The sequence below is a fragment of the Grampus griseus genome (genome assembly GCF_964374135.1).
Source record: "Grampus griseus genome assembly, chromosome: 17".
Classification (NCBI taxonomy): Eukaryota; Metazoa; Chordata; class Mammalia; order Artiodactyla; family Delphinidae; genus Grampus; species Grampus griseus.
The window spans coordinates 78061608-78133696 of NC_139011.1; the positions used below are offsets into that span (position 1 = coordinate 78061608).

Consider the following 72089-nt stretch of genomic DNA (forward strand, 5'->3'; position numbering starts at 1 on the left):
TAGTGGAAAAAGAATATAAAAAAGAATGTATATATGTGTATCAGTGAGTCACTTTGCTATACAGCAGAAATTAACACAACATTGTAAATCAACTATACTTCAATAAAAAGAAAGACGAAGGAAGGAAGGAAGGAAGGAAGGAAGGAAGGAAGGAAGGAAGGAAGGAAGGAAGGAAGAGAAAGAAAGAAAGGAAGAAAGAAAGAAAGAAAGAAAGAAAGAAAGTCAAGTTATTATTTCCTGGCCAGGCAAGGAAACACACAGCAATAAAGAAACCTACTGAGTAGTTCTCTCAGGGGGAAAGTCAGGGGTTGAAGATGGTGGAGGCTAGCTGTGGTGGTTACGTTAACTAAGGAATGAAGGTTAGCACTCTGAGGAGGACAGAGTCTACAGTAAAAGACGGGTTAAAAAAGCCCCATCGTCCATTGGCCAAGAAACAGTGTTCAGTGAGAGCCAGTTAGGGTCTGATGTACGAGGTCCCTCAAAGTTCATGGTGTTTATCTGAGTCCATTGGTTAGCACCAGTTCTGATGAAACACAACATTCAGTTTTGGCAAATGCTGATAGAAATGGAAACTGTTCCTCACACATAGATGATATAACAACCACGTGCAACGCAGGACATCAGGTTGGATACTTATCTGCAAAACCAGCAGTCAGGACATTGGGGGGAAACCTGAGTATGGTTTGGAGAGGCCATTAGAAGAAAACTGAAAAATCGACTGAAATGGAAACGGCTGGCTGACAAAACAGGTCGCAAAACAGTGTGTACCGTGTGATGTCATTTTGATAAAAATAATAATACTGACTTACTTGTACATATAGAAAGATATGCAGAAGGATACACACAAGTGTCAGAGGAGCGAGCTGACGTGAAGGAGCAGGATAGGTTTTAATTTTTATTTTTGCTCCACTTTCTGATTTCCTACCATGACCACCTGTTCTTACTGTAATAGAAGTTCTTGTTGTGGACCGATGCAGCGTGAATGAACTCACTTTTCTCTCCCCTGAGGCTCTAGGGTGGAAACCTGCTCTGAGTTTATACTGGCTTCCAGACAGACAGAAATGACAACCTGACTCCTCATGGGTTTTTGCCTCAAATCCACAGCTCTGGCCTCACCGAGCGACAGCCCCAAATGAGTCAGATCTGAAGGTGACGGTGGGACATTAAGAACATTTTGGGAATGCATCCAGTTAGTGGTCACACCACCCACATGAATACCTGGCAGGTCAGCATTTCCGTGGTCACCCTCCAGGCCAAAGCAAGCCGGGCGCTCACGTGGAACAGCCTGGACCCTGACACCAACACCAGGAATTAAAGACCAAGTACAAAGCGGCAAGTGACTGTCAGGCTTCCTAACTCTCAGGGTCAAAAACTAGGTTTCATGACAGGGAGACACAACTCCCACTGATTTATCTTTCCTTTATCCTGTAACTGGTGATTTCAAGTCTATTCCGTGACTGTATCAGTAATAGCTGGGTGGAGATTTTTTTAGATGCACAGGAATGTCTTTTCTAATCCAAATTAGACCTGTAATTTGCAAATCTCAAGAGACCAAGCAGGATGGTAAGGGCAGACCCCAGGTTTATCAAGAAGAAAGAGGGGGCAAAGTTCAAAGATTCGGAAAAATCAAAACAGGCCAGGACCGGATGGTATTAACTTAAATAAACCAAATGTAGGGTTAAATAGGCCTGCTGGTGTTAAAGGTGACATCATTACTCAACTTCAGCCTTCTGAAACAATGAAGAAATGTGAATAAAATTACCTACTAGCATAAATCACGCTGACCCAACCCAAATCCCAGGGAGGACGAAGGAATTACCTACTTGGACAATCAGAGATAGATGAGTTCCCTGGGCTTCTAGCAGGAGCAACAGAGGTTAACCTGGCCTTAACGCAGCAACTCAGGCAATGAGAGAGGGCAGAGGGGCAGGAGTTCAGAACCACCTAAAATGTCCCACTGAAAGAAAGCTTTTGTCAAATTTAATACTATGTTATTTTAAGAATATAAAATGGAATATAAAAATGGATATCCTTTATGCCAATTGTGTTTTTTTTAAGATAATAATACATGGTTAAATAAAAAGTTTTTCTCCCAAATTTCTAACAAAAAATATATCTTCTCCATCAACTTTACCTATGGTCGTTATTTTAAGCTTCTTTCAACTTACAAGTAATGCATACACTTATTAGATGATAAACTTGTTTTTTCTACCCATTTCCATAGTAAGTGTTCAATAAATGCTAAATTAATCACTTTGGGTTGCTTCTCTAATAACTTATTCTTTAGAATTTTCAGATCATAAAGAGGCTCTGCACCAATTAAACAAACTTGTACTGTACAATGTGACTTACCAAATCATATTTGCTTACATAATAGTTTTTATTTTAAAATACTTAAAAAAAATCATTTAGGAGGTGGGGTGTCCCAGAATGGAATACAGACCATGACAAGAGATTTGAACTGTATTACAAATGAATGAAACTACCTCACTCAACGGGTGGAGAGACTAGTGGGGGGGAAGGTACTGACCTAAGTAACTTTGGAAATGAGTGGAGTCTGTAAGATTAAAGGCAAATAAAACTGTGTAGAGCACTGTACTCTGATAAGACGGTTCCCCATGGGAATGCAAGTTAACAATTCTGGTACCGCTATACATGTAGACTTGAACTGAACAATTAAGCAAATGGATGGCAGGTCGGGGGGTCGTATTTGTCACTGCTGGAGTGGGCGTGTACAGAGAAGCAAGAAGAAGACACCCGAGTAACCAACGTGGTAATATCGTTGGAGATTTCAGGATGAACTCACATCTAGTTTATGTACAGATATAGATGCTCACATACAGAAATGCTTACAGATGTATGTATACACACAGGTTAGTGTACACACAGACGTTTCCTTGCTCTCTCAGCTACAAGAGCCTAGAAGCAATGATACACCAATACTGACAAGCACGCCAAGCACCCAGATCTTGTTTCTAACACCACTCACCAATACGAGGGACCAGAGCTTCCTGGAGAAATGGCTGCTTCTAGGACTGGGGCAGGGAATATACAACATAAGTCTGGAGGACTCCACAGTACCAGGAAATAAGGAAATGCTTGAAAAACAAAAGCAAAAAACCCACATTGATGGGTATATGCCAAAGGAGCCCAGTAGAGAGCTCTTGGTGGCAAAAGCTGGAACAATTTCAGCCACCAAATAAAATAAGTCAGTATCAGATTATAACCCAAGGCATAAAATGAATACCCACGAGTCCACGCTGATACAAATGAATAATAAATAAATGGGGGAGAAGAGACCTCTCATGCAGAAGACCTCCAGACAATTTAGGCAGACACTCCAGCCTGAAGGAGGTGAAGCGTGACCCTCGATCCCCGAAGAGTTCACTGCACAGCGTAGCTTAATTGCAATAAGCACAGTGAGGAAAGTGGGGGAAGTAACTTGACAGTGGAGAATTCTGACCAGCACGACTTGGGCAGGAGATCAAAGTCAACAGCAACAGTGGTGTCACAGCAAGAGTGTTCGCCCAAGACGTGACGCGATGCAAACCACACCTGACCTCTGGGGTCTCCCTATAAACCATATCCCCATGCTAAGCTAATCATGAGAAACACAGGGAAGGAACTGCTGAGGAGTAGTCTACAAAAACCCTTGACTAGCACTCCTCAGAACCGCTGAGGACGCCAAAAACAAGGGAGGTCTGAGGGACAGCCACCACCACGACATCCTGAGGACACAGGGTGACTGAACGTAACACGGGATCCTGGATGGGATCCTGGAACAGAGAAAGGACATTAGGGAAAACTAAGGAATCGGTATAGAGTATGCACTTTAGCTAATAACAATGCCTTGGTTCTCAATGGTAACAAGCATCCCATACTAACCTAAGATGTCAGTGATGGGGGGGCAGGGTTTGTGGGAACTCCCTGCAGTGTTTCTACAATTTTTCTGTAAATCGAAAACTGTTCACAAAAGAGAAAATTTATTTTAAAAAATTTAAGCAATACTAGACAATATCCCAAAAACGTGAACTGACATCTCTATTTTCCAGAAGGACAAAAAAGTAGAAGACTTGAGGGCAAGTTGTCATCACATCAAAATTTTATCCCAAGGCTCATTTAAACATCTCTGTCCTTCTTGAAAGTGAGGACATGGAAGGACGACTCACATTGTTGTTGAGAGAGTCAACAGTAAGCACCAGGACAAAAATTTTTTTTTAAATCAAGGGATAATGGGGTATGTTGTTTGCTTACTGAAGTAACTAATCTGTCTTTTGTTCCACAGACTTTGATACTGGCCAAACACCAAAAAAAATAAACCAACGGACGCAAAGGGCTTTGTTAGATATAGTGTAAAATATTGATCCAGGGACTTCCCTGGTGGCGCAGAGGTTAAGAATCCACCTGCCAAGGCAGGGGACATGGGTTCGAGCCCTGGTCCGGGAAGATCCCACATGCTGCGGAGCAACTAAGCCCGTGCGCCACAACTACTGAAGCCCGCGCTCTAGAGCCCGCGAGCCACAGTTACTGAGCCCGTGAGCCACAACTACTGAAGCCCGCACATCTAGAGCCCGTACTCTGCAACAAGAGAAGCCACCACAATGAGAAGCCCGCACACGGCAATGAAGAGTAACCCCTCGCTCGCCACAACTAGAGAAAGCCCGCGCAGAGCAATGAAGGCCCAACACAGTCAAAATTAAATAAATAAAATAATTTTTTTAAAAAAATAAAATATTGATCCAAAAGTAAAATAATAAAATTTTTAAAAATATTGATCCAGTGTCCAGGCTCTGATGACATCATAGATAAAGGGACACAGCCCTCAGAAGTAGGTCCAAAATCCAGGAGAATGTTTTTACTGAGCTTCCCAAAAAAAGACTCCAAAAGTGATGTGAAAAGGTTTTGCATGTAAAAAGTACAGACTAGGAGAAGCCTTTGAGGGGGATTTTAAGTAGCAAAGACAGAAAAGCTGGAGAGGCCAAGGAGGAAGGGGCTTAGGAGTGGGTAGCAAAGCGAGATGATTGGCTCTGTTATCCAAGCACAGAGCTGTCCAGCTCACTCGTTCCACCTGCCCGCCACGTAACTGTCTTCTCCTCTATCTCTGTGAATCTATAACAACATTTTTTAAACCTACTAATTTCATCATTTCTGGCTCTAGTTACAAGACCGTTTTCTAGAAGACCTGATTTTGACTTGCAAGAAAACGACAGATACGTACTGCATTCTACTGAGGTTCCCTTACTGCCTCCCAAGGAGAGAGACTACGGGTCTCCCAAGTGAAGAATCAAACATGAGAATAACTTATTCAGAAGTGGGTGGGATCGTTCCAAAATTCATCATCAGTAAAAGTTTTCTTCCTATTTTTACTAAATAACAGAAAGGGAGGAAAGAAAGGAAGTTCCACGATTCAGTGATTCCCAGGGTTTGGCAGACTAAAACCTGCATTTCTTTTCCACCTAAAGAAGTCCTATTAACATTTGTGGTAAACATGAAATACTTCTATTTGAAAGCAGTTTCAGGATTTACTCAGGTTCACAATACCAATTTTTGCCCTGCAATTGAACATAGGTGGTACATCAACCCTGAGAAAAAATGAACCTGAACTAGCAAAACAGTAACAAGCAAACAACAACAGGTGAGAATGAATAAGATGCAGTTGGGGAGAACTACAGAGCTGGGAAAAGGCAAACACACACACACACACACACACACACACACACACACACACACACACTCGTTCACTCAACATTGACAGCGGTTCTTTTTTTAGCAAATACCCAAATCCCTACACAGCTAAGAAACATCTCACTAGGGCAAATTAAAACCCACCTAAAAGTAAGCAACCGGCTTCCAAGATCTGGGACCTCTGCCCTGTGCACGTCTGGAGCCCCTGGGTTTCCCTCTCTGGCCAGTGGTGGTGGTCATGCCTCACCAAGTGCTGGGGCAGGAGCTGGCACAGGGCAGAAGGGTCACTGGAGCTGGAACAGGTATGACAGGTTTCCACGGGAACCACCACTGAAACAAGTCACCTAGAGTGAGTCACATCCCGGGACCATTCCTCCAGGTCTGCATTTTTAATAGTTCACGTTTCCTAACATTTGCAGGAGTGAACCAGCTGGCCCAGGCCTGGAGCAGGGGTGGTAGGAGAGGGCAGGCCCCCTGAGGCCCCCTGTGGCTATCTTCCTGGACTCAATGCCACCGTTCCCAAGAATGATGAATGACTTCTTTAAGCCCAGGTCAGATCAACCAGAGACTTTTTAAGACCTGAAGAGTTCTCACCATGTTGTCAAGTGCCTGATGCCATGGGGGGCGGGGGGCGGGGGGGGGGGAGTTTAACCAGGCCAAGGATGGAAACTTTTTTTGGAAAACTGAGCACAGTGACTTGCAAGCTCTAAACAAAAGCCTTAGGTTATTCACATTAGCCTGAATAACCCGAATACCATGGGCCAGGTTACAGACACCTCAGTGGAGGAAAGCGAAGGGCAATTCCTTCACAGGCATGCTAAATTTGTTTGGAATCAGGGCAAACTGACCGTCCTCTAGCCAGCGTCTCCCACTCCCCCCAGCCTTGTCCCAATTCTCACTGTTCAACTTCATTAGCAGGATTTAAGATGTCTACCACCCTTTATTGGGAGGAGACTGCTCTTTGCAATTGCTTATACAAAATAGGGCCTCCATAAATGTTTGTTCTAAAGGTCTGTCACATGATATCTGATCCCTCAAGGACCTCTTATCCTGCTTTCATCACTAGCCAGATGGGTGTGAAAACGAAGTCCCTTCTCTTTGGAGGTGGAGGGTCCTTCCAGATAGCTCAAGGCTGGGTGATGGGTAATGCGCAAAGGAAAACAACGCCTTAACTTGGAACCAGAAATCTGCATCTGATGGGGCCCTCGCTGGGAGCACCTGCTTTCTAAACAGAGGGGAGGGGTTGCAGGGAACCTGTGGGAGGGAAACTCTGAGCTTACACGTTCGCAGGAGCCTTGGGCTGAATTTTGAAACCCGCCAACACTCTTTTCATCTCGCACTTAGTACATTTCAAGTTTGGTTTCTGAGTGAATGAGAATAAATAAGGAACTAAAAATCATCCGATGGCTAGGAGAACAAGGAGAATAGCATTGTTTAAATCCAGAGTGCTCAGAGGTGCACATCACTGCAGCCCGGAGACCTGGTCCCTCAAACGTAGATGATCCTGGCCAAATTGTGAACCCAAAGAAAAGTTTGAAAATGACTATTAGAGAATCACCTGGAACAATGGAGATTTTGTAAACCCCAGAGCTTTGCCTTCTAGAGAGATGCTAGAGTACAGTGGTCAGAGCAGCTGGCAGACTGCCTGGGTTCAAGTCCAGCCCTGCAGCTCTCGGGCAGTGGGTGGTGACACGTCACCTTGTCACTCTGTGCCACAGCGCAACCCTCACCCCTACCCCCCGTCTATAAAGTGAGAGCAATGATGCCCCATACGCTTGGTGGGAGGACTGATCACATTAATATATATCAAGCATTTAGAAACATGCCTGGTGTTATATGTTTTAGGCATTATATGTGCCCCTGCTCGCCGCAACTAGAGAAAGCCCACGCACAGCAACGAACACCCAACGCAGCCAAAAACAAATAAATAAATAAATTTATCTTAAAAAATACATATGGATCACATGTGATTCAGCTATATAGTTTTGTGCTTTGTTTTGCCTTTTTAAATTCTTTTATTAAAAAAAAACTTGGAGTCCTAAAAAATCTTTTTGCTTTTACATCTTGGTTATGATAAATGGCAAATCAGAAATTGGTTTTGAAAACACAGAAGAAAATTTTAACAAATCATGGAGGAAAATATATTAATAAAGTTTACTTATATAGTTGAAATTTGAACAGAACACTGAGGTGAGGGGAATTCATTCCAGATAAAATTCTGGGAACTTTCAGATTCCTACGGCTGTTTTCTTCTCAGAGAAGAATTTAATTAGCACCTGAAGACCAGAAGAATCTAGTAAGAAAATATAATTCAACTAAAATACAGAAGACTCGTAACACAGGGGACTATATCCAATATCCTATGATAAAACATAGTGGAAAAGAATATGAAAAAGTAATGTATATATATTTATAGCTGAATCACTTTGTTGTGCAGCAGAAATTAACACAATACTGTAAAACAACTATGCTTCATAAAAAAAGAAAGAAAGGAAAAATACGATATAGGAGACTCAAGTCTCAGTACTGGCTTCATCACCAACCTGGTGCCTTAGACAAATTATCTTCTGTTTTGTGCCCCAATTTCTTCATATGGGGATAAAACACATATGGCAAAGTAACTCTGAGAATTAAAACATGGTTTTAATAATTAAAGTTTTAAGTGGCCATAAGACGTGTTGTTTTTCTCCATTAATAAAAGAGATTCAGTCACTTTCTTTAAAGCTATTTGTTGAAAAAAATTGTGATTTTATAAAAATTCAAGCAAAAGAGAACTTTGTACGCGGGCCTCTCACTGTTGTGGCCTCTCCCGCTGCGGAGCACAGGCTCCGGACGTGCGGGCTCAGCGGCCATGGCTCACAGGCCCAGCCGCTCCGCGGCATGTGGGATCTTCCCGGACCAGGGCACGAACCCGTGCCCCCTGCATCGGCAGGCGGACTCCCAACCACTGCGCCACCAGGGAAGCCCAAAAGAGAACTTTTAAAGTGAAATATAACTGTCCCACCCTCTCCACTCCTCACCTGCAATAACTTTTAATAATATTCTGCCATCCTGAAATCTCTTTTAAAAAAAAACACGTAGCAAATCCACTGCTTATCTTATAAAATTAAAAATCCAAGCTACCCAGTTCTCTCAGAGTTACTTGAGATGTTGCCTCCCGGGCTTGAAGTCCTAAAAATTTCCGCTGAAGAAAACAGAACTCTCAAAAAAAAATAAAAAAATCCAAGCTACCATATGATTATTTTAGCCTATTTCTGCCTGTTATTCTCCTGCCTTAGGGGCAGTTACTTCAGATAGCTTGTTTATTTATTTAACTTAGGACAAGTTAAGTCAGAAGCCAGATGCTTTTCATATGATGTCTTTCAAGCTTCAACTTAACGGCATTTCTCGGTGTGATGTTATCTCTTCTATACGTTCCTAGAGCACCAAAGACTATTTTTGTATTGTCTGTATATGTGAGAGCTGCTAATTAAAGTATCTGAGCAGATACTTTATTTTTTTGAATTGTATTTTATTGTTTTTTATACAGCAGGCTCTTATTAGTTATCTATTTTATACATATTAGTGTATACATGTCAATCCCAATCTCCCAGTTCATCCCACCACCCCCCGCTCCCATTTCCCTGAGCAGATACCTTAGATAGGACAGTCATGTAACGTTTTTTCAGAAACCCTTATGTTATTGGAGAATAAAGATGTTTTCCTAAGAATCGGAGGCACTGTCGCTGACACACTTAACAATTTCTGGGCAGTGGCTTGAAGGAAAGACAGCAGCTCTGGTGTGAGCGGACGCCGCCCTCGTGGCCGGGATGGTGCGCGGCAGGCTCACGCCCGGACCCAGCCGCTGCTGGCAACAGCTTACTCGCTCTCCCCAAGCTGTGATGCCCCATGCACTAGCTCACGGGCAAGGCCACCACCCACCATTCTGTGATCACACTGCCTCGTCATATGACGTTCTTACACGGCAGGCTGGTTCAGAGGAAGAGGATTCTCCTTCTGTAAATGGGATCTGGGAGACCATTTTCATTGCCTACCTTGCTGAGTACGGGGAGTGTGAGCTGAGTACGGGGAGTTTTTACTGTGAGCTTTTCTTTGGTAGGGGCTATTCATTTTGAAGTAAGCAACTAAAATGAGCGCTGGCTTGAAGTTAGAATTGTTTTTGAGTCTAAATCTGTGATATACACACACATATATGTAACACACAAAAGTAATAACAAAAATCGAATATTCAGTAACATTTATATATCACAAGCTTAATAAAAAGAAATAGAGCATCACAGATCCATTTGAAAACTCCCCATCCCCCAACCCCATTCCCTTCCCTCCCTCCCCAGAGGGAGCTACTAACCTGAATTTGGTAATTATGTATCTTCCCCATCCATGTTTTTACACTTTAACTATTGTTTCTATTCATAAACAATATGGAGTAATATTTGTTTCTTTTTATTTATATATATCGTACCATAAATACCAAAATGAAACACCGAGTCTTGGTAGCTGTTTTAACAATTATAGATAATATATGTAAAGCATTGAATGTTCATCATATTATATTAAATATTGTTGTCTATAAAGCATCTACCTGAAACTAAACAAATTAAACATCTGTCTCAACAGAAGTAGGGCCGGGGGCTTCCCTGGTGGCACAGTGGTTGAGAATCTGCCTGCCAATGCAGGGGACGCGGGTTCGGGCCCTGGTCCGGGAAGATCTCACATGCCGTAGAGCAACTAAGCCCGTGTGCCACAACTACTAAGCCTGTGGTCTAGAGCCCATGAGCCACAACTACTGAGCCCACGTGCCACAACTATTGAAGCCCGCGCTCCTAGAGCCCGTGCTCCACAACAGGAGAAACCACTGCAATGAGAAGCCCAAGCACCGCAACAAAGAGTAGCCCCCGCTCGCCACAACTAGAGAAAGCCTGTGCGCAGCAACGAAGACCCAATGCAGCCCAAAATAAATAAATTAAATAAATAATTTTTTTAAAGAAATAGACTTTACAAAAAAAAAAAAAAGAACTAGGGCCGAAAACAGCTCCAGCCACGCTGGCCTCCATGCTGTGCCTCACTGGCCTGTGGCCTTGGCACTGCCGTTCCCTCTTCCTGGAGGTCTCTCCCCCTCTATTCATTACCCTCCCTCCTTCCATCAGCTCAAATAGCAGCCCCCTCGCTCTCTAACTCCTTACTCTGCTTTATTTCCTATGGCCGGATCATGGCCATCTGTCTGTTTCATGTCTGTTTCCCCACTGGAGGGCAGGCTCCCTATGCACACCTTCCACTGGTTCATGCTAGATCCCAGCACCTGGAAGGGGCCCGGCACGTAGCAGCTGCTCATCTAGTCCGTGCCGACGGCCCGCATCATCTCACAGCCTGTTCGCTGCTCAAGGCCTTCTTAGTTCCAACACGGACAACGCTGCCCATTGACAGACGCTCCCTTCCTAACAAATATCCTCCTATCCTCCTGTGCCTTATACGTTGCAGGTGGTCAGCAAATATCTTATTAATGCGTTTTTCTTAATCAAAAAGTACTCCTTCCGTTAAATATTATATGAAAAAAGCAAGACAAAAAGCTGTATGTATATTTGATGACAAGAATATCAAAAGGTGCTTTTGAAAAACACTGTAAGAAATACACAGTACTATATATTTAACATAATACCCAACAAGGACCTACTGTACAGCACAGGGAACTACACTCAGCATTTTGTAATAACCTATATGGGAAAAGAATCTGAAAAAGAATATACACACATATTCATGTATATTCATTCTATATATATATATTCATATATATAGGTGTGTGTGTATATATATATATCTGAATCACTTTGCTGTACACCTGAAATTAACACATTGTAAATCAACTATACTTCAGTAAAAAAATTAATTAATTAAAAAAAACAAAACAAAACACTACAAGGAAGCCAAACAAACTGGTAGCAGGACTGTAGCTGTCTGGCTGTTGTCTCTTGTTCTTTTCTCATAATGTCCTGTGATGTGTCATTATCAATTTTACTTTTTTGGGGGAGGGCAGCAACAAGTTTATATACTTTGATCCAGTAAACCCATGCTAAGGAATTTATTCTAAGGATTTGCTATTACTTTTAAAGTAAGAAAAAACAGGTACCCAAAAGTAAATTCATTGAGTGCTACAATGTAAGGAGTACGTTCAAGAAGTAACCGGGGGCTTCCCTGGTGGCGCAGTGGTTGAGAGTCCGCCTGCCGATGCAGGGGACACGGGTTCGTGCCCCGGTCCGGGAAGATCCCACATGCCGCGGAGCGGCTGGGCCCGTGAGCCATGGCCGCTGAGCCTGCGCGTCCGGAGCCTGTGCTCCGCAACGGGAGAGGCCATAACAGTGAGAGGCCCACGTACAGCAAAAAAAAAAAAAAAAAAAAAAAAAAAAAAAAAAGAAGTAACCGGGAATATAGTCGCAATTTAACTACTGTGTCTGCCCTCAGAGACAGTGCCATCTATTTGGAAGGGGAAGGCAGAACATACCAGAGGCAATACAAAGATATTCTGACACCACGTCATCGGCAGCTAAGTGCTGGCGGATCACCTGTATTACAGGAGCAACACGGAGCGGGGATGAGTGCGGGCTGTTGCCATCAGGGAAAGCTCTTTGGCAGAGGGAGCTGTGGAGCCGGGGCTTTAGAACTGGGACTGGGGAGAAACAGGGCAGATCTCCGGGCGAGGACTGCCCGCGGGCCTACCATAGGGAATCATTACGTGCCATGGGGACAGTGACAAATGACCCAACTGAAGCACAGAGGCTGTGGGAGGGCTTGGGAAGAGTTGGTTCGGGGCAGGAGGGGGCGGCACACTAAGAGTGTTTAGAGAGAGCAGCGCTGGGCCATGGCAAAGCCACTGGACTCGACTGGACAGGAGCGGGAGGTGAGAGTTCAGTCACCCTGCACGTCTGGCCGGACGCAACGACTGGCAGCTCGGAGAACAGAAAGAAAACCTTAAGATCTAGCTTCCTTGTACGTACGAACTCAGAATTTCTCGAGGGGAACAGTCTTCCTCTTTGAATTTACAATCATACAATCGGATTTCACTTTTAAAAATAACCTCTTTCTAGGGACTGCCCCGGGGGTCCAGTGGTTGGAACTCAGCGCTTTCACTGCCAGGGGCCCAGTTCCATCCTTGGTTGGGGAACTAAGATTCCGCAAGCCACACAAGCCTCAAGGCGAGGCCTAAATAAACAGATAGATAGATAAAAACCTCTTTCCATATCACTTTTATGTGGAATCTAAAAAATACAACAAACTAGTGAATATAACAAAAAAGAAGCAGATTCACAGATATAGAGAACACGCTAGTGGTCACCAGTGGGGAGAGGGGAAGGATATATCCCTATAGAGGGATAGGGGAATAAGGGGTACCAACTATTAGGTATAAAATAAGCTACAAGGATATATTGTACCACACGGGGAATATAGCCAATATTTTATAACAACTATAAATGGAGTATAACCTTTAAAAATTGTGAATCACTATATTGTACACCTGTAACTTATATAATATTGTACAGCAACCATACTTCAATTTTTTTAAATTAAAATTAAAAAAACCTCTTTTCCCTGGTACCTTTACTCTCAACTTGTAAGTAAAATAGCTGAGATACATTCAAACAGAATCTTTATGTATAAATTCACAGCTTCGGTTTCTTACAAACTACTCATTAGAAATTTCCCACGTTTGGGGGAAATTATTTCTCTGCCAAAGTCGAGCCTTATTATTTTGACATTACTTAGTCATAATCATGTCTACCTAAGTGCTTGTTTTCTTTATAAAATTATAAAATCTTAAAGTCCTTCACTGGATACGGCTAGCTTCCTTTTAGTTAGTAAATGTAAAGTGAAAAATGTATCAAAAGCCTACTTGAAGTAGAGTTCACAAAATAGGCACAGAAAATAGAGCACTGTCCGGATACTCTTACTTTATGGAAATATTGTTGCACCAACTATAGTTCCGATAAATTAAAAATTTAGAAATTATTTGGAAATGTCTGTTGGTAATAGACTTGGTATGTATGGTGGTAGCTACAGTTAGGGAGCACCTGCTAAGTGTCCTACACACCAAAGGCTGTTAAGTCCCAACAGGGAGGCATTGTATGAAGATGCAGTGCTAACAGGGCAGGGCAGGCCCATTGTTCAATCCCAGCTGTAACCCAGCTGGGAAACCAGCGCAGGATCAGATAGCCATGGAAATGAGACCGTGCATGATGGCCGATGGCCGTGAAGCTAGGGAAAGGTCACAGGGAGAAGGGGAGATGGTCTCCTCATGGTACCCTCTAGCTTAGGAGAAACCTGAGAGATGGCTCCAGAGAACACTTCTCTTGGGTTCAAAGAGAAATCCATTTGAGGAAGTAAGTCTATGCCAACCACAGGGAATGAAATGTGGGCCATGTACTGGAATACGTATCGCGTAATTCAAGAGATGTTAATGGAATAGCTTTTCCTGTTTCCTTCTGTTTTAAATTTAATCACTTTAAATGAAATTATGTTTTGAAAAGATACTACTTGCACAGAGAACAGAAGTCAAAGGGAAGGGCAAGACACACTGTGAAAAGTCAGTCCCTTTTCCTATCGGATCGGCCCAACCACACAGTTCTTCCCAAAGCAACCTCTTCTGCCTGTGTCTCCAAGGCTGTAAACGTATGAACACATCTTGTGAGTCCTTTGTAAAGTTGAAGAAACTGCCCATATAAATCCCGTCCCTCTCCTTCTCGCAAGAAGCCTCTCCCTAGGACCCTCTCCTGAAGGCCCCCTCCCCTCTCCTCATCCCTCCTCCCTTCCCCTCTCGCCCCACATCTGCCCCAGAGAGTGTGTCTTACCTGAAGACAAGTGCTCCTGGCTTCTCTCCAGTGCACAGAGTTTAAAACAACGTTGGGGCCACCGAGTTACATTAACCAATGCGCCATCATTTGTTGAAGTAAGAAAGGAGTATGGATAAAGTACACAACACACGATAACATACAATCACTAATTTCTCCACAGTTGCTAAGATTTAGGCCAAAATCAGTTTGCTCGGGGAAGAAGAATAAGACTGAAAACTGTAAAGCCTATTAAAAGGCCTGGAAAACTCGAGAAGAGTAACTCTCTTGTTGAGAGACTTCTGAACCCCTTAAGCCATCAAAAAGCAAGTACTTGTTACATTTTCCTTACTCCCTATTATGTCTGCATTTTCTATTGCCATTCACAGACGCCTGTTGGACAATGTTAATCCCTACCTATGTTTTAAAATTGCAAAGTATTTACAACTTGCAAACCTCTTGGTGCAGATGGATAATCAGAATCGTCCAGCTCTCTCTCCACCATCTTTCTATGCCGCCATAATGGTGGGCATGAACCATAACAGTGGGCATGAATGCCGCCATAACGGTGGGCATGAATGTCCTGGCTGATGCTCTCAAGACCATCAACAATTCCTAAAAGAGAGGCAGATGCCAGGTTCTTATCAGGCTGTGCTCCAAAACCATCGTCTGGTTTCTAACTGTGATGGTGAAACGTGGTTACATTGGCAAATTTGAAATCACTGATGACCACAGAGCTGGGAAAATTGCTGTGATCTTCACGGGCAGGTTACACAAGTGTGGCACGATCAGCCCCAGATTTGATGTGCAGCTCAAAGATCTAGAAAAAAGGCAGAACAACCTGCTTCCATCTTTTCAGTGTGGTTTCACTGTCCTAACAACCTCAGCTGGCATCATGGACCACGAAGACGCAAGACAAACATACACAGGAGGGAAAATCCTGGGATTCCTTTTCTAGGGATGTAACATATATGTGCAAATAAAATGCCTCAATGGAAAACAAACAGAATTGACCAATGTAAACAACACCTCCCAATTGTACAGCAGGTTGTTCACAGAAAAGTCTTTTATACAACAGTTGGCAGGATTCCAGGCACTTAGGCAAAACACCCTGGGGAACATAGAAAATAATATTTGTCCAGGTCATATTCCCCTTGATATTAAAAACCTTCAATATTTCAAGGAAACTACATCTCATCTATTCTTAATCCAATTTTCCCCCTGAATTCAGTTGTCTTGTTAAACTGTGATGCCCAGAAGATCTTTGTTAGTGTCCTAAGGCTGCACTGTCCAATATGATAGAAACAGTTATATGTGGCTATTTAAACGTAAATTAATTAAAATTTAATACGATTTAGAATTGTTCTTCAGTAATGCTGGCCACATTAAAAGTGCCCAGTAGCCATGTGTGGCTGGTGGCTACCGTATGACACAGCACAGATATTCATCGTCATGGAAAGTTCTATTAAGCAGCATTACTCAAAAGGCAACTTTTTATTTTTCCTTCTTCTTTTAACCGGGAAGTTACATTTTGGCATAAAGTAAATGAATTTTCAAAAAGCTAGAGGTTACCAGATAGTTTGAAACGGCAGATTCAGTCTCAAAATCTAAACCAAAATAATTCCAAATATCAGTTACCAAAGCAAATGAAAATAAACTAATACAAGACTTCTCTGCCCACTTCTGCTGGCTGAACACCAAGTCATCTTTCAAGATTCAGCTCTGGGACTTCTCTGGTGGTCCAGTGGCTAAGTCTCCACACTCCCATTGCAGGGGCCCCAGATTCGACCCTGGTCAGGGAACTAGATCCCACATGCTGCAACTAAAAGATCCCACATGCCGCAACTAAAAGATCCCACATGCCGCAACTAAAGGATCCCACATGCCGCAACTAAAGGATCCCACATGCCGCAACTAAGACCCAGCGCCCAGCGCAGCCAAATAAATAAATAAATATTAAAAAAAAAAAAAAAGATTCAGCTCTCCCTGAAAGGCCTTCCTGACTCTGCTTAACTCCCATGGGCCACCGGAAAAATGATCACTATCGTGCTCACTGAATTCTGCACGTGGGTCCAGCAAGGCTCCCAAATAAAAATATTTTTTATCTACTTAATTGTCTCTACCTCTGTCTCTAGATGTTTAAGAGCATGGACCTTAGCCCACTGGTCATTATAACCCCAGTCTGCACATACCTAGTAGGGAACATAATAAAAACTAAACCAAGGCACTGGCTACATCATGTACTGGGCACCAGTTTGTGCCAGGAATAGGACTAGTGCTAATTTCTGGGGTTGTGGATTGACTACAAGAAGTCAGACCCACCCTCAAGGAGCTCATAACCAGGCAATTATTTTCTTACAACTGATTTGAAGTGTTATATGGACTCACTTAGTAGGATTCTGCTCTGCTAGAGGAATAAGGAGTCTTCCAAAAATAAAAGAGTTCTTAAAATTAATATGTTCCAAAGTAAGGAAAGTCTGAGAAATTGACATGGCCAAGACAGCCTGAGGAGACACAACAACTAAATGTAGCATGAGATCCTGGATGCAACGCTGGAACGGTATAAAGACACTGGGGGAAAACTGGGGAAATATGAATCAGGGGTAGACTTTTGTTAGTGATAATGTATCAATATTGGGTCATTCACATCGTTCATGTCACAATATCATGACAAATGTACACGGACGTTATGATGTTAACACGGGTGAAACTGGCTATGGAATGTCTAGGAACTCCTTGTATTCCTTTCACAGTATTTCTGTAAATCTAAAATGACTCTTAAATAAAAATTTATTAAAGAAAAATTAATATTTTACCTCTAAAATAAAACATTTCATTCTCATGAGGAAAAATTCTGAACTGAAGCTAATGTACAAAATTCATGGAGCTGGAACGTACCTCAAGCCAGGTTCTGTGTCACCAGCTCCTGCACGCCCACATCCTGAAATCTTGAACGTGGACTCGACCTGGCCGTGGTTACACCCTGCAGCCCCTCCAAGGACACCGCCAGTGTTGAGAAAGGTCTCCGCTCTCTGCAGGATAACCATTTTCTTGTTTTTAACCTTTTCTCTTTTTCAACAATTTGCAAGAGGCTATGAAAAGTTCATCACTTGAAAACACTGGGAGTGTTGCAGTCAGGAGTGATGGGGCAAAATGTCAAGTGCGTGGAATTGGGGAGCCCTTGCGTTTCCCACCCGCAGGTGCACGCCGATCCCCTGGGAGCGTGTGAAGAGGCTCCAGCCGGTCTGGGGTGGAGTCCGAGAGTCTCTGCAACAAGCTCGGTGATGCTGCCGTCGCTGCTGCCATCTCAGTTCCCCAGGCCGCGCTCAGCTCCTCAAGGACGGAGGTGGGAGCCCTTTAAAGCCCAGGTGGCGCCTTGGTCCGCGGAGCTGCGGTCCCTGCGCACTTTCCATGGCCGCCGGCGAGGACACTGCCAGCTGTGCCGCTCTCTCCCGGGGGTACAAACCTGAACTCGACCTGTCCCAGTGGACATACGCACTCCCGCCACATACACACACATCCACGCGCACGCGCACGCACGCGTTTCCTTGGTGGTCCTCCCTCCCTGTGCGCCCCCAGCCTGCATCCGTGTCGGGTACCCTGTGGGAGCGCTGCTACCAGACCTGCAACACGGAGCCCGCCGTCCAGCGAGACATCCGGCTGATCAAGACAGCGAGCTGAGGAAGGCGGGGGTGGGCAGGGATGCTGGAAGAATGTGTCAAACATGCCCCTTCTGTCTAGGAGACTCAATCTATACTGGGCATCCCTGGCACCGTGCATGGTTTGCCAAGAGTTGAGCATCGTCATATCCAGAATTACCCCACATTGCCTAAGATCGTGTGTGTACAGTGACTGCTACATAATATACCACGCACGTCTGTTTTAATTGAATTGAATAAAGATGCAAATACTTTGTTTGTCTGGCAGCTGCTCAGTTATTATAAGAAGGGGGAAACGTCCCTTAGCAAGTCCCGGGTGGTCAGAGAGGCCCCCAGAGAAGTTGGCCTTGAAGCTGAAACTTGAAGGTTAGGTGGGTAGCACCCAGTGTCAGCCACCCAAGGAAAGGGCAGGAGAAAAAGCATTCCAAGGCAAGGGATGAGCTGCTGTAGGGCCTGGAGGGAGAGAAAGGGGGACCTGGACGCGGCATATAGCCCAAGGGGAGGATGAGACAGCCACCAGCATACAGAAGTAGAAAGGCCAGAACCCAGGTTGGGTCCCATCTCCCCAAATTCTCACAGATCGGCTCAGTTCACAGTTGTTTCTTCTGCCACTGAATTCTGCATCAGTTAACTATGGCTCATCATCTGTTACCTGGATTTTGTGATTTTTGCAAATGTCTCATTTACATGGGAAGCCCCTAGGGGGAAGGATGGGGCTTGATTTTTCTTCGTGACGTTGTCACACTGCCTTTCGTACAGTTAGCGCTCAGGAAATATTTCTTGGACAAATGAGCAGGACAATTAGAGAGGCCAGGGTTTTTATAAGTGCAGCGGGCCACGTTTCCAGTGACTCACCTACTGCTCTGAGGATTCTAAGCGGGTTTTGTATCTGTTTCTTAAGACATCCCTGGCTTATCTCATATGCTCAGCACAGCGTAAACATAAGTGGATCGACCTTCTCTAAAGCCTTTTTCTGTGTTTTTAACAGTATTACTGCTTTACGCAGGAGATCTTGCAAGTGCATAGTTGCTTCCTGTTCCTACAGTTGGTCTCTTGGGTGAGTTCTTCTAGGGCATTCTGTGAAGATTCCTACCCTTCCAGGTGGCAGTGCTGCCTACACTGTGTGTTCCAGCCTGGGCCTAAGGCAGCAGCGTGGGAACGCCTGGTGCGACCAGAGAAGGCTGCCGGCTCCCAAGCCCCTACTTCCCTCTCCTCCGTGCCTGCCCCAGGGAAGGGCAGCAGAACTTTTCTGCCCACCTTCCTCTTGCTGCTCCCGGCCAACGTTTGAAAGCTCCATGCTGTGACCCCGAATGACCTCTGACACTGAGTTGGCCAAACCCTAGCTCCTGGTAGAACCAGCTTCCAGTGGAGCTTTGAGGAATCTCAGAATCCTGTACCTGGGTCCTATTGCTAGCAACCGTTTAACTAATAGAACATTTTTAAAGCAAATGTGCTGCACTGTCCTTTACAGGTAGTGCTATGTACCATGTATTTTTTGAAGCACTTGATAATAGTAACTAATTTGATCTTCCCGGAAATTCTCCAAAGAAAATGCTTGCTTACACTCTTCTCTTTTTCACAGGGGAGGAAATGAAGCCACACAGCTGGATCCAGGCTCTGAACCAGCAGGCTCTACTGCCTCTTGCTCTGCTTACAAAGAAAAACAATTCCTTTTTTTTTCCTTTGGCTGTTCCTAAAAATGTCATTTATACACATCCATCTCTTTTCTAAAACCCTGTCAAAATGACAGTAAAGGAATTTTAAAAAAAATATTGACCCAAAATTATAGAAAGAAGGAGAGAAAGAGATAAGAGCAGTCAAGAAAGCTCAGCGATTTCTGAAGACACAGTGGAAGGAGGCTGGTATTTCCTTACATGAAGCCCACCGGGTGACAAGCCCCGACAATACAGCGGGTCTTCCCATCAGCATCTCACTGCCTCACTCTTAGCTGTGAAGCGATGGCCAAAGTGTGCATTTCAAAAAATCGTCACGAAAAACACCGCATCTGGAAGGAAATCACCTTCCACCGCATCACACCGCATCCTTCCGTTCTGGAAGGAAACAGATGGCACACTCAAACTTTGACATTTAAAGGAAATTTAATGGGTTGACAGTTGACAAAAGTAGGCAGTGCCCACAGGTGGCTCAGCAGGAGGGAGGGGTTGCTAGGATCTGGAGAATGCAGCTGCTTGGAGAGGCCACTGCTCTGGAGCTGTGGCCTTTGGGAGAAGAATCTCGGCTTCCCCAGTGGGTGGGAGGAGCCTGGCGGAATCAGTCCCTCAACTCACGCTCCTTTGTCCGCGTCTCCCACAGGCCAAGCCCAAACAGAAGCTCAAGGGCAGAGGAACCTACTGATGCCGCCTCTGTGGCAAAAAGCGGAGAATCTGTATGACCTTCAGTGTAGGTTGGTGGAGTCAATGGAACATATTCGTCACCAAGACCAAAACAAACAGAGGAGTGACAGGAGGAAAGGAAGATTCAAAGACAATGCAGAGAGCAGAAGAAACCATAATTAATATCCTCGAAGAGAGAAGAGAATATATACATTTTCCCATGTATGATATGAAAAGGATTAAAGAAGGAAGAGACCATGGATATCATGAACTTTGGGTGATTGTGATGTGGCAGCGTGGGTTCATCAACTGTAACAGATGTACCTCTGGTGGGGGGACGGATATTGGGGGAGGTTATACATGTGGAGGGGACAGGGGTTATATAAGAAATCTCAGTACTTTCACCTCAATATTGCTATAAACTTAAAACTGCTCTAGGGGCTTCCCTGGTGGCGCAGTGGTTAAGAATCTGCCTGCCAATGCGGGGGACACGGGTTCGAGCCCTGGTCCGGGAAGATCCCACATGCCGCAGAGCAACTAAGCCCGTGCGCCACAACTACTGATCCTGCGCTCTAGAGCCTCTGAGCCACAACTACTGAAGCCTGTGTGCTGCAACTACTGAAGCCCGCACGCCTAGAGCCCGTGCTCTGTGCACCACAATGAAGAGTAGCCCCTGCTCACCGCAACTAGAGAAAGCCCACGTGCAGCAATGAAGACCCAACGCAGCCAAAAAAATAATTTTTTTAAAAAAAAACCCACTCTAAACAACAGTCTTAATTTAAAAAAAGCATTCTCATCTAGACCTTCTTAGGATGCTATTGGAAAATGTCCTTCAGTAAAACAAGGGAATGAACCAAGAAAAAAGGGAACGTAGGCCCCTAGTATAAGAGAAACATGTGTACCAAACGGATCCACCAAGAAGTAACAACACAGAAGCGTGTAATTTAGAAATCTGGAGGTGTTTTAGGGAAAAAAACTGGTTGAAAGAATTGAAAGAAGTCACCCCTGGGGAGTGGAGCCAGGGGTAAAGAAAGGTAAGCGACTGCTATTCGTCAGTGCCATCCTTTGAGCACTGTTTTAAGGCTACATAGATCATGACTTTCATAAAAATTGAAGTCAATAAATGACTTTTTGTCTATCACCTGGCCTCGTTTGGTTTTTATTCCCCCACTCAAAAAGGCTCAGGAACACTTCCCACCCCTCCCAGTAAATTAACCTCCATTCATTGGTTCACCAAGCTACTTCCATTTCCTATCTGCCATAGACTGTGTTCAGGCAAAAGAATTTATAAATATGTTAGAGAATTCCCACCCCTGGAGAACTTCCCATGTGATTAAGAGGCGAGAAGTAAACGATTCCATCATAATAAATGAGACGTCAGAAGTTAGACAGCGCCAGTCATAACTGTTACAGGAGGCAAGAAATGAATCTCTGTGAACAATGGCAATCAAGAGAAGCTCCAGGAGAAACGGGGATCTGAAGTGGGTATTCGTATGGTTAGGTTTAGGGGAGAGAAAAGGGGTGAGTGTTCAAGACTAAGGGGGGAGCCGAGCAAAGACAAAATCAGGAATAACTCAGAGAATGGCGAGCAGATAAAGGTCTGGTTCAGGGTGGATTACTGGACCAGTCGCTACAAGGGAAAAGCCCTTTAATGCGTTCATTCATTCTCACAGCAAGCATTTATCGTACCCGGCACGTGTCAGGAGCCACACCGGCTGCTGGGTCTGCAGCGATACTCTGCGGAGGAGGCCAAGGTCGACTGGACAAGAGACAGCAAAACAGCTGTGGGCCATCCAGTCGGGGTTTTTCCTGTTTCCGTTTGCTGAATCCCTGACTCTAGAAGAGAGCCGATCACAGCTTAGGCTTTCGTGGATGTTCGCTCATGAAGTTCAAAAAAGATTAACAGGACTAATACAATAAGACTGAGCACGCCGCTTGCTACAAGAGCACCCAGAGGGGGCCTCACTCAGTCTCAGGGAGGCAGGAAAACTTCCCAGCTGACTTGAAAGAGAGAACAAGTACTGTGTTTTTTCAATTCTAATAGGAACACTTTTCCACTTAGGACATACCTGAGAGTGGTATACATCTCGCAATTCATAGGTGAATTGGGAACATTGTTTCTCTTTGTCAGCGGCATATAAAATCGTGGTGCACCCTGTAGGCAAGCACATCTTGGGCTTGTTGAGATGTGGTCCCCAAGCCAGAGTCTTCCCTTCCCAGAAACCTGCACGGCCATTGGCGTCGCCAGATCTCACGGATTCCACCTCTGTAAGGACCCTGTGTACCTTCACTCCTCACCACCCCCTGCAGCGCGCTCCTTCAGCTGCTGGTTCCGCTTCCTCTGACCCAACCCTTGTCCCTTCCCCTCTTCCATCCATCCCTCAACCAGGCAGATCGTTCTTTCAAGACAAAGTCTCCACTCAGCAGCATGGCGTCCAAGGTCTTTTGAGACCCGGTCTCCACCAGCTCCCTGTTTCTCCACCTCTCCCACTCTTGCACTTGGCTAACTCCCAGCTTATTTTATGGACTCTAAGATGCCATCAGTGGTAAGTCACACTTTTATTTTATGGAACATTAAGAAAGAAAAAGAGACTCTCAATCAAATGGTGACATGCTGTCTCAGGCCAGGTGCCCCAGGAAAAAAGCCTCTGAGGAGATTTGAGGGCAGAAGGTTGATTGGGGAAGGCTCCCCAGAACAATAGGGGCAAGTGAAGGAGCGCCGAGGAGATATACCAGCCCCACAGGGAGCCCAGCGGCGGATGGCCCTACAGAGTCTGCCCGCGTGAAGGTGGGGGGCAGAGCTTTGAACCCCACGTAGACTAGTCACTGAGCGTAGGGTTAGGGTTAGGCAGGTAGACCCCAGCTGAGAGCTGTCCTCTGTCAGCACTCTGAGAGATGAACTTGACAGAGCATGTGGGCAGCGCCTACCTCATCCACTACAAACGCATCCACTGTAAGGTGGTTTCTGATGTGATGTGTTAGGATATGAAAAGCTGGGCACCTGCCGACAGTTAAATATGCTATATGTGTAGTCGATTTCCTTTCTACTGACATCGTTTAGAGCTAGTTTTGGTGACCTGCAACAAAGAATCCCATGATGCAGAGTAGAAGGAGGTCCCAGAGGGAAAATGATACACCTAGTTTGTTTTTCTTTTTAACATCGAAATTATTTTTAAGTATATAGTTCAGTGGTGTTAAGTACATTCACCTGTTGTGCAACCATCATCACCATCCGTCTCCAGAACATTCTCATCTTGCAAAACTGAAACTCTGTCCATTAAACAGTAACTCTTCCTCTCCTCACCCCCATCCCTTAGCAACCACCATTCTACTTCCTGTCTCTATGAATCTGATACTCTAAGTACCTCATATGAGTGGAACTGTACAGCACTTGTCTTTTTGCAACTGGCTTATTTCCCATAGCATAATGTCCCCAAGTTTCATCCGTGTTGTAGCATGCAAGAGAATTTCCTTCCTTTTTAAGGCTGAATTATATTCCATTGTATGGGCATACCACATTTGTTTTTCCATTCATCCATCAATAAACATTTGGGTTGCTTCCACCTCTTGGTTGCTGTGAAAAGTGCTCCTATGAGCGTGGGTGTGCAAATATCTCTTCAAGACCCTACTTTCAATTACTTTGGGTATGTACCCAGAAATATGATTATTGGCTCATATCGCAGTTCTATTTAACATTTTGAGGAGCTGCCACACTGTTTTCCATAGTGGTTGCACCATTTTACAATCCCACGAACAGTGTACAAGGTTTCCAATTTCTCCACATCCTTACCAACACTTGCTATTTCCTAGGCTTTTTTTTTTTTAATAGTTGTCATACTAATTGGTGTGTGGTGATATCTCACTGTGGTTTTTATTTGCTTTTCTCTGATCATTAGTGATGTTGAGCATCTTTTCAAATGTTTTTTGGCCATTTGTATATCTTCTTTGGAAATATACCTATTCAAGTCTTTTGCCCATTTTTTAATCTTGTTATTTGATTTTTTTTGTTGTTGAGTTGTAGGAATTCTTTATATATTCTGGATATTAACCCCTTATTGGATATATGATTTGCAAATTATATTGTAAACTCTTGAACTTCATACTTTCCTGCTGCCTCAACAACTCCACAAACAAGCTGTGAACACTCAGCCCAGGTGACCAGGTGCATCAGTGTGATAAGGCTGATCTCTGCCTCAAATTCCTTTCTTACCCCCCCGTGACCTAGTGACCTTCACACGCACCAAAGCCTTTTTCTTGTGTACTCCACGCTGACCTCCAGTAAAGGTGCTGTGTCTCTCAGCCCTCCACTTGCTGGGCTGAGCTGGCTCAACACAAATATTTCCCCCATTCCACAGGCAGCCTTTTCACTCTGTTGATAGTGTCCTTGGATGCACAAAAGTTCTAAAGGTTGATGTAGTCCCATTTGTCTATTTTGCTTTTGTTGTTTTGGTGTCATATCAAAGAAATCATTGGCAAATCCAATGTCATTAAGATTTCCCCCAAGTTTTCTTCTAGAAGTTTTATAGTTTTGGGTCTTATGTTTAGATCTTCTATTTATTTTGAGTTAATTTTTTTTATTTGATGTAAGAAAAGGGTTCAACTGCATTCTTTTGCATGAAGACATCCAGTTTTCCCATCACCGTTTGTTGGAGAGATCATCCTTTCCCAGCTGAATGATCTTGACAGCTTTGTCAAAGACATTTGACCATATACACAAGGGTTTATCTCTGGGCTGTCTATTCTATTCCATCAGTCTATTTGTCCATCTTTATTCCAGTACTGCACTGTTTTGATTACTATGGCTTTGTAACATGTTTTGAATCCAGGAAGTCTGAGTCCTCCAAATTTGTTCTTCTTTTTCAAAAAAATTTTTGGTATTTGGGGTCATCTGATTCCATATTAATTTTGTTTTTTGTTTTCTTCTATTTCTGCAAAAAATGCCATTGGGATTTTGACAGTACACCTACTTGTATGCACATCAAGTTTATGGTTCCTGTGGGTATCCAAGTCCAGTAGGCAGTTGGTTAGGACTCAGAAGGCACAGAGGATGGAATCAGTCATCTTACATAACGTTCTCAAGAAGCTTCAAATGATTGTTGCCCTCCAAAAAAAGCAGCAGGAAAAATAAATCCCAAAGGAAAAGGAATTTCTGTATTGTCAACATTTGTCTTACTTCTCTGTTCATCCATAGAGTCTATACCCAGTATTTTAAAAATAAAATCATTTGACCTGATTCTCCTCAAAGAAAAAGGATAAGACTTTGCTAAATTTGAGGGAAACCACATTCTATGAGGCAAGGAGGAGGCTACCTTTCACCCTAGTCCTTCCACCTGACCTGAGTGCTACACCCAGTACTCAGATACACCTTGGCAAGGTAGCCTGGGGCTCGACAACCAGCTGCCCAGACCTACTGAGGTCTGAGGACATAGCCCAGGGATCTGTATTATGACGAAGCTCCCCTGAGATTCCTAAGCATATGAACATTTGAAAAACACTGAACTGGAACAAATAAAAGTTTTACCCAAAGGAATTCAACTCAGGAAATAATTATCATCATCATAGAGCAGTAAAGATTCTGGCATAGTTGTCAACATACAATACATTGTAGAGCGTTTTACAAATGTAGCATATGTTGATTCTTCCTAAGACTCTTATATCCTTATTTCTGTTTAAAATGTTTAAAATGTGAAGCTTATTCTTTAAGAAATACAATCATTAAGTATGCCTTCAGCCGTGCTACTTACTTTCTCTTTAAGACTGAATAAAATTCCCAATCATATTTGATATCATGATTCTCCTACTTGGGAAATCCTTTACACTAAGCTGTTAAAATCATTAAGCCAATGTCCTCGATTTAATCTTTAAGGTTGACCAGCCAGCGTTGAGTCACTGTAATCTTCTAGGTCAGACAGGAAAAGAATTGACGTCGTTACAAAATACCACTGCGTAAGTGTCTTTGAGAAAATGGCACCCAAGTGGACACAGTTGGGTAATGAGATGTGATGGACAACAGTCCCCGGGCAAGTGAGCTGGAATGCCAGGCCCCTGGCATTGCGCCCCTCCCGGTGCCCTTGCGTGAGCTGTCGAGGATCTGTGACACACTTTCTCTGACATAACACATCTCAGGGATGTATCAAGATGTTTCCTCTCCCCCAACATCAACCAGCCTATTAGGAATGATGATTTGGCCCGTGCTATGCTCAAGGGACCGATGCAATAAGGGATGTTTCATACAAAGGGGCTTCCACCGTGAGCCAGCAGCGCTGATCTGCAGCTAAAAACAGAGATGCACAAAAAATAAACCTTCAACTTCTCACCCTGAACAATGAAGATGTTTTCCAGAAAAAAATGCACAGGATCTAAACAGCCTCAGAGGTAGCCAGCTCTCTTCTCCAGCTTTTACTTTTTAAACAAGAAAAAATAAAAAAGGACATCAGCTGACCCAGCTGGTTTACCTCACTAATCTGTAACAGCAACTGCCCCAAAGAGAGTTATAATATAAACATGCCGGAACGGTCTTGTCGGCTTCTCTGTAGCTTTCAGCAACAAACAAAGAAAGTATAACTAGCCATTAATTTTAATATCATAATGAATATAAATACTTCCATGTCAGAAGTCAATGTTAATATTCAACTCGATTTTAAAGAGACATGCCAAAAACTTGGTTCCCATCACACAGCATCCTCTCTCTCGCCCTCTGTCTCTCCTCCCCAACTTAAGTCAAAGGGAGGGGAAACTTGAGGTGATTATCGGAGGACAGAGAGGTAGATGATTATATGAATCCAAGTCGCCTAAGCGCTGTGATGGTGTGGACAGGCAAGTCCAGGAACCAACCGTAGCCCAGAGGATCAAACGCTGAAGACAAGGTAAATCTCAAGTTAATTCATGTCAAAATTAATATTTTAAAAAATCACTCACTCTCATCCCAGGGTCCTGATCATAAGACAGGAGGATGCGAGCCCACGGCTAGCCAGTGAGTCTAACTCTGCCCGAGAACCAGAGTTCTGCCCTCGTGAATATTGTGGTTAAAGAAAAACAAAGAGGTTGCCCTCACAGGACCCGCGAGGCCCCAGGCAGTGAAGGAAGGGGGCGGAGGGTGGGCACCCAACATCCAGAGCAGTGACCCACCTGCCGACCCACATTTACATACAATGTCCCCTGTCACTGCCACCTTCCTGCCTGCGTCCCCAGACCAACTCCATTCCAGTAAATTTCCCTAGTCCCTTCCAACTTCCAACAGGCTTATTTAAACGTCTGCTGCAGAAGCTACATTCTACTTGTGCCTTCCTTTCTGTTTTAACCACAGCCAATCCAGGCAAAGACAGTACCCTATGTTTCCCAAACATTCTAGCCACAGGGATGTGGAGAGGAGGCTTGGGGGACCTCTGCCTCTAGAGAGTGTGCGACTGGCCGCTCTGGCACACCTCTGCGCACCCCTTAGCTCCTAGATCTCTCCATCTGCTTGTGGGAGTGTCCACCCTGGTGGGGTCTTTTTTTTTGGGGGGGGGCCGTGCCTTGTGGCTTGTGGGACCTTAGTTACCCAACCAGGCATTGAACCTGGGCCCCCTGAAGTGAAAGCACCAAGTCCACTGGACTGCCAGGGAAGTCCCCACCCTCGTGCTTTTTCAGGCCTCGCGCAGCCACTGGTTCCCCTCCTCCAACGGTAAATCCACCCCCCCCCCCAAACCATCCACAGTGTAACAGCGCACACGCAGCTCTCCTCACTTCCCCCTTCCCAGGGGCCTGTGGCCAGATTTGGGGGTGTCGACGGAAATAATCAACTAGCAATCTACCAAAGGACTAGAAAAGAGTTTGGTCTGAGCCACAATGAGGCCTACAGCCCAGGGGACACAGATTCGAGAAGCACCTGAACTGTGTCCTGCCCAGCTACAAAATGGGGCGAGCTTACAAGGCAAAAACCGCAGAATTAGGTAACGGAAGTTGTTTTTCAAGAATTATAATGGGAGCTGGGAAGAAGTGAGGGTGCTTGTTAAGCAAGGACCGGGTGGGGTCTGAAGTGGCTGCACACTCAAGGGGAGACCTTGAGACCCTGAGGTGGCAGCTGGCAGCTGTCCCCAGATAGTGTTCTGAAAATGGTTGGTGGTGTCCTGGAGTTTGATACAGTTCAAAATTCAAGTTCTCAGTGACGCACGAACAACGTATCTGAAGCCACATCCATGATGACCACCAGGCTCCATTCTGGATGCCTGAACCACAGTTACTCCATTTTGACTTTTAAATGCATTCTTTTCTTTAATGGTTAAAGCAGATGTACGATGCACGTTTAAAAGGCCACAAACACGCTCCCTAGTTTGTTAGCACTAAGCTTAAGTTAAGTCATGTATAAGCCAGAATGACTTCCCCATACCTCGATGTGTGTGTGAAAATGTCTTCCATCAGGGGAAAGGGACCAGGGGAGAGAGCGACCATTCAGCGCATCTTAACTTCCAGCGGAGCTCCCACCCTGGCCACTGCTCCGTGGCGCGTCTGTGCTGGAGACCGGGGGAAGTGACCCCATCCTCCTGTGCACTCAGCTCTGCTGGAAATCCGAGAAATGACCAGGGATCAGGGAAGCTGGGTGGGCAGGAGAGACGGGCGGTGACTGTACATGAGAATTCTAGGAAAGCAGAACTTGGGGACACCCCTAGGCAATGTCCAGTCCAAGACCATTGTTCTTATCAGTGTTGGGAGAATATGAAAAGCATCGTGTTCCTGAAAGACAGAACCACAAAATGCCAAGTGTCAGATTCCTAAGACTGTGACTCACGACAGCCAACTTCTCCCCTCTTGTTCATTCTTTCCATTATTTTCTCCCGAGTAAATACTTACTGAGCCCCTGCTCAGCATCCAGGATCACTCTTTGTGCTGGTTGTAGTGGTGTCAGAGACTTACTTTAAATTATTTCAGTGTGCAAGTGTGTGTGCCAGCTAGTTTCAGCTTGAATTCCCACACGTGTGATCAGGAATGCATGCCCCAGGGGCCGTCCACTAGCTGCACATCCCAGACACCACCCAGAGGCAGCTTCCAGCCTTCTGTCCCGCAGATCCCAGCTGGCACTAAGGCTATGCTTTTTGGCATCCTGACCATCAAAAATGGGTATTCGTTGCCGACACCAGTGACTTACTAATTATCATAATGAATGTGAGAAGTGGGCTCTTACTGGCTAAAACATTCAAGACAGGAGAACTGGTGTAAAATGTTGGGACTTCCAGTTTGGAAAGATGAAAACGTTCTGGAGGTACATGGTGGTGGTGGTTGTACAGCCGTATGAATGGACTTAATGCCACCGAACTGTACACTTAAAAATGGTTTAAAATGTAACCTTTATGTTATGTGCATTTTATCATAAAATTTTTTTAAGGTTTAGACACTGCCCATCCTTGCATGAACAGGGACTAACGATACTGAAGCTTGTCACCAGCATCCTTCAGAAAGACCCCCAAGGCTATAGGTCCCTGCGGGGTCTGTGCCTCACCTTTGCTTTAGGAGGATTTCTGATTGCTTAGTACCAACCAGAAAGGTTCCAAATGCAGCCCCTCAAGGAGAGGCCAGCAAGCTTTTGCAGTAAAGGGCCAGATAGTAAGTATTTTATCTTGGTGGGTCACAGAGTCCGCTGAGATTACTCAGCTCTGCCGTCATATCAGGAAAGCAGTCACGGGCAGCACCTAAATGAATGAGTGTAGCTGTTTCAATAAAACTCCATTTACAAAAATTTGGCCCAGGACTCAGTATGCCGCCCTCTGCTCGAAACTGCTGGAATGCTGCGTGCCCCTCGAGCGGTCTTTTCACACAAGGCGAGGTGAGGCCACTTCTACCCACTTTGCCGAATGATGTTTACGGCCTGAGCGTCTGTGTGGTAGACCCCTTGGGTGAGACTTTCTTACTGCAGAGCCTAGAAGTGGGAGGGGCTGGGTCGTCAGCCTTCACACCTCAAATGTCCTGGGCAGCCCTGTCATTTGCCTCAGAAAACCGGGGGCTGGCATGACCACAAGGCTGCGGGCTCTGCCACAGATGGCCAGTTCTTTTCATTTAAAAGTACAACATACAAAAAAAAAAAGTAAAACATACAATGCAATACTACTCAGCCAAAAAGTGAAAAAAATAAGGCAACGTGGATGAACCTAGAGAGAATCATACTGAGTGAAATTAAGTCAGACAGCGAAAGACAAATACCATAGGATATTACTTACTGGTGGGATTTAAATATGATACAAATGAACTTATTTACAAAACAGAAACAGTCTCACAGACACAGAGAACAGACTTGTGGTTGCCAAGGGGGAGGGGGTGGGGGAGGGATGCATTGGGAGTTTGGGATTAGCAGACGCAAACTCTCAATATTACATACAGCATGGATAAACAAGGTCCTACTGTAGAGCACAGGGAACTATATTCAATACTCTGTGATGAACCATAATGGAAAAGAATAGGAAAAAGAATGTATGTGTGTGTGTGTGTGTGTGTGTGTGTGTGTAACTAAATCACTCTGCTGTAAGCAGAAATCAACACAACATTGTAAATCAACTATACCCAATAAAATAAATTTTTAAAAATAACAAAAATAAGACAAAGCATTCTGCATTAAAGGGGTAAGAGCTACAGGAGGATAGAAATGAGGGAATTGGGTTTTCCCAGGGAGGAGATGGGGGTGCTAACTGTGCATTTCTAGGAGGTACTGGGCTTGCTGGGAGGTGAGCTTCAACCCCAAGGAAAGCCGCCCTTACCTTATCTCCCTGATAAGTTTCAGGCACTTCCCTCAGAGAATCCACCCTTTAACACCTTCTTTGATGAACTAGAGCTAAAAAGGAAGGAAGTCTTTGTATTCATTTATTTATTTTATGTTTCTTGATTATATCTTTCTCCTCTGATTTGCCTTAGATCTGAGAAATGCAGAAAATGTGTTTTACTGGTATTTCTTTTTAGCACTTCTGATATTCTGGGGCCAGACATTCAGATCCTCTGTAACCCAGCACAAGCTGCTAACCTCTCCAAGCCTCGGCTTGCACCGTAAGATGGGGCTGGCTGTGTGGTGAAGGTCGAGAATACACACGAAAGTGCTTAGTGTAGCAGCACCCTTGATCACTACCCAGGCTGGCACTGCCCTCCCGGCCAGGGCACGTGATGTTCAGAGTCCTCTCTGGTCTAATGGAGTTGCATTGCATTTGGGACAGAAGAAGGTGTGCTCTTTGCAAACAGCATGGTCGTATCATGGGAAGAATGTGGCCTTTGCAGCCCAGACTTGGGCTCAAATTCTTGCCATATCTATTTGCTCACTGAATGACCTTGAGTATTTAATTAACATCTGAATCCCATTTTCCCCTTCTCGCAAATGAATATCTAATACTCATTGGATTGGAGATAACACTCGTAGGGCGTTATCTGGATGGACCGACTCCTGTTAATTTTCTCCTTTCCCCTTGTAACAACTTCACAGGAAGGAGGAAAGGTAATCCTCCTTCTGGGGCCCCTCACTGTGCATTCCAGGAGTCCTGGGTGATGACTCAAAGTCAGGATGTGGCCCACTGTCCTGGCCATCGCTGGGAATATGGCGGAAGCAAATGTAACTTGCAAGACTAAAGCAAAGTATCCCGGGCAATCAACTGGATTCCAGACCCTTTGAACAAATTATCACCCCCAAACGAACTGTCCTCTTATCATTGGGGGCCTCTCACCGTTGTGGCCTCTCCCGTTGTGGATCACAGGCTCCAGACACGCAGGCTCAGCGGCCATGGCTCACGGGCCCAGCCGCTCTGCAGCATGTGGGATCTTCCCGGACCGGGGCACGAACCCGTGTCCCCTGCATCGGCAGGCGGACTCCCAACCACTGAGCCACCAGGGAAGCCCTGGAACGTTTTTCTTGATAAAATGATTTAAAATGTTAAAAATAAAGATTTTAAAGAGCCATAATTCTCCTCCCTTCTGTGACTATTTTTGTTTTTAGCTGTTATCCTGCAGTCTTTGCCCACCTGCAGACATTGTTTCTCATAGTTTCCGGCAAGGATTAAACTATTTACATCCTACTTTTTTATGTGACATTATTCATTTACCAGCACAGATCTCACATTATCCTATAAAATAGCTCCAGAACAGGAGCTATTTTTATAGGCCTCCAGAACAGGCCACCATGTAAAAGTTTTACAATATTGGATGTGAATATTATATTCAGGTTTATGCTACAACAGGCCTCTTTATGACCATAGTTTTATTCTTTTTCATTTTTCTCTTTAGTAGATTATATTCTTTGCAAAAATTATGGAGGCTTTGATGCTTTATATTTGTCATGCATTCCCCTACAAAAATGAGAATGACTCTTTGTTACCAAATAGTAGATTCTTCATCTGATTATAGCCAGGATTTTTGTTTGTGTGTTTGGCTGGTTTTTTTAAAATTTATATTGGAGTATAGTTGATGTACAATGTTGTGTTGTACAGCAAAGCGAATCAGTTATACATATACATATATCTACTCTTCTTGAGATTCTTTTCCCATATAGGTCATTACAGAGTATTGAGAAGAGCTATCTGTGCTATACAGTAGGTCCTTATTAGTTATCTGTTTTATAGAGTAGTGTATGTATGTCAATCCCAATCTCCCAATTTATCCCTCCCGCATCCCTTTCCCCCCAGTAACCATAGGTTTGTTTTCTACGTCTGTGATTCTGTTTGTTTTGTAAATCAGTTCATTTGTACCATTTTTTTGGATTCCACATATAGGCAATATTATACGATATTTGTCTTATCATATGATATTTGACTTACTTCACTCACTATGACAATCTCTTAGTCCATTCATGTTGGTGCAAATGGCATTATTTCGTTCTTTTTTATGTACAGCCAGGAATTTGATCTGGGGGCTGATTTCACACTTGGAGAAATTGGGGTACAAACACATTCTAACCGACCTGTCCTTAGAACCCATTCATGCAATGTACTCATCTCATTTTTAAATGACCAGGAAAAGCAATGCTGCTGCGTATTTCAGCAGTAGGATCCCATGACAAATGACCCAGCATTTCCAGAGAGAAAAACCACCCTGGACTCACTGGAAGTCTGGAGCAGAAGTAAAGTAATGGGGGAGGGAGGGCAGGAAGAGAATTAGGACAAATAATCTGTTACACATACATTGTGTGTAGCAAGAACAAACTGAAAGGGCACTCGGACTGCCTGAAGGGATAGGATGTAGCTGTCCTTCTGAATGGGTCTTATGTCCTATCGAAGCCCATTGTTTCATGGAACCCAGGCCTAACAATGTCCCATTGTGGCCATGCAAAGACAAGTTGGTTAAATGCGAGTTTTCCAGATCTCTGCCTTCACTTTCAGTCTCCCGGACTGTACCCCGAGGATGGCTCTGCTCTCACTGCCTGTGTTGCCATGCTGCTGGCCATGTAAGTAAGGATGGTTTACAGGCTCCTTGATCCGCCTGGAGGACACTGTAAATCTCTCACCTTGCTCTGACTTTATTAAGTGTAAAGACTAGAGCACATATTTCCAGAGAGATAACAAGGGGAAAACTATCTCTAGAATTGCCGACCCTACTGCCCATCTGCAAAGCCACCTGTGGAACCATGAGGATGCTTCACACAGATGGAAGATGTTCTTAAGGGCTTTATACAAATCAGTGGGTGGGTTGATACGTTCATTTTAAAGGGAATTTGAAGACCAACTTCAATTGCAGGAGACTGCTTTGCTTCAAATAAGCCTGGAATGGGAATTAGTACCAAGAGGATTTTAAAATCCCTGCACTGAAACAACAACCCCTATGGCAAAAGAGCATTCTTGTTGCCCCAGATTTCTGGGTCACGTGACATCTCGCCACAAACGCACAAGGACTGGGTAACCAGCCAACTGGAGATGTTTAATAAGGAGGCACTGGAATGATGGAAAATTCCCTGGAAATCATCTATTTCCTATCTCACCTCCCAGATGGGGAAGGTGCTGGCTTCTAATGGGGAGGTTTTGCATTGCTTGCTGATGGTTTCTACGGAGAAGCAAAGAAATGAAAACCCAGATGTTTCAAAGAAGGGAAAATGTTGCCATTGCCATGTGCTCTGGGGTCGTACCTTTGTCTTTTCCTTCCTTTCTGGCTCGGAGGATCCTGGTAGAGATGGGCTTTGGTACAAGACCCCTGCTGGACGTGGGGTGAACAGGAAGAAGAGGCTGGGGGTCTCTTAGGCTGATTCCTTTGAAAAGGGGTGAGTTACAGAGTCTAAAATATACTATTCTATCTGGTCAAGGAGCCTGTGGCGTGGACGCGCAAGGAAAGCATCCCAGCTCTGACGCCGCCTGCCCTGGGCGGCCAAAGGCCTGCTGTTCCATCTCTCTGTTGCATCCCTTCCCCCAACTACAAGATGGGGGTGATGACTGTCCTAGTGTCCTCACGAGGATACAAAGAGACCTAATGTAGGTGGAAGTGCTTTATAAAAATAAATTATGTGTCTTTTGGGTTGATTAACAAACACTGAGGGAAGGCTGGGGGTTGGGCTTGCACGCTCAAGTGTGCCTCTTCCAAGCACTGACCGCACTCCCGCACCACTCACACTGAGAACTAGTTGAGAACTGCTTTCCGTGTTTGCAGAAGCTGTATTTCCTCCTTTCCTCCACGGGGGTCAGGGTGCCCGGAGGACTGACAACTTACTCGGGCTTAGCAGGGAGCCCGTTAGGTTGAAGCTTGGTGGAAAAGGTGGAAATAGGCTGAGGGTGGAGGAGGTTTGGGACACAAACCATAACCCACATTTCTCCTAACAGGACATTGATCAAACCTAGTTTTGGATGGAAGAGATGTAGGCGACATTTTCTAAGTCGTGTTTTGATCTTCCTAACGTAAAGCATCTGCTTTTTATGTGTTTAGCTCTGCTATGTATTTTTAAGACTCTCTGGGTCCAGTTCTTTGGATCTAAAACCCAATCCTCTGATTCATTAGAGTGTTATCCTTTTTCCTACCTGATTGTAAAAGAAGAGAAACATGTACTTTATCTATAGGTAAGCCTGGTCCTATTCACCAGCCTCAGTGAATACTTAGGGGGTGTGGGTGACCTGATGTCACCTGGAACCTTTCTCACGAAGGTCGTTGTAGAAAGAAGTACGTTAAGTGATAATCCTTCCTGTGAGTTGTTTCCCCATTTGTGAAGTGAGGAGTTTAGAGGAGCCCATCCAGTCAACATGGAGTAAACAGTGACCTCTCACGACGTGGATTTTCTCTTCTGCTTCTGCCCACCCACCCATCCCCCCCTCCCCTAACCCTGGGGTTTAGTAAATAGTAAACCCGCCCACAGGGGCAGGGGCAGGGGCAGGAGAGGGGTCCTCACGGATTCCTCTGGTCCACTCAACCCTCACCCGCCTTTCCAATATCCACCAACGGGAAAACCCAAGATTTCCCTGAGTAGGTTGAGTTCAGGTCAGCAATCATGTGGGGATTGACTCTTACAAAACAAATCTGTGCTAGGCTCTGGGAATACAAAGTCAGTGCATGCCTGCCTGTCTTTAAGGGCCTTTCCATCTTAGTGGGGGAGAGAATCAGAGACACAGAGCAGTGAGATAACAAAGCCAGTCCTCTGCAAGGCACATGCCCAGGTGCGGAGGAGCTGGGAGTGGGGAGAGAACCTGGACCAGTCCACTGGACCTGGCATGGGTGGAAGAATCACACAGCAACGCGGGTGCAGATCGCAGGGCTCCACGGCCAGCTGAGACCAAATGGAGTCAATCAGAACGTGCTGGAGCCCTAAGGACTGTTGAGCTACTTCCCAAACATTCTAATATGATGAGATTTCATCTGTCGGAGGTGAGAGAGCAGTGGCAGGAGATCCGCCGCACCTCCACTAACCTTCACACAATAGGTCTGATAAAGCCCCCTCCTCAAACAAAGTCCCGGCAGTCACTTTATCAGATGTAATTACATTTTCTAATCTCACAGTGACTTCCCCACAGGTACTGAGAAACTCAGGTGAAGGACCTTCCCACAGGTTATCTGCTTAGGTTCTGTCCAGTTTACGGCTGCAGGTCTAAGCTTTATGAAGCATTGTCCTGGCCCTCCAGGTGGTGTCACAGCAAAGCAATCCCCTAGACCCGGAGAGGAATCCACCTCTACCCCTGAACAATGTCATCACTATGCCACCCAGGCCCCTCCCTCTGCGTGAGAAACCTCAAAGGCATTTGGTGACATTCAGCTGAGGAGGTGCCTGGTTTGGTCAGTGTGACCACCTGAGCTACACTCACGTCACAGGTGTGGTCTGCATTACACCCGAGGCTCATGGCTGCTAGACCCAAGATTCCACGTACAAGGACTCTGTCAGTGTGATGGGGTGATTAAAGACAAGTGGCATTAAAACCTGGTCTGAGATTGTGTAAAAATCATAGGTGGGCGGGTGACCCAGTTTGTCATCCAGGGCTTCTTATTTGTGAGTTAATTAAAAGAAGAAAACCTTGGGGCGGGGGGCAGGGAGGGACAATGCTGGTACATATATCATTAGCCCTAAATGTCTTACAGTTCCTCAAGTCTTTCTTTTGGTGAATTCTTCTCTTGTTTTGGAAATATTTTCCTAGTAGCTTTAGGATTTCTCCAGCTCTGATCATGCTGCTAAGCAATGACTTGATCACAAGTCCCTTTACCCTCTCCGTACACAGTACAGAGACGTCATCCTCCGCCACACCTGAGGGCTACAGAGGTATAAAATTCAGTATTTCTCTCTTGTCCAGTTAGAAGCTTGAGTGTCTGTTTAGTTAAACACTGTAACTTTGCAAGTCCATTCTTTGGAAATAACTGTGCAATGCTTCATTTCCCAGGCATAGAGGAGAGGTTCCTACCCCTCCACGTCAGTCCTCCCCCTTTCCCTCTGCAAGTCACACCTGATCTTCAAGGGGTAGCTGTTATGTCGTGGCACAGTAAAGGTGTCCTTACGAAAAAGTTCTCCTGTATTTTTGTCACCAATTTGCCCTTTCAGAAGTGATAAGTGCTTCAACATCCGGTTAACTCAGGCACCATGGGATGGTAAATGGTGCAATGGGATAAATTAGCCCCTGGTCTGGGTGATCAAGGAAGCCATGACCGACGCAGTTTGGAAGCCAGGTGTGTGGGTAACAGGGTACCTGGAAAGCTCGTCCCAGCCCTGCCTCAGAACCAGCTCTGTGACCCGGGGCCCCTCTGCGGCCTGAAATCCATCTTCTCCTGAGGGACCTAGGTGTAAAATGCATGTTCTGAGGGTTGTGCTGGTCAGGCACAGATGGCCCCTTGTGACACCAGGACTTGACCTTGGGCAGGGGGCCTTCTTTCTTTCTTGTATCACCTTTAACTCATGAGAACTATTTAGTCTAATCTATTTAAAGAAAGTGGTGCAATGATGCCCAGATGAAGACTCTGCCAGGAAAAACAAAATCCTAATCGCTTTTTTCAAGTTACGTTTATTACCAAGTGCCAGGTAAGTTCTTCACGGGGCACCACCGGGTTAAACCTCATACCAAACTCTGGGTATCATACCCGTTTCTGAGAGCGGAAACTGGGGTCGACAGGCTAGAACGTGCTCAGGTCGCTCACTAGTACACAGTGCAGCTGGCACAAATGGACCCAGACTGCGTGTTCTTTCCTGTTACTCCTGGGAACTACACACAGTGATTTGGATAGCGTCTCGTCTGATCAGGGTGCATACAGTGGGGCTGGGACTGGGATTGACCTAAGATTGTCCTGTATTTCCATGAACTTGGGCTTCTGTTTAAATTTCCTCTATAGTCTTCTAAAGTCAAGTCCGTAAGGTCTTGCATGGATCAGAAGAAGAAAATGTCCAAGATGCTCGTGAGGGGAGGAAGAGTGTGAAATATCATTAGATGGTCAGAGGAGGAAATGATCAGTTTCAAGCTGCTTTAATCAACTGAATCGCTCCCTATTTGTACAAAGAGAACAGGGTGGTCCAAGCCCATTTGCGATCCTATCTTTGGGGCGTGATGCTTGTGACTGGTACAGTTCCTGAAGATGTTTTAACAGCCCCTCCCTGCCTCCATTGCTCCCCCTCAGTGAGGCAAATCAGACCTAGGGGCCTGAGGACCCGTCTCGCTGGAACACCCAGTGGTGGGAGAGAGTCGCGCATAAGCCAGTAGGCTATGCGAAGAATTTGTAGAGGACACAGAAGTTCACAAATGGAATGGCCTCCGAGCTCCCCAAAGAATCTCGTTTCTAATCTTCCTTTGTATTATAAGACGTGGCCTGGAAGCACAGCCAGCCAGAATTAAGAGACAAAGCCCATTTTCCAGGAGGGAGGGCCCTTCTCCACATAACGCCCTTCCTCTCATATTCTTACAAAATGATGATCTGTTGGCCCTCTCAGTGTGGAATCTCCCTTGAATCTCCCGTTGGCCGCCCTGCCCAGCCGCTCACACTGAACTCTCTGATAGCCTCCTCTTGCGAGGAAGTTGTGGACAGGTGGCCAAGAGACGAGGGTGGGAGGGGACATTCAGACCGAGGGAGCAGCCTGTGCAAAGGCCAGGGGAGCAGCTCACAGGCTCTGAGCAGAGGTTCCTCCAACTCGGCTGCCCGTTGCAGTCACCTGGGGGGACGCAGGACAGTCCCCAGGCTCACGTTTGACCCTCAGATTAATGAACAGGGCCTCTGGGGTCAGGATGCAGACATCTGCGATCCCTAGTGCAGCCACTTCTGAGATCCTGGGGTGTAGAGGGTGAACCCAAAGAAAGGCCGGGGGTGAGGCCGAGGGCTGGTGTTGGAAAGTGTGTGGAGGAGATGGTGGGGTCTTAGATGAATCTCCTGGTTCTTGAGTATGAGAGGAGTGTGACCAGGTGCTGTAGGAGAATAAGGAACAGGGAGAGGACGACGGTGAAGCAGGACAGCCGTGAAGAGGCTGCTGTGATGCCCGGCAGGAGAGGGCGGTGTCAGGCCTGACTCCGGACACAGTAAGGACCCAGAGCACACAGGACGGGGGCGGAGACAGCAGAGCGAGTGATACGGGAAGAGTCAGGGGGCGGGGGGCTACAGGCCCAAAGGAGACGGAGAGCGGGGATGGGTCTTGACCACCCAAAGCAGCCTCCTGGGCTTCTCCTGCTGCTTCTCCAGATGTGCCAGCTGGACAAGCTCATGGGGCAGCAGCTCCGGGGCCTCCACGCCGCGCTGTCGCCCTGGACCCGGGAGCCCTTGCTCCACACGGGTGAGAAGGAGTCCTCACCTGCAGGCCAGCAGTGCCCCACACCTAAGTCTTAGGGCCCCGAACAGGCTCCACCAGCATCACGGAAGTATCTCCAGGGTGACCATCTTTTCCACGCCAGAAACTGGAACACGTGTGCTGACCAGGAGTTTTCACACTTCAAGTATGATCTCAGGGACATCACCTGTCATGAAACTTCTAAGTCCTTTCTACTTTTTATGTGACTCTAAAGACAGAGGGTTTATTTATTTACCTACTTACTTATCTTGGCCGTGCCGCGTGGCTTGTGGGGTCTTAGTTCCCTGAACAGGGATTGAACCTGGGCCCTCGGCAGTGAGAGCACGGAGCCCTAACCACTGGACCGCCAGGGAATTCCCAAGATAGGGTATTTAAAATAGGACTATCCCAGAAAACCCTGGAAGTATAATTTCCATAATCAAGTACTACACTGCTTTGTTTACCAAGTATTTTTTACTACGTAAAAAATAATTTTGAAAATATTCACCAAAAACGAGGACGTTAATGTGTGCAGTAATAAGCTTTCTTATTCATACAAATAAAATCAGAAGTGGTCCTCAACGCAGCCACCCAGCTTAACTCAGCTCCACTCTGTCCTCTCTGCTATGTTATTTTTAATTATTGGTTCGATTTTACAGAGTGAAGAACAGCGTCCGCCTTCTGAAGTCTTTCATAATTTAAATCTACACAAAACTGTTATGAGAGACGAAGGAGGGATCGAGAAATAAAGGAGTTTCCAGAAATGATAAAATAAAAATAAAGTCCTACGATATGTCTACAATAAAAAATAAATTTGAATTATGAAATAAAGCTATGAGGAAGAAACCCAGCCCCAAGGTTGCAAACTAAGTATTTAGCATTCAATCCATTCTTAGATTTATTTCAGTTAAGGGTACTGACAAATTATAGCACAGAACAGTGAGAAGAGCGCTGCGTCCCGGCCCGGCTCTGTCCTCATGCCTTCTGTGGGACCCCAGCTGCCCCTCGTTTTTGAGCCTCGGATGCCACTCTGTCTCATGAGCCATTGGAATAAGCAGTATTTCTCCACCCTTTTGCCTGTTAGACTCCCTTGGGGAGATTTTTTAAACACATCAATGCCCCTAGAAATTTCCAGAACTCTTAAGCTGGATTCTGGTCGTAGGTCCTTGGGATCAATATTTCTAAAAAGCTCCCCCAGTGGTTCCAATGCATTGCAGGAGCTGAGAATTACTGGATGAGAGAGATGATTTCTACGTTCTCTTAGAAAAAATTAGGGTTTTTAAACCTAATTTCATGGGACACTTCTCCCTCAGGCTCTCATTCCAGAAAGAAAATCCAGACTAGCACAAGCTTCCTTTTGTTTCCAGGAAACACACACATGCAAAGATGTAGAGGTCAAGACCAAGGTTTACGCAGGACCCTCAGCGTCATGATGGTTTGGCTGATTTTAAGGAGAAATTCTAAATAGTTTCTAAACAGTATTTGTCGCTTCCAGGTACACTGAGAGGTCCCCAGGTGAGCACGAAGGAAAGGAAAACGATGGAGCCCTGGGCCAGCTCTCACGTGGGAACCGGCCGCGGCCACTAACCTTTACGCCAGTGGAGTGAGCCGTCCTCTGAACACAATAGAAGCTCTGCCACTTTGAAGATAAGCTCGCACAGCCCGCTTGAAACAATAATTCTGTACTTTCTTTCCTGTTTCTAGATTTATTTTAAGTATTAGTATAAAATGTCAGAGCAGCTGATAGCGGCCAGATCAGTTTGTATAAAACTCGACTGCCTGTTTGTGGTATATTACGGCTATATTTGACACAGGAAAGCACTTAATCATGCATGCTATCAGCAGACCACACCCACCTTTGTGAGGACCCTCCGAGGCCTCGAGATTTATCACCGTGAACTTGAACTGGATGGACAGGCCCTGATGGATAACACAGGCTGCTTCTGAGAAGTTGGGGCTAAAAGGGTACCATCCACAATCCACAACAGTGCCAGGAGAAAGTCGCGCAGGGATGCCCTGACTCTTACCTCAGGCTGAGATTTTAGGAGTGTAAATCTGATGATTTGGCAGTTGTGGGAACCTCCCGAAGCCCCATTTTGCCTCCACATTAAATGGTCTTTTTCTGAAGCCGTTGACCACATTTTCCTGTGTACACCACCTGATGAGTGATCCAGCTTAGAGAGGAAAGGCCGGCGTCTTCGCTCTTCACCGCCCTCTTTTCCGGTGGGTCATCCTATTTGCATGTTTGCAGGTCTCAGCACCTGAGGGCTGGCCCCGTGGGCAAGGCATGGGGGTGGAGGCCCTTCTCTCCATTTCATACGCTGGACACCTGAGGCCCATAACGGAAGTAAGTGACCTGACCAAGGGGAAGCATCCACAGGGGACCGCGATCCAGAAATCCTAGCCCTAACTCCTTCCTCTTACACGCGAAGCACTCGGGCCACGCCATCTGGTGTTGGCATTTGACCAGAAGTCAAGAAATCTGGATTCCACTCTTGGTTTCCACTTTCTGCAGTGAAAATGTGACCTTTCACAAATCACCTCTGACGTCTGCTTCCACCTCTGAAATGGGGATGCTCGTCCCCACGTACCCAATGGGGATATACCCAGATAGGGAGGCACATCTCAGAAGACCGGTGTTGAATGGATAGGAAATAGTTACCACGTTGTCATTAAATATTAATACTTTTAAATACCTGTTTGGAATTACACTCTGGGGCCAGACTGACTGGTCACAGCTCAGCTCTTCCAAGGCGCTTACAAAACCTCTCCTAGGGACTTCCCTGGTGGCACCGTGGTTAAGAATCCACCTGCCAATGAAGGGGACACAGGTTCGAGCCCTGGTCCATGAAGATCCCGCATGCTGCGGAGCAACTAAGGCCGTGCGCCACAACTACTGAGCCAGCGCTCTAGAGTCCGTGAGCCACAACTACTGAGCCTGCATGCCACAACTACTGAAGCCCACGCACCTAGAGTCTGTGCTCCACAACAAGGGAAGCCATTGCAATGAGAAGCCTGTGCACCGCAACGAAGAGTAGCCCCCACTTGCCACAACTAGAGAAAGCCCACGTGCAGCAATGAAGACCCAACGCAGCCATAAATAAATAAATAAATAAATGGATTAAAAAAAGAAACAACCTCTCCTAGCCTCAGTTTCCTCATCTGTAAAACAGCAATAGTAGAATCCCATAGCTTTTTTTTTTCCTCTTTATTATGGACATTTTCAAACATACTTTTAATGGTAGAGGGAACAGTAGAATGAACTATGGAAATTAGTGCATCACCTAGTCCCAAATATTTTTTTCTGAATTCCTTTAAACCAAATCCCAGGTATCAAGGCTTTTTCCCATCTCTGGCTAATTAGGTTATACATTTTCTAACATCACCACCATGCCGTGCCACGTCACATCCAGCAAAATTAACAATAATTCTTTAACATCATCTAATATCTAGTCCACAGCCAATTTCCCTGGTTGTCTCAAAGATGTATTTTTACAGTTGGTTTATTAATTCAGAATGCTAATAAGCTCCAAACGCTGAACATGGTTACTACGTATCTTAAGCCATGTTTATTCTGTAACAGTTCTCTCTCTCTCTCTCTCTCTCTCTCTCTCCATTTAAATCAAAACATTGCTTTGTTGGAGAAAGCGTACCATTTTATCTTGTGGACTCTTCCGCATTCTGGATTAGGTTGACTGCTTCCTTCTACCGGTATCTAACTTTTCCCTGTCAGTCTTCAGTACGGATGTCATCATAGGTTTGATGGTAAGGATTACATGAGTTAATACCTGTAAAACTCTTAGTACTATACTAGTTTGCAAGGGCTGCTGTAACAAAACATCACAACCTGGGTGGCTTAAACAACAGACATTTACTGTATCACAGTGCTGGAGGCCGGAGTCCATAATCCAGCATTCTTAGGGTTGGTTCCTTCTGAGCACCACGAGGGAAGGATCCAGCCTTCTCTTCTGGGTTTGCAGATGCCATTTCTCCCTGTGTCTCTTCACTTGCTCTTCCCTGTATTTGTGTCTGCCTCTGTGTCCAAATTTGCCCTCCCTAGAAGGATGCCAGTCATATTGGATTAGGACCTACCCTAATGACCTCATCTTAGTTAATCACATCTGCAACAACTCTATTGCCCAATAAGGTCACATTCTGAGGTGTTGAGGGTCAGGACTTCAACATATGCATTTTGTGGGGACACAGTTCAACCCATAAGAGCACAATACCTGGCACGTTGTAAAATTTCTATAAATATTAGCTAAGTTGTCAATAATTCCATCATTACCATGTTATATTGTTACTCATTTAAGGATTAAATGAGTCAATACATGTAAAACATTGAACATAATACCCAGCCCGTAGTGAAATTTCTATAAATATTAGCTATGAAGTTGTAATATGTTACAATGTTAACTATTTAGTAACTGTTTCCATACTGATGTATATTCACGTTAGAGTATTACTTCTTTAGTAATTTTAATACTAATTTAAATTCATAAGGCGCAATAAGAATGAGCCTCAGGCCAACTAAATTTTACTAGCTAGGGGCACAGGAGAAGGTCTGAAACTTGGGAGGCTAGAGGGAAAGGGGGAGCCTGGCGGCCACCAGGGCGGCTGGGAGCCCCACCTCGGGGAAGGTCAAGTCCTGGCTCTCCTGTGCCACCCAGCCACACCACCTGGACAAGCTACTTCTTCAGACTGAGGTTTCCTTCCCTCCAGAGTGATCAAACATTAGATATTCTCCAAGCCTCTTTCACTTCTGATATTCTAGGTTCTGTAAAGAAAAGGACGGTGAAAGGCATAGCAGGCAACCGTCATTTGTAACATCAAGAAAGCTATTTCACTATATTTATAGTATCAGCAAAAAAGTTAAATGCTTAAAATGCATGCTGAAAATGTACTTTTATTTTAGTAAAAGTGGTCAGGCTGACATATGTCAGCCTTCTTTTATATCACAATTTTCTTCACTTTGGTTTATACCTAGTTGTTTTTCTATTTCATGGATCATTTTTATTTTCTTTTTGTAAGTGAATTTTCTTTGCTCTCAGTGTTGTGGTTATTTCTTTCTTGTTTTTAAGCCTCTAACTACTTTCTTTTTTTAATTTTCTAAAATTTTATTTTATATTACAGTATAGTTGATTTACGATGTTGTGTTAGTTTCAGGTGTACAGCAAAGTGATTCATTTATACATATACATATTTTCATTCTTTTTCAGATTCTTCCCCATATAGGTTGTTACAGAATACTGAGTAGAGTACCCTGTGCTATACAGTAGGTCCTTGTTGATTATCTATTTTATACATTAGCTAATTAGTTTGTCTTCTTTTTCCATTTTTCCATCACTAAGCTCTCCTTCCTGACCTGTATTCTCTGTTACTCCCCTCCCGGGTACGTTTTCTTTTTTTCTCTCATTTCTTTCTTCTCTCATCTGGATGAAGGAGTCCAAATTTCTTGCTACAAAGATGGAATCGCTTACAGCATCCCAGTGAGATTTCATCTTGAAAACTCTGCTTCCCTTTTTCAGATGAGAGCAGGAACCCGGAAAGCTGCCGGCCAGGGATAAGGACCCAGGGCTTGGGATAAAGAACCACACAGCTCTTCACAACCTTACACGAACCCTCTGCCTCACGCCCCACAAAAAATCATCCGTCCCTACCGAACCTTTCTCCCCGGGGACCACCCTACTAGGGAGCTCAGCCGCCCGGCACTTTCACTGCCCAGGAGCCTACAGGTAAGAACGGTGGACGGCGATGATGCTCGGTCGGGGGGAGCCTGTTGTGTGGCCAACACACAGCCTTCGAGACGCTGACGTTGTGAGAAGAGTGAGGATACACGTGCGGATCGTCAGAAATGATCACTAATTGAAAAGAAAGCCCAGAGTCCACCGAGGACTCTTCACGTCTTCTTGTAGCCGCACCCCCAGTGAGGGGGGCCCGGGGAGCAGCTGCAGGGGGACGTGGCGAGAAGGGGGCAGTGGGGTCGAAGGGGCCACCCAGACCAGGAGCCGGCACCCAGGGGACTGTCCATCAAGAGGGCTCCTTCACTTTCTGTCTCCACCCATGCGCCAGGCAGCCGTTTTGTCCTGCTTTCGTTTCCCTAATAAACTTCCCTCCTGAAAAGACACAGCTCCCGTTAGAAAAATTACATGGCCTTTCTGTGTCAGACCCATTTCACTTGCTTGGACAGTGTAAGCCAGTTCTCCCCTAAAATCTGATTACCCTGGATAAGCTGAAAGGCCAAAGTAATACGACCAGAGCTTGGCAACGCTTGGGATGTGAGGGCTAAACGATGTGGAAAGAGTCAAAGTCAGAGTTCCTAGAAGGCTGATACACCACATAGAATAGGACGAGGTAGAGTCCATCCAAGTAATCACCTTCAGCCTGGCCTCCCCACCAACCATCACTATTGCTGTCTTGGGGTGGTCGGTCCGTTGGAAGTCGTCTGGAACCTCAGGGGCCATATTTCACGTCCGTGTTCATTGAACAACTACATGTTACGTGCTCACTACATGCAGGACCCTGAGATGGATGCCATGAGATTGTACAAAGATGAAGGACACAGAGTTGAGTCTGGAATATAAGACACATGTAACTAAAAGTGCAAGCGTACTGGTTATTTGTATTATGTGTCCCTTAGGCTGCTGTCAGCAGCAAATAATAGAAAATTCCAACTTTTAATTTGGTTTAACTAAGAACTCTAGAAATAGGGTGATTGTAGGGTTGGTTAACGTAACAGCTGAGATGTCCTTCTGGACTAGGGTCTTTCCTTCTTCCCCTGCCGCCACCCAGGCACGCTGGCCTTGTCCTCGGGTCTGTCCCCTCACAGGCACAAGAGGGCAATAGCTCCAGTCACTACACACGGCACATTGGGTGAAAGAACAGGGTCCAGCGTCTCCGTGTGTCTCTCCTTCATTTTTATGGACAGAAAATCACCCTTGGATCTGCCTCTCCCCCACACTTTCTCTGGGTCTCACTTCTCAGAATTACGTCACCGGCAAGACAAATAATATTAACCTGAGCACTTGAACCAATCAAGATTCAACCCTCTGGGCCTGGGGAGGGAGCCCTGGACACCAGACGCTGAAACAAAATCTGGATTCTGTTACCGAAGGAAAAAGGGGGGAAGGCTGGCTGTCAGGTAGACGGTCAACAGGGTTTACAGAAACACATACTGCTGCTGGCACATTTACTTGAAGCTGCTCAGCCACATCCCACAGATGTTTAGACAGACCTAAACCTGGACGACAAAGTATCTGAGCGTCTTACATTGTTTTACAGGAGAAAGAAAAGCACTGTTTCTCCCAGAACTGAGGACAGCTCTTGGGTCCATACAGCCGCTGCTCATCGCAGCCCTAATGTACTGGATCCCGTGTGCGGGTCTGTGCTGAGCATCTCACGCCCATTAGCTCCATCAGTTCTTACCACCGTCCTGCCGAGGGAATGTCTTATCCCCATTTACACAAATTAAAGGAAGCAAAAACAAAAGCTTTGCTTCAAGGAAGTGAAGGAACTTGGCAGAGTCACACAGCTAAGATGTGACACAGGTAAGAGTCAGGTGGAAGCCCTCCCCTCGCGGTACCATCTCCACTGCATCTTGTGGGGATGACCGTGGGGTGGGGCTGGGGGGAGCAGAGCTGCGTGCCCCCCACAGGCTCTGTGCCGCCGTAGAACATGAGGCTCAGGGTTGGATGGAAAGAAGCCCCGGAGGCTTATAAGGGGGGTTGCTGGTTGTTTGAGGACCACCTGGTAATCCGGGAGCTACAGTGACAGGGATTTCCTCCCCTTTCTCCCAGGAAACGTGGGTGCTCAGCGCTGCGGATGATAGCGGGACGGAGAGCTGACTTGTAAAACGCTCAGACATGCACCCGAGAGCCACGTTATCCCATCACACTTCTGTCTAGGAAATCTGGAATCCCGTCTGCGTCCGCCCTAATTACAAGCGACATGCGTGTGCTGCCCTTCATGGCGTACGCGCCACCTCATCTGATGTCAGTGACGGAACAGCCTGGACCAGCTCTGTCCCGGAGAACTTCCACGACGGTGGGAAGGTTCCGTGTCTGCCTGCGTGATGCAGGTGCTACAAGCCCCATGGAGCCGGTGAGCACGTGAAATGTGCCTGGCGCGACAGAGGAACGGACTCTTTAGTTTCACCTAATTTTAGTTTAAATTTAAAGAGCCACACGCGGCTCCGGCTGCCGTGGGGAGCGGTGCAGGCGCGGGCGTGGAGTGACTGCCCCGGGTTTATTGCTCTAGTAAGCTTGACGCCTCTATTTGTGGTAACCGGTTGCAACCGGAATTCTTCCTGGGTTCCTTGAGTTAATCATCAACCTGATCTCAATGCTGGAAATTAAATTCTGTTGCTAAAACTCCTCAAGTATGAATTCGATCAGGCGAAGGGACCAAAAATAGGTGAAATAAACTTTCCTTTATGTCGATGAGATCTGAATTTGTTGGGCAATGAGAGCAAAATATATATCCCATCACCTGAGTGAAGTTTTCCACTCAGGCTGTGGGTAAAAGAATGAGCTTCTGAAGCCAATAACGCAATTGCCTAAGAAAACCTATTCAGAGAGGCAGGGCCATAACTGTCCTTGCCCTCTTGAGAGGAAAAATAGAATCAACGTCTCTCTTGTGATTCACTCGAGTGACCATAATTTCTGGAAAGTTCTAGGCACCAAACAGAAATCATTATCTGACACCATTCCCACTTGTCAGCCCTGGTCAGGCCCACGGAGGAGACCTGAGGACAGGAGGAGGAGGACAGGAAGGGACGGGCCTGCATCAGTGAAATCTCGTGCTTTAACGGAAAAGGGGGATGAGGGAATAAAGGGTTAGAGCAAGTCCCCCGGGAAGACATTTCAAACCTTGTGAGGCTGTGAGTGGAGCTCCCTATTAATCTAAACAAATACTTCATCCTGCAATGCGATGGGGCCAGCATCCCGGGCTTTGTGAGGCCCTAGATGCCAGGTCTCTGCCGGCTCTCTGCCCACTAAGGGATCTTGGAAATGGCTGAGAAAAGCTGCCAATGACAACATCCACACTCCCGCCCGGCCGCGACCTCGGGGAGGCCGGGGTCGCACCGTTGCGTGAAGCTGAGGCCTGTCAGCAAGCGCCCTGCTATCTCCAGAGAGGTCCCTTCCTTCCTGGACTGATACAGGGGTAGCTCAGCCGGGCAGGTGACCCTCACCTCCACCCCGGATCGAGTCCCATGGAGTCAGACACTTCATTTCATCATCATTATTAATAGCTGGGTGTGGGAATGTTTCCTGAAGGACACGATAAGAACCACACAGAATCAGAAGGAAACAAAGTCATGACTCAGCACTTTTCCCCCCTCCTACCCGACGGCCGGAGGGAGTTTCCTGTTTGACCTGAGGATATCTGTGGGGTCTGGGACGCCTGCCCAGTGTCTGCTTGAAGATCTAATATCGTGTGGGCTCAGGGTGGGCAGCCACTGAGATTCAGAAAAATAGTAGCTAGCCTCTGTGTCCCAGCCCCCCTCCGGCCCTCTGGGTACCTAACGCTGATGAGCAGATCTACCTTCCAAACTTAATTACAGTGCCAGCTTCTCCTTCCTGAATTCCAAGGAGTTTGGCAAAGGGAGGGAACCTAAAGTATACTGAGCATTTGTACATAGGTCTATGTACAAATATAGATGTGTATCAGATTAGCCTCTTTATCTCCCTGTGAGATAAGAAATATTAACCTATTTTATAATGCCATTTGCAGCAACACGGATGCAACTAGAGATGGCCATACTAAGTGAAGAAAGTCAAAAAGAGAAAGGCAAATATCGTATGACATCACTTATATGTGGAATCTAAAATATGACACAAATGAACCAATCTACAAAACAGAAACAGACCCACAGACACAGAGAACAGACTTGTGGTTACCAAGGTGGGAGGGGGGTGGGGAGGGATGGAGTGGGAGGTTGAGGTCAGCAGATGTAAACTTTTGTATACAGAATGGATAAACAACAAGGTCCTACTGTATAGCACAGGGAACTATATTCAATAGTCTATGACATACAGGGTGAAGTGAGTCAGAAAGAGAAAAATAAATACCGTATGCTAACACGTATATATATGGAATCTAAAAAAAAAAATTGGTTCTGAAGAACCTAGGGGCAGGACAGGAATAAAGACGCAGACATAGAGAATGCACTTGAGGACACGGGGAGGGGGAAGGGGAAGCTGGGACGAAGTGAGAGAGTGGCATGGACATATATACACTACCAAATGTAAAATAGATAGCTAGTGGGAAGCAGCCGCATAGCACAGGGAGATCAGCTCAGTGCTTTGTGACCACCTAGGGGGTGGGATAGGGAGGGAGGGAGGGAGACGCAAGAGGGAGGGGATATGGGGATATATGTATACGTATAGCTGATTCACTGTTATAAAGCAGAAACTAAACTAACACACCATTGTAAAGCAATTATACTCCAATAAAGATGTTAAAAAAATAGTCTATGACAAACCATGATGTAAAAGAATATTTAAAAAAAAGATTGTCAGGACTTCCCTGGCGGTCCAGTGGTTAAGAGTCCACGCTTCCACTGTAGGGGGCCTGGGTTCAATCCCTGGTCGGGGAACTAAGATCCCACAAGCCTCACAGCACGGCCAAAATAAAAAATAATAAAAATTAAAAAACAAACAAAAAACTCTCCATGTAACACTCAGAAAAATGTCACGCCCCAAACCCACAGCCCACATCACCTTTCTTGTCACTGACCTGCCTCTCCAGCAGGGGAACGATGACGTGGGTGAAGCACCTTCAGGGCACAAAATACAGTCATTTCCCAGACACCAAAAAACTTAGTAATTAAGATAAATAACATCTTATTGAAATATTTTTAAATAAAAATGAATACCAAAAGAGCCATGAGTCTTTGGCCCTTCGTATTTGGGCCACAGCTAGCCAGGGAGAAGAGCTACCTGTCCCCGCCTCTTCAGTGTAAGTGGAGCCCCCGTGAGGGAACGCCGAACTCCATTCTTGAGATAAAGGAACTACCGTTTTTCCCACGACATTATTACTATCAAGCTGTTACCAATAATCAGCAAGTCTGGGCTGAATGCTGGCTGTCTTGCAGATGTGGTCCTGGGTGCAGAGGGCTCAGTAATGAACAGGGGAGGTGAGGCCGGCCGGCTGCAGGGGAAAAGAAGTGGTAGTAACCGTGCACGGGGCTCGGCTACAAGCAGCCACGTGCAAAGGAGGGGGGATGGCGGATGCACGTGGAAGACACCTAGCCTGCCCAAAGGCATCAGGAAAGGCGTCCGGGGAAAGTGACATCTCAGTTACCAAATGGCAGGGGCAGTAACATGCCTCCTCTGGCACCAGGCAGACGAGGACCGTGTGTCCAGAGAGGCTGCTGTTTACTGAGTACTTATATTAGTTGACAAATCACAAGCTTCGCGGCACTGAAAGCTCAGGCCATCCCACAAGACAGCTGTGCTTCTCTCTCGAACACTCCCATCTAATCCATCAACAAATTCTGCTTGTTCTACCTTCAAAATACATAGTCCAACCACCTCTTGAAAGGTCCATCCCGACACCTAGGCTGAGCCCCCAAGTGACCACCTGGCGTTCTCCTTTGCCCCCTTACTCATCTCTCGGGACTGGTTCCAGAGCCATCCTGCCAAAGCGTAAATCTCATCACGCCCAAACCTTCCAACTGCTTCTCGCTCTTCCTCAGAGTAAAGTCCAGTAAGTCAGTACTTCCACTGGCATGACTTACAGGAACTCAGGAGACCCACGAGAATTATTTCCACACAATACCCACCCCTCATTTCTGCACCATCTTGGTTCCTAGTAGACACTCCTATAAAAATACCACTGTCATCCACTCCAATTTATCTGACTAGCAGAGGCTGGGACCACGGCCCCTCAAGTAGTCTCATGGCCCTTAGTTAAGGCTCCTGCCTCCCAGGGTCCGAGCAGTAGGGTGAGGCCAGCCTGCAGTATTGACCCCAACCGTGCCCCCCAGGGCCCTGGAGCCAGCGAGCTGAACAAACCTCACAAACATCAGGGTCTGCCTTAGAGAAATCCAAGTGGCTTTTCCCTTAACTTTCTGTGTTGCTCTTTTAACTTGGCCCAAGGCATTAATCCAGGTACAGAAGGAGGATGTCTAGGGCATTCTATCAGCCATAACAACCCTGACCAATGAGTTTAGACCGACCTAACCGGCTTTCAAGGATGAGGTCATATCACTGACTGCTTCAGCTAAAATCAGGGGCAGATTCCACACCACCTTTTCTAATCGAATGCTTCCCACTGTAGGAGAAACTGCTCACAGGGGCACATAAATAAGAAGCCAACATCCCTCCACGGCGCTCCCTTGAGGACCAAGGTACTGCCGCTTTGGGGGAGGGCCCCACGGCTGTCCGAGTGTTATGTGATCTCCGGGTAGTATTTTCTTAAATACTTGCAGGTCTCCCAGGACCACTCCTAGGGGACAGGTCCCTGTGTCTTCATAAGAAAGGCAGATTAACCCCTGGCTTCCAGACTAGACATACAGCACTGGGAGTGCACGCCATGCCCCTGGAGAGAAGTTCACAATTGTTGGGGCCATTCAATGAGACCCACACCCCGGGTTTCTGTGACAAGACGGACAACGCCAATGATGCAGCATCTGAGCCAGCTGGTAGGTCTGTGGGTCCCAGTTCAGTCTGAAAAATTGAGTCCAGTCCTTGCTTTTAGGAAGGGCATCCCTGCAACCTGTCCTGTTTGGATACACCACCCAAGCAGCCCACAGAACAGTGGAGCCGTGGCTACGGAGAGGGCGGGGGTGGGGAAGGCATCCAGTGGTGTCAGGAGGATGCTTTTGTTTTTGCATGTGAGGGCCCCCCACTGCCGCTTCCAGTAGGTTTCTCAGTAAAGAGTGAGCACTCATGGTCAAAGTCACCTGGAGGAGGATGGCAGACCCAATCAGTCTCAAATTTGATTCCCTCCCGACAGTGTAAAGGAGCTGCACTAGGCCATTTTCCTTTTTGAGAAAGGCTCCGAAAACGATCATTGATGTCCCTCAAGCCCCCGCAAGTCCTGAGGTCCACGGTCCCCTCCCCAGGTGCCTGGGAGGTGCTGTCCCTCTACTGGCGCAAAATCGGTGTGGCCGGCCTGGCACCTATAACTTCACCTCTGGTCTAAATGTTCCCCTCCTCTCACCAAGACCTTTCTCTGGGAGGGTCAAGTGCAAGACGAACAGGGCATGTTTTTATGTCCTTTTTAATTAAATTATTTTACTTATTTATTTTTGGCTGCGCTGGGTCTTCGTTGCTGTGAGTGGGCTTTCTCTAGTTGCGGCGAGCAGGGGCTACGCTTCGTTGCGGTGCGCGGGCTTCTCATTGAGGTGGCTTCTCTTGTTGCGGAGCACGGGCTCTAGGCACGCAGGCTTCAGTAGTTGTGGCACGCAGGCTCGGTAGTTGTGGCTCATGGGCTCTAGAGCGCAGGCTCAGTAGTTGTGGCGCACGGGCTTAGTTGCTCTGCGGCATGTGGGACCTTCCCAGACCAGGGCTCGAACTCGTGTCCCCTGCATTGGCAGGAGGATTCTTAACCACTGTGCCACCAGGGAAGTCCAGGGCATGTTTATAAAATGGACGGCGAACACATTTATTAGCATGAGCTGCCGTAAAAAAATACCACAGACTGGGGGGTTTATACAACAGACATTCATTTTCTTCTAGTTCTGGAAGCTGGGAAGTCAGATCAAGGTGCCAGGGCTGGTTTCTAGCGAGGCCTCTCTTCTAGGCTTGCAGACAGATGCCTTTTCAATATGTCTTTACATGGCCTTTCCTCTGTGCTTGTGCAGAGAGAGAGAGAGGTCTGGTGTCTCTTCCTCTTCTTATAAGACATCAGTCCTATTGGATTAGGACCTGCCCTTATGACCTCATTTACCTCATTCAACTCCCTCAAGGCCATATCTAAAAATATATTGACACCAGGGGTTAGAACTTCAGCATATGAACCATGGGGAGGAGGACACCATTCAGTCCATCACAGCCCTTAGTCCCCAGACAGGCCACGGTAGGAGGAATTGGGAAAAAGGGTCCTCAAGCATGTGGTCATTATCTTCATGATCTAGGGCCACGTTAACCCAACGAGAGAATCCATGTGGCTGAACCAAAAGGAAGTTCAAGGCCTCCCTTTGCCTGGGCTGCCCCCAGAGAGTGCACCTCCAGGCCAGCCAAAGCTACCTCTAGGTGAAAGAAAGGAGCATCATACCCAGCTTTCATAAGGGCAGAATCCCCAAATGTTCAAAATAGGTCTCGATACCTACTGAGACACAGTCCCCTGGGGTGCTTTGCCACATGCCTTATGAGCAAAGGCACTGGCTCTCTGTTTTAGACCCTTCTTCCAGAAGGTCTGTCCAGCAAACAGCCTTGGAGGGTAGAGGCAATCTCTCGCTCCAGATCCAGGGGCAGCTGTGCTAACTTTCCGGGGTAATAACATTTCCCTCCAGGGCAAGGAGCATGCAGGCTTGTTGTCCACTATTAAAGATTCGGGGCTCCTTAAACTTGGGGTTCCTTTCACGGATGCGACCCCTACACGCGCAGCTTCCACCCACCCCTCACCACGCTGCTCTGTGGGGAAGGCTCGCGGGACTCTGACCAACTGCTACTGCCATGAGTGGCCATGTCCTTGGTCTCTGACCCAGCGGGTTCTTGCCTTCTGCCAGCATCACTAAAACGATGGAGGCTAAGTCCTCAGTTTGCAAGTAAGAGAACCCCTTCCCAGGTCTTAATGATCACCCCACCTTGTTCATCCTGATCATTGCCCTGGAGGCCGCCGAGGGAAGACAGTTCCTTCCTGGGGACTGCCTGATCCAGCGACCGGACCCTCTCCCTCAGGCATGTGGGCCAGGAAGAGGTGAGGGCGTAGAGTCCCATATCGTTTCCAGTCGATTTTGCAGGAGGCTGTTTCCATGCTCAGCCACACTGGATGCCTGGGAGTGGCGCAGAGCTCGAAGTTCCATCAAATACTTGACTGTCAGAGCCTCTTGCGATAAAAGGCTCACCATTGTCAGGATGCAAATGGTCCAGAAAGCCAAACACAGACGCTGTCTCACGGGCTGCGGGGCGCTGGCAGAGGCCGCGCTCAGAATCGGATGACACCGTAACCCAAAAATGTGTCAATGGCACTGACAGCCCTGAGAGGTTCCAGGGTGCAGCGTGGTCCATCTGCCAGGGGCGATCAAGAGCCGTGTCCCACGTGATGTGGTCCCTGTTTTGTGAGGACGGTTGAAGTCTGGGAGACTGAAGGATAGTTCTGGAAAAGGTTCAGTGAGGCTGACAGGGAGTCCTCGCACCAAAGGGGCCCGTCCCAGGCATCCCGGGCACAGGCCTTAGAACCCCTGGGAGCAGCTCCGGGCAGCGTGTCCCCTGTGTGATGCGGAGGTGGGGTCAGAGGTCAGCCGACGGAGCTGGGTCCCACCACACTCTGCAAGAAACCCTACGAGATGCGTCCTCATGGTTCCCCCACCAGCTGTGGTTAACAAGGATCCCAGAGTAAATCACATTAATGAGGAACAAAGGGACTAAGATTCTGAAAGAGAAGAATGGAACAGCAAAAATAAAGCGTACATTCAACATGTATGTACGTACTGTGACTACATGACAGGGAAAGGACTACACAGCGTGCCACAGAGCGTCACATCTGTAATGTGCAAATATTTATACTTTAAAAAGACTCTAGGAGGACCTAAAAGTCATCTTTTAAGCCCTGCAGAGAAAGCCATGCTAATCTGTATGTAAGTTTTTTCGGTGTGATTTACCATATTTTTATTTTCTCCATAACCAAAAGCAGCCTGAGCAACTTCTTTTCTGTCTGTGGGACTCAGATGAGTAGGAGGAGGGAGTAGGGGAGCCCCCTCCCCTTGTCACAGTCCAGTGGGAAAAGGCTTCTCTTTGGCGGCCTGGGTTCAGGATCTGAGAGGAGGAGAAAGGGGGGCGTGGGGTGCAGCAGGCCCAGAGCCAGCAGCTACATCACAACGTCTCATCACCTACCTACCTACCTACACGTCAATTCTTCTAAAGGTGGATTCGGATATAATTTACCCCCATGTGAAATATACATGGTGTTAGTTTATTCACAGCGCTGTGGTCTGAGTTTAGGATAATCACATCTCTCCAAATATCAAAACCCATTAGCAGTCTTTTCTCCAACTAGTCACTGATCCAGCCTGAGAAAACCACCAGCTTACTTTCTTTCTCTAGACCAGCCTATGTTGAACAGTGCACATAAATGAGATCATGCCGTACGTGGCCTTCTGTGCCCAGCTTCACTCATGCAGCTCAGCCCATTCGTGCTTCATCCATGGTGTAGGGCAGTGGTCCCCAACATTTTTGGCACCAGGGACCGGTTTGTGGAAGACAATTTTTCCACCGACAGGGGGCGGGGGGATGGTTCAGACAGTAATGCGAGCGATGGGGAGCGGAGGGGGGGCGGCAGATGAAGCTTCACTCGCTCGCCCGCCGCTCATCTCCTGCTGTGCGGCCCGGCTCCTAACAGGCCGAGGATCGGCACCAGTCTGCGGCCCAGGGGTTGGGGACCCCTGGTGTAGGAGGTATCAGCACGTCATTCTGTTTTATGGCCAAATAACATCCACTGTACCCCACACTTGGATACACCACGTGGTGTGTATCCATTCATTAGTTAATGCACACTCGGGTTGTTTTCATGTGTTGGCTATTATGAATAATGCTGCTGTGCACCTTTATGTACAAGTTTATGTATGGATGTGTGTTTTCAATTTTCTTGGGCACGTACAAGAGGAAACATATAGTAACTCTATGTTTAATATCTTGATCAACTGTCAAACTGCTTTTCTTACCAGCTGCACCAGTTTACATTCCCACTAGCAATCTAGGAGGGTTCCATTTTTTCCATCTCTTGGCCAACACTTGTTATTGTTGTCTTTTGATTATAGTTATCCTAGTGGGTTTGAAGTGGTATTTCTTTGTGGGTTTTTTTTTTTTTTTGGCCTCGCGGCACAGCACGTGGAGTCTTAGTTCCATGACCAGGGATCGAACCCACACCCCTTGCAGTGGAAGCACCGAGTCTTAACCACTAGATCACCAGGGAAGTCCCTTTCTTTGTGGTTTTGATTCACTTTTCCCTAATGGGACGCTAATGATGTCCAACATCTTTTCACGTGCTTATTGGCCATTTGTATATCTTCTCTGGAGAAATAGCTATTCAAATCCTTTGCCCATTTAAAAAATTCTGTCCATTTAAAAAATTCTGTAACACCTCTTTGTTGACTTGGAAGAGTTCTTTATATATTCTGGATACCACTTTCCCATCAGATATGTGATTTCTACATGCTTTCTCCCATTTTGTGGGTTATCTTCTCATTTTCTTGGTATATCATTTGCAGCACAAAAGTTTAAATGTTGATATAGTCAAATTTACCTATTTTTTCTTTGGTTGCTTATGCTTTTGGTGTCATATCTAAAGAGCCATTGACTAATCCAAGGTCACAGAAATTTACTCTCATGTTTTCTTCTAAAAATGTAATAGCTTTAGCTCTGACATTTAGGCCTATGATCTATTTTGAGTTAGTTTTGTGTGTGACATAAGGAAGGGGTTGGATTTCACTCTTCGGCATGTGGATATCCATTTTTCCGGCACCATTCATTGAAAAGACCCTTCTCACCCTAGTTTCACCCTATTGAACTCTATGTCAATTTTGAGCAAAAATAATTCTGTTTCTCTCTGACCACAGCCTGAGGGGAGGACAGCCAGGTTCATTAACGCAGTCCCCTCATATTCCAGAATTTCTAGTACCCGGTATTTTGTGAGACAAACCTCCTCCAAACGCATTTGTTGACTAAACTAACACAAGAAGCGTACTTAACCTTGCTGAACTACCTAAGAACTTGAACCGCTTCTGCTTGCTATTAATACTCAGTGCTGTGAAGGAGGCTACTGGTTTCTATTGAAACTCGATCCTGGAGTATTTGTCTGGGAAGCGGGGGGACTGATTTTCCTGTTTTACCCATGACCTCTCCCAATAAATGCATTTATTAATTTCCATGAATTGTTGTGGCTGCTGGGAGGTGAGGAGCAGCTGCCAGTGGTGGCTCAAAAGCCCAGGCTGCCAGCAGAGACCACAGAGACCCTGGACTCACTGCTTCCCGACTCTGTCATGGCCTTGGCCCCTCCAGTTCATGCCCTAACTCAGCCTTCCATCCGACTTGCAGAGAGAATCATGGGCACATTTTAAGTTCTCCTGGCCAGTCCTATGACAGCATCTCAAAAACATCACATGAAGTTTTGGCCTTCAAGGTGGACCAGCTCAAGCTACTTGGCCCACTGGAGGCACTCAAACCATATTGTAGAAGATATTCAAGATTTAATGCAGAACCTACGTTTGTTTGTTCCACGGGACTCCAGAAAAAAATCACTATTGAAGTGGTCTTCAAGGAGCCCAGAAAAAAACTCAAATAAGGGGTTGTAATTATTTCAGAGAAGTCAAGCTCTAATTCAACCTGAGTGTCCTTTCAGGCTGGTGTTCCTCCTTCTAATAGGTACACCACCGTCAGAGCCACGGTGTTCCAGGGAAAAGCACATGCACTGGAACATTCTCAAGTCCTGGCGGGACCCAGAAGAATGGGGTTCAGCCTCCTCACCCGCCAGCATGACCAACACGTCTGCTCCTCTGCTAGGAAGAGATATGGAAAGGCCTGGAATCCCAGGGTCTTTTTCTTTTTCTAATGAATTTATTTATTTTTATTGAAGTATAGTTGATTTACAATGCTGTGTTAGTTTCAGGTGTACACCACAGTGATTCAGTTCTACATACATTTTTTTTCCAGATTCTTTTCCCTTATAGGTTATTACAAAATACTGAGTATAGTTCCTTGTGTTATACAGTAGGTCCTTGTTGGTTATCTATTTCATATATAATAGTCTAGAATCCCAGGATCTTAACAGGAAGAGGCCTTCAAGATGCACGACTCTCCCTTATTTACAGATGAGGGAACCGAGACCCAGAAAATCAAGGGATTTGGCCTGTGTCACGCAGGGAACTGAGGCTTTGGAGAAAGACTGGAAAGTACTGGCACGTGGTAATGTTCTGGGTCCAGAATCACTGGTGTAAGACAGTTTTCCATTCAAAATCTGATGCTTCAAACACGCCACTGTCTTGCCCAAACTATTAAGCTGAGATGTGGATAATTAACAGCAAGTGTTGGCTAAAAGATGGAGGTGGAGGTGGGCAGTTACTACAGCCTCAAAGAAACCCAATCTAAATATAATTCCCCACTGCAGCACTGGGACACAAAAGACATCCTCTTGTACCTTTTTCTCTGCATGAAATGTGTTACAATGAGAGGTCAGCTGACCTTTGTTCCTTGGATTATGTTGAGATTGTACAAAGAGCCTCCCAGTTTGTATTTCACAGGGCCCAGGTGCTGGCCACCCCTGAACCCGGGTCCCCAGACCTTACTGTCCAATGCAGCAATTATGTTCTCTCTCTCTGCAGCTGCACTCGGAAGAGTGCTTTTGTGGCCCACCAGGAATTTCCTGTGATAGAATATCAGAAAGTCACTGGTGGCTCGGAGGAGGTGACCTCACAGGGCAAAAGCTCCCTGTTTTCTACAATAAACATTCTCAGTGTGGCCATGCCGGAGACTTCCTACACAGACCCCACACCTACGAGCCACTTGTCATCTTGACACCAAACAGCCGGAGAAAGAAATAGAACCATTTCTAAGAGATTATCTTTTTGGAAAGTGAACTGGCCTCTGGGTTCCGAGTACACCAGCAGCATCATAAAAACCAGTGACAAAAAAGCTTACCCAAAAAGGATTTTAAGAGAACATAGGGTTTTTAAAATTTATTTATTTTTGGCTGCGTTGGGTCTTCGCTGCTGCACGCAGGCTTTCTCTAGTTGCGGCGAGCGGGGGCTACTCTTCACTGCAGTGCACGGGCTTCTCATTGCGGTGGCTTCTCTTGCTGCTGAGCACAGGCTCTAGGCACGCAGGCTTCAGTAGTTGTGGCTCACGGGCTCAGTAGTTGTGGCTCGTGGGCTCAGTAGTTGCGGCGCACGGGCTTAGTTGCTCCGCGGCATGTGGGATCTTCCCGGACCAGGGCTCGAACCCGTGTCCCCAGCATTGGCAGGTGGATTCTTAACCATTGTGCCACCAGGGAAGTCCGAACAAAGGGCTTTTATAAAGCAAATAGTTTGCGGTTCCTAAGCGAGGGATGGAGGCCATCAAATGACCCTAAGGCCCTTTAGCATCTTAAGGGAGAGGAGCAGGGCCGCTTGCTGTGCTCCACGGGAGACCTGGGAGCATGGTGTCGGGGGAGGCCGAGGCCTCTGTGCACGAGGCTTTATGTCTCCAGCCCTATCTCAACAGCCAGCATGCAGAAGAGTCACTAAGAATGAAGCCAGGACCACGAGGTGATGAACCATCAGAGCTGGCATCCACGGAAGACACAGGCCATCCTCTACAGATTGGGAGACAGTGGTCCAGGGCAGGGGCAGCCAGCATACTCACTGCAGCTTCCTCTGTGGTCCAGACGCCTACCACCAACGGAGGCGGCACCGCAGGCCAAAGGGTGGTGTTTCCTCTTCTCTCTTCCAAAGACTGCTCTCTACACCTCGATTAGCCTTTGTGTGTGAAAGTGTCATGGATCCTCATCCGCAAAATCTCATGCTTAGAGGCTGCGCGGAGTGCCATTTGTAAATAAGGAAACCGTGACGGATTGACTAGCTGTCTAGCATGAGAGAAGAGGGACCCGTCAACGCTGAAGGTTAACTTCAGCCCTTCTGAAGGTCTTTGTAATGAGCCCCGTGCTTAGCAAGGACTCCTGAGAACACACCTGCCTGTCCCTCCCCCTAGCTTGTAGCTTGGACTCCCCACTACCACTTGCTTCCAGTGGTTACTGTTTCCCATTCATACAATTAATCCCCTTGGTAGCTAATAAGCTCCTGTCCTTCTTGTAAACTAGGACTTGATGGTTTGATTAGGCTTGTGTTTTCCTGGTCTCTGTGGCTCTCTCTCTCTCTCTCTCTCTCTCTCTCTCTCTCACACACACACACACACACCCCGAGTCCTTCCCGTCTTTCCGTAAGAAGGTGACAGCATCTGGGGCAGGCTGCAGGTGGGCGTCCTGGAGCTCCTGTTCAGAGCATCCCCCGAACCCAGGCCCCTCAGGTCAAGTAGGAAGCCAGTGTGACCAACGGCAAGCACTGACACGAATCTTTACTGCATCCCTTTGTCTTGGCATGGCCGCATTCTCACAGTCCTCCTAAAGGGTCCCAGGTGTCAGACAAGAGCTCCGAGCCCCTTTCTTCTCCTCCTTCGGTGTGACTGGAATTACAGGCAGGCCACATTAGCAAAGGGCGGCCCCTCTCACACCTTGTCTGAGGCACAATGCAGTGTGCCTTTGACCGTCACTTCCGCTGACCCCATCTGAGGACTGGACGCACGACTCCTTTCCAGACCACAGTGTGGGTGACCCGGGCTCCCCGCCCCCCTAGTCCAGCGTGCTCTGGTCAAGCTGCCATTGTTTGCAGGGGGGCACACCCGCCCGAGGAAGGTGGTTCCAGGGACCTGGTCTAGGGAAAGGATGTTGCAGGCACCATACAGGAGAGGATTTCATTTAGTTATTTATATTTTAGACCGCGCTGCGAGGCATGCGGGATCTTAGTTCCCTGACCGACCGGGGATCGAACCCGCGCCCACTGCACCGGGAGTGTGAAGTCTTAACCAGTGGACCGCCAGGGAAGGCCCCCGGAGGGGATTTCAGGTTCCAGCCTTATCCAAACAGGGGCTGAATCAGAGATGTCTTAGAGCCGGGTCCCTGCATCCAGCCACACCCCGTCACTCCCCACCGCCGGCCCAGACAGCACTGTCCCTGCTGAAGGAGCAAAGCGCATATTCTGAGGCTTGGGGAACGGGGCAAAGAGGTACGCCTGGCTCCCCGCTCCTGAGGAGCTACTGCGGCCACGTGTGGCGGCAGCTTCCGCAGCTCGGGCTGCGTTTTCTTGTTACTCAGTATCACTCCACGCGGGATGCCTGGGCTCCCGCTCCACTCGCCCACTGTTCAGCTTCCTCCTCGTCAATCCCCAAGCCACTGCTGAACCACCGCAAAATACCGTTTATAGACACATTTGTGTAGCTGTGATAAATTGGCGCTGACTTCTTCTCTATAGAATATTCAGGAAGGACGTATACAGTGGGTCCCAGACAGAGACCCAGGCCTGGCGGACGGCACTACGAACTGGGAGCGAAGACGTCTGGGTCCCGGCGCTGCCAGCCCCTCCCCCGCGGTGACGGAGAACGGGGCGCATCCTCTCCCCGGACCTCCACCTGCTCCTGCATCTGTACACCAGCACTATATGATCAGAGGGCCTCAGAGGCCCTCAGGCTCTGAAATTTCAGCTCAGTAATGTGGTGTCTGAGTGCTTACCTGGTACCAGGCCTAAGACAGCCCAGACCCCTATGCCCGTGACCTTAGCCTAATGGGGAAGCCAGACAGCAAACACATAATTACAAACAATAAACTTACAAGTGTCTGCATCACTACAAAGGAACACTCAGAGTGCTCTCAAGGTACACAGTCCGGTCTGGGTACCGTGATGGCAGGAACTTTTGCGAACACCCAATGGCATCCAGCTACTCGTGAAGAGAAGGTACGGAAAACGCAAGGGTCGCATTTCAGCGGGACATACGGGAGGCCAGAGGGCATCACCAAGAGGCAGAACTGGAAGAAGAAAAGACAAATGCAAAGGAGCCCGTTTAGCCCAGTTCTCACTCCCTGTGCCCTCAGGGTCCGGTCAGTCCTGGTGAATCCACAGCAGCCGCCATTTCAAGGCGTTTCCATCAGCAAGAGAAGCCGACCCGGGCGGATGCCGGCAGAGACGTATGCACTGAACCGGTCAGACCGCCTGGAGACCCGGGTTCAGAAAACGGCAGGAACAAAGGCAAGCCGGGCAGCAGGAGGCAAACCAAAACCACAGCCAAGACCCACACCCCGCGGCGCGGGGGGCTGCCCGGAGGCGGCCTGTTTTGTCCACATCTTAGCAGCAACCGGCTGTGCAGCCTTGAGCATGTCGCTTAACCTCTCTGCGCCTCAGTTCCTCGTATGTAAAATCAACCTAAAACACCGTATTTCAACAAGCCTAAAATGTTGTCAACTGTAAGATGTGCTATTTTATGAGCCACTAAGAAGGAGAAAAACGCTGCCAGTTAAACTATGATGCAGCGCTTTCTCATCACTCCAATTTTTTATTTTACATTTGGTAAAAAATCCTTCTTAGATCTTGTCAGATGCAGGTTTTTACCATGGCAGTCTTATACAGACATAAAAAGGAAAAATAAATTAGGATACTTCCGGACCTTTCTCAATTTGGAGCCCAGATCTCCTTCCGAATGGCTTGTTGGTCTGGTCATTGTCACCCCAGGCACCAGCCACCGGCAGCACTTCTGCAAAGCGTTTCTTTTTTTGTTGTTGTTGTTTTGGTTTTTAATTATTTATTTATTTATTTATTTTTTGGCTGCATGGGTCTTCGTTGCTGTGCGCGGGCTTTCTCTAGTTGCATTGAGCGGGGGCTACTCTCCGTTGCGGTGCGCTGGCCTCTCACTGCAGTGGCTTCGCTTGTTGTGGAGCACAGGCTCTAGGCATGTGGCCTTCAGTAGTTGTGGTACGTGGGCTCAGTAGTTGTGGCTCACGGGCTCTAGACTGCAGGCACAGTAGTTGTGGCACATGGGATTAGTTCCTCCGTGGCACGTGGGATCTTCCCGGACCGGGGATGGAACCCGTGTCCCCTGCACTGGCAGGTGGATTCCTAAGCACTGCGCCACCAGGGAAGCCCCTCTGCAAAGCACTTCTGCACCGTCTTCTCCTGGACTGGCGTCAAGCCTCAGACACCCCTCCTCCGAGTGCTGCTTTCTTGACCTCCCCCGGGGGGGCTGCGCTTTCAGGGCACAGACAAGGTCCTTTCCAAGTGACCCTCAACACGTTTGTTGCCTGAGACAGCGAGGGTTTGTGTACCCTCCACGCCACCAGGAAGACAAGCAAGCGTGTGCAGCAAGACAGGCCTGGTGACCACGCCGGATTCCAGACGCTGGGCGGGCTGTGCCTCAGGTCCCAAGAAGGACAGACGTTCCTGCCTGGGGCCCAGCAGGTGGTCACGACCTGGAGTTCATTTCTATAGGGAACCTAATTGTAGTACATTGTCAGCACTCAATAAACATCAGTTCTTTTCTGCTTTGAATAAACACTTGTAGCCATAGGGAACTATACTCAATATTTTGTAATAACCTCTAAGGAAAAAGAATCTGAAAAAGAATTGTGTGTATATATATATATATACACACACACACACATATAACTGATTCACTTTGCTGTACACCTGAAACTAACACAACATTGTAAATCAACTATATTTCAATTTAAAAAAAAAGAAATGCTTGTAGCAAATTATGAATGTTTTACAAAGATGAGCCTTTTCCTCTGAGTTTTGCAGGTTGAGCAGTGTGGCCGGAAGACAAGGTACAATGAGCTGACTGCTCTACCATTTGCGTGCTTTCAAAGAAACCTGAGATCGGGGTGGGAGCTACCAGGAGAGGGACGGAGAAGTGAACCTGGTTTCTTCAGCCCTGCAGGTAGCCCGTGTCCTCGGGATGAAGCTCAACGTGCATGACCAGCAGCCAGCACTCAGAACGGCTCAAAGAAGCCCCAGCAAGGAAGGGACGTTCCTTGGGGTTCAGTGCAGGTGCCTAAATAACTGTTTTTTCCTACTTTTTCCATCTCTAATTATTTAAGCTTAACTCGGTGATTACCCAGTGTTCTTGGGAGCCCAGAACGGCCTTGCTGGTTCTCTTTTGTGTGATGTCAGGGGTTGGAACACTGAATTCTATCTCGGACCGTGACAGCTCACACACCTTTCCCACGTGTGAGAGTGGGGTGGGGGATGGGAAGGGCTCTCCCCGGGGAGGGGCCGTCGGAGGAGCGAGTGGAACAAAGGCCAGCCCCCACTGCATGAATGACCGGGGGGCCGGCGGGAGGCAGCTGATGGGTTGCTCTGCCCAACTGGAATGGCCTTTATTTCACAATCCTTCGTGAAAAATATAAGACCTTTAACCCTTCACCACTATCGGTCCCTCCCCCTTGCATTTGCTTTGGTGCAATTCGGTGTTTCTAAGGGAAATATCTGAAGAATACTGTGAAATCCTGACTTGGCAAGTCATTGGCTACAGGGACCAAAGCTCTTCGGTTTTACCTGTAAGATGAGAATAAGCAGCACAGGCAGACCTGGGTGGCAGGCGCCCAGGAAAAGGAAGCGGAGTAGGGGCACTTGCCTTCCCTCTGCATTTGCAGGCCAGGACGTCAGGCTTCTAGTGTTCCAACACCATTTCTGGCTTACAATGTGGCTTTGAGCCTAAAAATATGCGTATTTTGTATTTTGACAAATACCATCCAGCTGCACTCTCAAAGCCTGTGCCCAAATGCAGTCCCATTAAGGAGGAAAAGAGAGCCCAGCTCCACACAGGCTCACCGGCCCCGGATTCTTTGGTTTTTATCTCATCATTGGTGAGGCGGTGCAGATTTCACGCGCTTACGAACTACTTCTCTGAATTTCTCGTTTCTCTGTCAGGTTGTTTGAGCCGTCCTCATCTGTATCTTACAACAGCAGCTTAGAGGGGGAGTATCTGCTGGGACGGAAGGGGGACCAGGCGCTGGTAGAAAAGGTCCCCTGAATTCTCCACTGCAGTCGGGCCCCACGGAAACTGGGAAGCTCTCTCCAAGGATCCCGCTCCTGAAACCTGGAGGTGGAGAAGCCAGAGCTCCGAGGAGCTACCACAGGTCTCACCCCCGCCAAAGGGCTGAGCTGCCAGTGCTGGGTGGCCCGTGGCAGCAGCTGTGTGGCCCAGGGGTGCAGGGCAAGCGGCTGCTCCCAGCTCTCTTTGTATCACTCAGCCCAGCCGCAGGGTTCCCCGTAGCTGGTAAGGCTGGAGTCTGAATTTATAGATTTCTTTGTTTATTCTAAAGAAAAGAAGCAGGAAGTTCATTTTTACCAGTGACCTTGACTAGAAGTCTTTGATGATGAGGTTTCACGGGTTAAAGGTTCATCATGGCTTATTTATGTCATTTCTTTAATGGATGGACTTCATGAAATAAACTATACATACACAGGCGAGCACCTGTAGTTCAAAGCCAAAGTTCTTCCATTTAATATACCTATTTTTATTGTAGCTCCATCCCAAGCGATAATACAAATAATGTCATATCACTTTCAAATATTTGCCTGGACTTTTAGAACAATGATTGTTCTAGTCTTTCTAAAATATTTTAGACCTTAATAGAGAAATTTAAAGATATTCCTTCTCCACAATCATTCATCAAATACAACTTTATACGTTTTTTGTTATGCTCTTTGTTTTCTCTTTGTTTAAAGAGCAAAATGTTATTCCAGTGGAGGAAAAGAACTTTATTGCAAAAAACGATTTACAGCTGTGGTTCTAAATGCACCCTGAAGTATAAGAAACCTGGGGAAATGGCTCCACCTAGTGCCCTAGGTGCGGTACTGCAATACGCAAGCTCCGTAAACGGTACCAGTGCTTCTCAAACTTGACCCTGTACAGAAATTATCCGTGATCTTGTTAAAATGCAGATTATTACTCAGGTGAGAGGTGAGGACTGAAACTCTGTATTGCTAACAAGCTCCCTGGGGATACACATGCTGCTCGTTCATGGAATTTCCATGAATTTGATGATAAGTCTAGTTGTCTAAATAGAAGGTTGTAATTAGATGTAAAGACCCTTTTAGATGTTAAAAGTTCATAAGTCAGACTTGTTTTCCCCCTTTTCTACAAGGGGCACTATATTAGTTGTGTTGGTGATGTTGATTACTAATTGCAGAAAAACCAATTGCCCTAAGTGAATTCCCTTTAATGTTCAACCCTTATTTTGTAAGTACAACATCTAAGAACATGCTCACGTATTCCCTTGCCCACTGCCTTACTGTGAACAGTTCTAAGAGCAGCGTTTCCATGTTCTATTTCATCTCCCTGGCAGCTGGCATTGGCTAAATTACAGCAGGTGCCCAGCCCGCTGGTCTAGGTAGGTGAGTTCTCCAGGTGAGAGACTAAAGCAGGTGGGCATGCAATGACAGGTGGCAGGTGCAGGGAGCCCCGGCTAAGTGTGTGCTCCGAGACTCTGCTGCACGAGGAGAGAAATTTGTGTTATGGGGACCCTCTTCCCCGAAGCCGTCCATACAATGTCTTCACAAAATAACAAGTGCTCCCACTTCTCGGACCCCCATTGTGCCCAGACTTGCCGATGACGTACACCTTCCCTCTCACACCCAGCACCACGGCCGTCTGAGGGACCTTGCCATCTCACAAGAGAAGCTGCTGAAGCTTTGAGCTTTAACAGACCTCCTGGGTCAGCAGCCCACTCAGGACACACATGCAGAACCATCTCATTCAAAATCTCTTCCTTTAAACCACTCTGCCACCACAGGTAACGCTAGTTCCTGAGCGCACACCTCCTGGGGCGTCTCTTTCTTAAATAGTCTGCAGCTGGTTTTCAAATGTGTATGTTAATATAAAGTCTCAGAAAGTGAGAGCTTATCTCTTCTGTGTCCTTAACACGCTAGGCGGTGCTATTAATGTGCTATAAATGTCGTTTTTGGAAACTTGGCAAGCCACTTCACAGGTTTCTGGGGGAGCTAAGTGAAAATCAGTGTAAACCATTGTTACTACTTTGGCTTTGATTTCCTCCTCCTCCTGTCACCGACGGCCACCAAGGAAGAACTTGGGTTTGCCGTGCCCAGAGGCAGCTTCCACTTCCTTCAAAATTAAAGGTGAACTAGAGTATTGGGAGCAGGTTACCTGCAGCACCTACTGCTCTGGGATTCAATTTCTCCTTCACTTGCTTCTCCATTCCCTTCTACTGGTGCGTGTAAGGTGATCACTCTGCCTTTCTGACTTTAGTAGTCCCAGTGCCTGTTGTTGGGCCTGCTGTGTGAGCACTTCGGGTTTGCTGAATGTATAAATCATGAATAATTAACAATCCTAATTAAGTGGGACCAAGATCACACCTGGAAATTCCCACGAAGTGCTCACATGTGGTCAGTAGGTGGCAGTCTTGCCTCATTTCTGATGGCTAAGGGGCGCGCATGCGTATGCGTGTGTGTGTCTAGTTGAAAGCCTGTGCTTCCTCACTTGTAGAAAAAAGGAGAATTCTCTTTCCAATTCTTTATAGAGTTGGAAAGAGTCTTCTGCAGGTCCCTCACTCCATTTGTCAAAGCAGAGGACCTGGGCTTCCTTGGTGGCGCAGTGGTTAAGAATCCGTCTGCCAACGCAGGGGACATGGGTTCAAGCCCTGGTCTGGGAAGATCCCACATGCCGCAGAGCAACTAAGCCCATGCACCACAACTATTGAGCCCGTGTGCTGCAACTACTGAAGCCCGTGCACCTAGAGCCAGTGCTCCACAACAAGAAAAGCCACCACAATGAGAAGCCCATGCACTGCAAGGAAGAGTAGCCCCCGCTCTCCACAACTAGAGAAAGTCCGTGTGCAGCAAAGAAGGCCCAACACAGCCAAAAATAAATAAATAAATAAAAATTTTAAATAAATAAATAAATATGCACCCAACATAGGAGCACCTCAATACATAAGGCAAATGCTAACAGCTATAAAAAAGGAAACTGAAAGTAACACAATAATAGTGGGGGACTTTAACACCTCACTTACACCAATGGACAGATCATCCAGACAGAAAATTAACAAGGAAACGCAAGCTTTAAATGACACAACAGACCAGACAGATTTAACGGATATTTATAGGACAGTCCATCTGAAAACAGCAGATTACACCTTCTTCTCAAGTGCACACGGCGCAGTGGTTGACAATCTGCCTGCCGATGCAGGGGACAGGGGTTTGTGCCCCGGTCCGGGAAGATCCCACATGCCGCGGAGCAGCTAGGCCCGTGAGCCATGGCTGCTGAGCCTGCGCGTCCGGAGCCTGTGCTCTGCAACGGGAGAGGCCACAACAGTGAGAGGCCTGCGTACCGCAAAAAAAAAAAAAAAATTACAGACCAATATCACTGATAACTATAGATGCAGAAATCCTCAACAAAATACTAGCAAACAGAATCCAACAGCACATTAAAAGGATCGTACACCACGATCAAGTGGGATTTATCCCAGGGATGCAAGGATTCTTCAATATATGCAAATCAATCAATGTGATACACCATATTAACAAACTGAAGGATAAAAACCATATGATCATCTCAAAATGTCCTTTCTCAGCAGATCCTGATTAAAATAATGAAGTTTAGCATGCCCTTCTTTTCATCGACAAGATGCTGACCACAGACTGTATGAATCTTATGGCGGAAAGGAAGTAACATTTATGGAACAGCTACCACATACGAGGTGGACCACATAAGATGCTTAATTCACCAACACTCAGAGGCACTTCTGTGTCAGGCGCAGTGTAAGTGCTTCACAAATACTGACGTCTTTCAATCCCCATCATCACTGGATGCATTAGGATCTGTCATTATCCCCTTTTTCAGATGGTGAAACCGAGGCTCGGAGAGGTTAAGTAACGGTCACACAGCTAGTACCGGCCTCTGAGCCCAGGGCAACTCTCCTGGCAATTCTGCAAATTGGCCTCCGTGCCTGGAGCCTCTCCCTGGTAACCCAGTGAGCCCTCAACCACAGGAGAGGGTGTTGCAGTTAAAGGATGCACCCCAGGTCATCTGGCTGCCATTGGGGCCTGAAGCAGCACTGAAGTTTACACGTGCAAGACCATGCCACGCCTGGCACACTGTCTGCAGCAAAGCCTCCCAGACGTGGCCACCAGAATCTGCACTAACTAAAGTCAGGGAGCATGCTTTGTTCTCTGACACACGCGGAGCTGGGTCCCTCTGCTGCCGTCTGGCGTTTTCTCCGCCCTTGCAGAGCCGCTCCACATTCCAAAGAATAAAGTAACATTCAAAAAGGAAAATAAACCGAGGAAATCCAGTTACTACTTCCAGGCATGAAAAGATCTTTCCCAATGCATATCAACTCAAGCTTCTCTGGTCTTGGACCCACACAGGCCACGTACACTGAAAACAGGCTGAAGCCACACACCAGGAAAGGACTGGAATCCAGATGGAGGGCGTCTGGCTTTTCTACTTAGATCTCCAGGTGATGTGAACTCTTCATCCTTGGAAATGACCAGCAGCACCCAGCACTGTTACATAATTCAGCTTGAGTCTCCCTGCTACGCAGTGATTTTAGGACTGGCTTCATAAAGCAGAATGGACGGATTTTGTGGAACGTGCCTGTTTTGGCCAAGAATGATCTGCACGATTATTCGATTAAGCCCAGGATACAGCTGTTTGTGACTAAGCCCCTGCGCCCTGAGGGTGACACGTCACCAGGCAGCTGTTTCCTGTTTTCACTCTTCCCTTTATCATTCTATCCGGACTTCCTTTCACCTGCAGGCCCCCAAGACGACCAACTTCAGCGAGTCTGACGTCTGCCATCTCCCATCTCCTTTTCCACCCTCACTGCTGCTCAGGGTAGTTGAGTCATTTACGTGGTGCGGGGACCCTCGTAAGGGCCTCACGAGTACATCCTGGGACTGGAAGGCGAGGAGACCCCGTCATCCACCTTCACACAACTAACTGCCCCCTCATTTCCCGTGAAGAACTGTCTGTCGAGGCGACTCCGGCCCCTCCAACAAAACTGCAAAGTGAACCACAAAACAGAACCTCTAGCAGCACGTCCGGGGGGCAGTAACCCACCCAGAGCGAGGCTGGCACTCTGCACAGAAAATGAGTGGTCTCTCAGGCTTGTCTCCTGCTTCAGGCCGGACACAGGACAGGATGTGTTTAAATGTAAGGAAGTTCATTTCTGTGCAAATAGGTTGAGGTCAAAGCAGCTTTCCTCAGCACCAAGGCAACACCTCAATCGTCATGGTATTTGAGCTTGTAATATACAAAGATTATGGGTCACTGCACTTTACAGTTGGGAAAAGTGAAGGGACTTGCCTAATGGATCCTATAGCAATGGCTTAAGAATAGGGCGTAGTCTTCCCTAACGGAAAGTGCCTTTGAAACAGTATTAGATGTAACAATAAGAAGTAAGGTCACTGCCTTTATTTGCAATCTATGCCTTTTTTTTTTTTTAATTTATTTTACTTATTTTTGGCTGAGTTGGGTCTTCGTTGCTGCGTGTGGGCTTTCTCTAGTTGCGGCGAGCGGGGGCTACTCTTCGTTGTGGTGTGCAGGCTTCTCACTGCGGTGGCTTCTCTTGTGGAGCACAGGCTCTAGGCACACATGCTTCAGTAGTTGTGGCACGTGGGCTCAGTAGTTGTGGCTTGCGGGCTCTAGAGCGCAGGCTCGGTAGTTGTGGCGCATGAGCTTAGTTGCTCCATGGCATGTGGGATCTTCCCGGACCAGGGCTCGAACCCGTGTCCCCTGCATTGGTAGGTGGATTCTTCACCACTGCACCACCAGGGAAGCCCCCTGCAGGCTATGCCTTTTTGATTCAAAAAAAGAAAAGAGACTCCAAACAAACTAAACAGTGGTAGTAGGTCAGGGATGGGCAACAGTAAGAGAAGATGGACTTCTACTTTTTAGACTTCAGTATTACATAACTTCAAAACAAGCATGGACTACTTTTATAATGATAGAAAGTTTTTTGGGACTTTTCCCCGTGATTTTAAAAAATGAAAATGTATTCTATTCCTGACTCTTAGTCACTGTAATCGTCAATAAAAACACGTTTTCTCTGCACCTTGGAATTCTTCTTTGCTACCATCTCTCTTCTTCTATATACAATATTCAAATAAAACTTTTTAGATACCTAGCATAGGAAATGTAAGATGGCTTTATGGCCAAAATGTTTAGAAAAAGAGGCACAGAAAAAAGTAGATGGTTTCTGGTGCTTTATCATCACTCTCCCTCAAAAACACCTGTCACTTGTGTCTCTGAAAAATAAAAACATGTTTTTAAATTGTTGCCCATCCTCTGTTGCCCATCCGAGAAGATGGGGCTAGTAGTGATTCTTATAAGTTCTGGGTACTAAGAAATGGTTTAATAACAAGCCAAACTAAATAATCCTGGATAAAAACTGAAATACACTCTTCGTACTTAAATTACTTTATAAACGGAATCTTAGCTCAGCTATATTTGAGGTAGATAAGGTAACAAAATAATGCACTGTTTAGGTTTTTAAATTTTTTTATTTTCATAAAATAAACAAGCAGGAATCATTTTATTTCTACTGTTGAATTATCATGAATTATTCAAGATTTAATTGCATCAGGATAAATTAAGCTTTCACGTGCTTAGATACAACAGACTTACTGACTGCTGAACCTTTTAAATTAACTGAGTTTAACTTTCACATGACCAGTTGTTTTTATGGCTTATATAATCATTGACCATTTTTTCAAAAACATTTAAAATGACTGAAAAACAAAGGTTTCCAAAGT

General features: G+C 46.5%; 1 pseudogene across 1 annotated transcript; it reads left to right on the forward strand.

Annotated features, from left to right (window-relative positions):
• The first annotated feature begins 15063 nt into the window (after nt 1-15063).
• On the forward strand, nt 15064-15459 carry LOC309835617 (small ribosomal subunit protein uS8-like; annotated as a pseudogene). Its single transcript has one exon. The product of its transcript is annotated as a small ribosomal subunit protein uS8-like (transcript).
• Nucleotides 15460-72089: the final 56630 nt, after the last annotated feature.